The sequence below is a fragment of the Dendronephthya gigantea genome, unplaced genomic scaffold, assembly GCF_004324835.1.
Source record: "Dendronephthya gigantea isolate DGI-Jeju-01 unplaced genomic scaffold, DenGig_1.0 000003F, whole genome shotgun sequence".
NCBI lineage: Eukaryota > Metazoa > Cnidaria > Anthozoa > Malacalcyonacea > Nephtheidae > Dendronephthya > Dendronephthya gigantea.
The window spans coordinates 507,663-579,751 of record NW_021163013.1 but is presented as its reverse complement, the minus strand read 5'-3'; the positions used below and the strand labels follow the sequence as shown (position 1 = coordinate 579,751).

The 72,089-nt window shown below is 36.2% G+C and overlaps 4 protein-coding genes across 4 annotated transcripts in view; 2 read left to right on the top strand and 2 right to left on the bottom strand.

The window, feature by feature from the left end:
- Positions 1–20,177: 20,177 nt before the first annotated feature.
- On the bottom strand, positions 20,178–31,070 carry LOC114540535. Its single transcript, XM_028560657.1, has 7 exons — positions 30,879–31,070; positions 25,501–25,634; positions 24,330–24,565; positions 24,086–24,110; positions 23,099–23,221; positions 22,013–22,135; positions 20,178–20,762 (listed from the first exon to the last, which is right to left on the bottom strand). Exons 2-7 carry the CDS (start codon positions 25,598–25,600, stop codon positions 20,179–20,181), a joined length of 1,191 nt encoding a protein of 396 aa, XP_028416458.1. The 5' UTR covers positions 25,601–25,634; positions 30,879–31,070; the 3' UTR covers position 20,178.
- Positions 31,071–50,558: 19,488 nt separating this feature from the next.
- On the top strand, positions 50,559–51,623 carry LOC114539184. The gene is made up of 2 exons (XM_028559874.1): positions 50,559–50,827; positions 51,094–51,623. Exons 1-2 carry the CDS (start codon positions 50,635–50,637, stop codon positions 51,621–51,623), a joined length of 723 nt encoding a protein of 240 aa, XP_028415675.1. The 5' UTR covers positions 50,559–50,634.
- Positions 51,624–52,110: 487 nt separating this feature from the next.
- Positions 52,111–54,488, top strand: LOC114540556. The gene is made up of 4 exons (XM_028560679.1): positions 52,111–52,181; positions 52,716–52,779; positions 53,044–53,209; positions 53,323–54,488. Exons 1-4 carry the CDS (start codon positions 52,128–52,130, stop codon positions 53,453–53,455), a joined length of 417 nt encoding a protein of 138 aa, XP_028416480.1. The 5' UTR covers positions 52,111–52,127; the 3' UTR covers positions 53,456–54,488.
- A 14,634-nt stretch (positions 54,489–69,122) lies between these two features.
- The window catches only part of LOC114540546 (G patch domain-containing protein 4-like), a 5,233-nt gene continuing 2,266 nt past the window's right edge, over positions 69,123–72,089 (bottom strand). Inside the window, exons 2-8 of the mRNA XM_028560667.1 lie at positions 71,984–72,057; positions 71,615–71,707; positions 71,141–71,248; positions 70,694–70,755; positions 70,424–70,474; positions 70,170–70,235; positions 69,123–69,796 (exon numbers count right to left, since the gene is read on the bottom strand). Coding sequence (XP_028416468.1) covers positions 69,454–69,796; positions 70,170–70,235; positions 70,424–70,474; positions 70,694–70,755; positions 71,141–71,248; positions 71,615–71,707; positions 71,984–72,057 — 797 coding nt within the window. The 3' untranslated portion in view covers positions 69,123–69,453. The remainder of the gene's footprint in view (positions 69,797–70,169; positions 70,236–70,423; positions 70,475–70,693; positions 70,756–71,140; positions 71,249–71,614; positions 71,708–71,983; positions 72,058–72,089) is intronic.

The window sequence follows — 72,089 nt, the reverse complement described above, 5'->3', positions numbered from 1 at the left end:
TATTTGTTTACAAAGAATCGAAATTTCAGAAATTTTGATGAAAATTAAGTCAGCCGCGCAAATGCGTAAACGTGGGCTTTTTTCCGTTTAACTCGCAGCTTGAGTAACTTTTTTCATGCACGAATGATTTCATGCATGAGTGATTGCTCGGGTGATTAAACTAACAATGGTGTTGTGAAAAAAGTTACTCAAGCTGCGAGTTAATTTTTATCAAAATTTCTGAAATTTCGATTCTTTGTAAACAAATACCCAAGCGTTCAGCCCTTGAATTCAAATTGGATTTTAAACCTCTCATTCATTTTTGCACAAGCCATTCAAAATGATGCTTCCAGAAACCGCTCTTCCATTTTTCGAGGTTAATTTTTCTGTTTGTTTTTAGTGTTAGAATGACCTGAAGATGCCAAAGTACCCATACTAGCACAAATCTATGAGATATTTTGATAAATTTATAGTTTTCTAAACATTTCAAAATTATCTACTTTTTTTTATACACCCTGTAGAATAACCATGAACGTCAATCCGACGTTAATTGAGGAGGACGATATTCATATAGATCTGTTAGGCCAGGCTGATTTACTTCTAGCGAATGTGAAATTGTTTTCAAAAGAAACTAGCCAGGCATAGCAGACTATATGAACATGGTCCCCCTCTATTAACAATCCATTGACCACAATGATAATAACTCCCCATATCGTGATCATTGTGAGTACGATCAGTTTCGAAAGTAAAAGTAATTAGTTAGAGCAAAAATAGCTGCAAATTTTATCTATAACGCAAATTGTCGGATATTCATTGTTGCTGATGCGATGAGCAACATCTCACAAACGTGTTAAGTCTTCGCAACATTGATTAGGGGGCAAGGGGACAACTTTGGAGTTAAAGATTATTAAAGGTGATACAAACTTGAGATTGCCAAAGTTTAATCAAAGTAATTCCGAGCAACCAGCAATTTTTGGGCGATTATCCGGTGAATATCGCTGTCCAGTTTTCGTACAACCGGCGTCTTCTCTTTATCTCATATCGACTCATTTATCTGATATAGCACTGATGCATGCACAATTGTCAACCCGCTCATCACTGTGCTGGCGCGTGCAAAAAGGCCAGCAACTGCGCCAATGGACTAACTTCACTTGGAAATTTGTAATTGCACTCGGGTCTTGTGACAGAACATATCGAATGTATATAGTGGTATTCAAAATAGTCCAAATGCTATGTTATCTACGTTCAGGGATTGCGGATGATCCTTAAGGTGGCTCGATGCAGTTTTCAAGAATTCCACTGTTCATCACTTTGACACGTTAAAACAACGCATTTTTGTGATTTATTCCAGAGATATTTGGGTTTTTATATATTTTGATGTTTCTACTTTTGAATCGTATTAGTTTTAGTAACAGATCGTCCGTTGCTATGGCGACATACGTGTACAAAATTCACTCCAAAATGACCAATTGCCTCGGATAGTTGGAAAAAAAGCACGGTGACCCCCAACTTTTTTTCGTCCATTGTTTTACTTGGAAGAAAAACTAACAATTAGCAAAATGTAAAAAAATTCTATAATGGCAAAAGAAAAATTATCAAAAAAATGTCATTTTTACATTTTTCAAAAATTGCCATTATAGAATTTTTTCATATTTTGCTAATTGTTAGTTTTTCTTCAAAGTAAAATAATGCACGAAGAAAAATTGGGGGTCACCGTGCTTTTTTCCAAATTATCCGAGGCAATTGGCCATTTTGGAGTGAATTTTGTACACGCATGTCGCCATAGCAACGGACGATTTGTTACCAAAACTAATACGATTCAAAAGTTAGTTTGAGCGGGAATTCTGAACAGAACAGTCATGCATATTCATTGGTAAAATATAAGTTAAACGAACACAAAAATATAAAAAACGTGTAGACTAAGCATTTATTGAAAACGTTGAAAGCGAAGACAGCGAACACCCATGCAGGGCTTTGTTCTGCAGTTAGAAAAAAACAAAATATTTACGAAGGAAATAAGAACTTTATGCATGTAATGTTATTTTATAAATAGACTACTAAGGCAAGGTGTACCCCCAAGGGGATACGCCTTGCCGACGATAATTAAAAATCTTATATTATGGGCGGCTTTGCCTCCTATATAAAAGACCAACAGGTAATGGATGGCACGCAATATGGAAAAAGTGGTCAATGGCCAGCAGCAAATCGAAAACTAACAAAGACCGAATACCCAAACCACAAACGGTCAGTTTAAGCGTGACATCGAAAAGACAGAGCTCCTTTAAAGTTGAACCCACCTCCTCCCCAAAGCCTCCGCTAACAATTATGTACATTGGACGATTTACCGTAGCTGATATATATAGAGGGAGAAACGTTATATCTTAATTAGTGATGGTCGTAGGCCGTATATACAGGTGCTGGCGGTGATTTGCCTCCACCGTTTTCTGAGCGTAAATATTTGGAATTTTAATGCAAAGTATTAATAAATATCGTTTTGTTTAACAGAAATAAAGCGGCTAGGAGAACCATTACTCCTAGCCAAAATTATCCCAAAACGGCGTAAAATTTAATCTGTCTTTATTATGCTCAGAAAACTGAGCTGCGGAAAGGGTATGCAAAATTCATGGCTGGCAATATATCTATGCGTAAATAAATCGCATTACATGCATAAAGCAGCTTTTCAATGAATAATCATTCAACGTAATAACCAGCAGCAAACAATTGTAATATGACGATACCATAAGGACCTAGAATTGTAGTGGCTAATCAGCATTAGTGCAAGTAATTATATTGTTTTGGGATCGGTTTTTTAAGAAAAATCTTTTTTTGCCTTTTTATTGTTGAGATTTATACGAATTGCAATTCAATTGTGGTTTATTAAAATTGTTTGAATACTATAAGCTAAGGCTTGTGGAAAGGATTATATAATAAGCAAGTGAGTAACAAATACGGCATTACATGCAGCCGTAAGTGGTGTCTTTGAGTGAACAAAAGCCGAAATAATTATATGCGATGGCAAATTAAGACGTATTAAACTTATGGCCATGCAAGCAGGCCCGAGCTGTAGCTTTTATTGGTGCTAGAACTAAATATACACTGCTATTTACTATTAGCTCTGTGGCATGTATACGATTAGAAACTATTTTAAATTACCATTTTAAACTATTTTAAAATCCATTGAATAAAGTGATTTCCTTTGAGACAATCTGTAGACAACGTATCCGTCTACACTTTCATTGCGACTGGTGACATTTCCACTGCATTGTCTGTGTTTTATCATCGTGCAGAGGTCGTTTTTTTTAATAGTTGGATAAAACTTGAATATGTTAACTTCCCAAAAAATGTAAACAAAAGCAGCGTCCATGCAGAAGGATCTCTTTCTTGACTCACTCTTTAACATCAACTTATTAATCATATAGTCATTTTCAATCCCTCTGTTTTAGTTCGTGCAATGATGAAATGCGAACAGGGGTCGGTTGTATCAAGCCCGTTTAGCTTAAACGGTGGTTAAGTTCAAAATAGAAAGCAAGTCTATCGTTTCATTCAAGAAGCAAACAAAATGTTTTTAACCTTAATACAAAGATACTGTTTACAACTACATATTCAATGCATAATATTCAAGTTCACTCATTCAAGAGAGATGTCAGAGTGTTATTCAATTTTGACTTATCCACCGTTTAAGCTACACGGGCTTGATACAACCTGCCCCAGGCGTCTAAATTATAGTCTTTTAGAGTTTAACTTTATATCTTCTTTAAGCATCTATCTTTATCGTTATTTTGCCTGTCAAGGTTTGTTACGTAACTTACGTTCGCACTACTTTTCCAAGAGTTTTCAACAAGAATATAGCTGCGGTTTATTTTAAATATGATAACTACAACTCAATTAACTTAATACCTTAACCTCTGTTGGAATAAAATATAAAATGCTACCCGTGCACACCATTTCAATAGTGCCCGACCTTTGTTTTGATAGCCTGAACACTAGTAAAATTGAGCACGGGTACCCATTTTAGCCTTGCCGTGCCGTACCAATAAATTAAGTGTAGCGTAAATTAAACGAGGCTTAAAAGTACTATTTACTACAGTCCAACTACCTGCTGCATATCTACCAATTATAGACGTACTACTATTAAGAAGTTTATCAACTGTCAACGTTGGAGATTTCGAGTCGGATTTGTTATGAAGTATGTCACTTTTTTATTTATTATTATACTTTCATATACTATTGTGAAAATTCGTTGCTCATTTCAATTACTTTGATAAAACGCGAATAAAATATGTTTAGCCACTATAAAAGCAAAGCGCGTGCAATAATGGAAACGCAAGCAAGCAATCAAGGGGATCACCTGCAGACTCTTTAATCGTCACTCTTTGACGATGTATAATTGTAGTCATTGTCAATCTTCATGTTCATTTTCATGCAGTGTACGAACAGGCGCAAGAATATATGCGGTTCAGTTTAAATATAATACCTCCACTTTGGCCGGGGTAAATATAAGGCTCCCGGCCAGGAGCGATTGTGTTTTGCTATTTTGAAAGGAATATCCTGGCGGGAGCTCATAAATTGCACCAATATTGGCGTAGCACTGATAATTTCCGCCAAAGACACCGTAGGCAATTGCAAGATCAGGACCAGTGCCAAACACAACTGCAGAATTTTGATTTCGCTTTATTGCATCTTTGTGATTCGCATCATTCAAACGCGACTTAAATGGTGGGAGGTCATCGTTATTGCGAAATGAAAACAAAAATGAACCTGGAGAAGGAGAAGAATCCATTGTTTTTGCCCAACTAGATGTGGCATATCCACCAAATACAAGGGCCTTGCCATTTTTAACAACTTTTACAACCGTCAGCGTCGGAACTTTCCCGTCGCAACCGTCATGAAATTTTGCACATTCCTCTTGACTCATATTTTTCGCTCTCCAGCAAACACTCCAATTCCCGGTCTCTGGCAGCCATTTTCCCAATAGTTTTGTAAATTCTGGAGACTCACCTGACAATATTTCCGAATCGAATTCGTGAACTATAAAACGTGAAAATCACTTTTACAAAAATGAGTAAATTGAAAGAAAAAAACATGGCATGCAAATAAGGTGTTTTTATAATGTTTTATATACATGTAATAAAATTGTAAATCAATTCAGCTTCCCGTTTTTTTGCCAGTATATAAGAAAGTCGATTAAAACAATCTTGCTTGAACATGCGTTCCCATTTCCTGAAAAACTTTGCGACCATGGCATTCGTATGGGCCAATAGTGTTATTGCAGGTTTCGTTTGAGTGACATTTGTGAGTTCCAGGGAACACTCGTCAATATCTGGAATAAGCGATCTTGTTGAAAGCCTAGAAAACTTTTTATCTTTTTTTTTTCCTCGCACTTTTAAAAAATTTATTCCGTCAAAAAAATACTAGTATAACTTAGCATAAAATGTGGTAAAACAACTCCCTAAAATAGACAAAAACACTTCTCGACGTTACGACCCTCGTGAGGACCTTCGTCAGGACTAACTCTTCTGACAAACGCCCTCAGGTCGAAACGTCGAGAAGTGTTCTTTGTCTCTTTTAGGCAGTTGTTATTATACCACATTTGATGCAATGTTACTTGGAGACGCTGCCATATATTTTGATCAAACTAGGGTTTCGTTTCCATGTTCACAATATCCTCAATATCTATTTACACTGAAAGCGGCGCGTAGTCTGCATGGAGAGTCTTGTTCGAATCAGTATAGCGGTCTTTGACTGGTATCCGAAATATTTGCAATTATATCTGCTCGCCTTTTAGATGGGAGGAAGTTTAATCATCATGCATCCTACACCAATATCTATTTGCCCCCCCTCCGATATATTTTAGGACATTCCTCCCAGTCACCTCTAATGTGAAAGGCCGTCGCTAAAAGCTTAATTGGGGGGAGGGGGGAGTGCATATTCATATGTTCATTTTCGTACGACCGTAGAAACAATAGCAAACAAATGAAACCAGCCGGGCATAAGACGAATATCTAACAGTTATTCCATAGGAATTCCAATAAATAATATTTGAATAATAAAACTTAGTCCAGTTGCGTTGTAAGTGCGAGACTGACGTCACGGAACTTACTGCGCAACAGGACTAAGTTTTATTATTCAAATATTATTTATTGGAGTTATTGGGATTCCAATGGTCATTGGACCTACCGTTGAATACTTTTGTTTTAAAGTTTGTCGCCCTGTCGGTGCACTTTGTCTTTGGTGTATTTATCAAGGAAAACGTAAATTACATGGTCGCTTAACCCCCCCAAATCTTGCCACCATTTTGTTAACGTTTCTCTAATAGACAGATATGAGCTAATATCTGTTTAGTAGCTATCCAATCAGATTGCACATTAGCTCATATCCAGCACTTGTATTTATAATAATTAACATTTATTCTGCGAACTCGAGTCGTATATGGCCGATAGCCAACTTGGCACGTAGTTTTATTATATACACGTCAAACTTTGTCGCCCTTTCGGTGCATTTTGGTGTGCTATTATCAACTAAAGCTTGGATTTATATTTCACTCAACTCCCCAAATCTTTCCGCCATTTTGTTTACTTTCTCTACTAAACACATATGAGCTAATATCTGCATGTCTAGTAGCCAACCTATGAAATTACGGCATACCTCATATCTGGCGCTTGTGTATATAATAAATGAATAGCTATGTAACCCCCCCCCCCATTATTAGACTTCTAGCGACGGTCCTGCGGATGTGTTACACCTTCATTATCTGTTGATGTTCATTTTGTTTCCAGACCGAAACTCTATCAAAACCCTATTTATCCCTGGGATATATACAAATTAATGTTATATATATAATATATATATATATATATATATATATTATAATACATATACATATATATATATATATATATATATATATATATATATATATATATATATATATATAATGAAACTAGAGGGCGCTCGGAGACTGCATACCTCCGCCCGTGTTACTGAGCCATATAATACACGTCCTAATAATTATGCGCCTCATTACGCATTCAGTGAGTTTTCCTCAATTGACCGAGAAAAGCAAGACAAACTTTTGTTCATTTCTCGTTCAATTTTTAACTAAATTCAACCAAATTTTAATCATTTCTTCCTTTGCCGACGGGAAATGCATTCCTAAAATTTTGTACGAATATGTTCGGTAAAAAAAATATCATCAATTTTATAATCTCTCGCACGATTGGAATACATCTTAATGGTAATGGTACAACATTTATGTTTTAGGTTAATTCTTTCTCGGGCAGCTTCCGTTAAATTACGCACTATAGACTTCACCCTGCAATTTTGTTTAAGGATCATAACTTCAATTTACACAACAATCGTGGGCAAAAAGTAGGATTATTTTATAGAACTTTAGGAAAAAAATTATGATTATTACTCCTAAAATGAAAAATATTTTATGCTCAAAGAACGAAGTGGATTTTTAACATTGCGTTTTAATACTCTTACTTTTAAAAAAATGTCGAATAAAATAATCTTGCCTGAACATGTTGTCCCATTTCCGAAAAAACCTCTGCGACAGTGACATTCGTAGGAGCCAATAGTGTTATTGCAGGTTGCTTTCGAGTGACATTTGTGAGTTCCCATGGAACACTCGTCAACATCTGAAATGAATGATCTTGTTGAAAGCCTAGAACACTTTTTACCGTTTAACATCTTTTCAAGAAATTTCTGAGAAATTTCTTCTGTCAAAGGATTACTGGTATGTCGTGTCCCAAACAGATCCCTTACAGAAGTGCCGGGTCTACTTGTTGGGCGTCATGGTTCCTACCATATATTTATATATATATATATATATATATATATATATATATATATATATATATATATATATATATATATATATATATATATATATAATTAGGGGTGTATATGCAAGTATTTTTAAAAATGAAACTGAATTTCATGTGTTAAAAGAGGCTTCAGTAGAACCAGATTCTCTCAAAATTAAAATTTTTGTTTTGATATTTCCATATTTTGATTAAATTAAGAATGCTTTTCGAGGTTCACTTTTTTTCCTAATACTTTTGAAATCTGAAGGAAGTGCGTAATCGGCAATCGGATTCCTGTTCAAATTATGCAGGCTGCACGAGGGCTAGTTCAAATCAGTAGTGGTCTTTTTCTGGTATCTCAAATAATTGGAAATATTTCCATTCCCCTTTTGGATAGGAAGAAATATTCCCCTAGATCTATTTGGCACACCACCCGCCATATATATGTAACGTCCCCCCAGTCACTTGCTGATGTTTTGCACCTTCATGCTGTTTTGATGTATATATTTTGTTTCCAAACCCAACTCTGTCAAAACTCTATTTATTCCAAAAACAATTTCAACAAAAACTTCACATTATACTAATAAAATAAAAAATGTATCATCAATACAACAAGATATTTTCTTCCAACCTTGTACACAACTTTCATTGAAGGTCTACAAAGTAAAATATATTTATTGTAAGGCACATTATGGAAATAACTAAAATTTCAAATGTTACCCAAACTTATGCCCTTGAACTATGCGCAGAATACATAGTTCATCATTCTTAACATTCCATAGAAAAATTGTCAGTGGCACGAGCATCGCACCGGCATCGCGAAAGCGTATAGGTTGGATATATATACGCAGTGAATACAACAATATACCATACCTTTGCTGTATTAGCTAGATAAATATGATCGTAAGAGGCATTTTTCTCCAAAACTGCCTGAGATTCAGTTTCGTCGACCACGCTGTGCAACATTTCACAATTCGTTTCGTTGTCTTTTAGATGTTTTTTATAATTGATGGATCTGCAACATGGCTCAGTCGCACATTCCATGAGGCAATCTATCATCTCGCTCTGAACAAAACTTCGTTTAACAACTGAGCCTTTAAGCCTGTAGTCTAAAATATATAAATGTTCATTCATTCAGTCATTCAGTCATTCATTTGAAAAAATAGGCCATTCTATCTTTTGTAAAAATTAGTAAATTAGTACATTAGCTATAACAAACTTTCTATCCCTCAGAACATTACTGAATAGCAACGTTTCAAATTTTTTATTTTTTAAATATTTCAAAGCATGCAAAAACCCGGTATTAATTTAGAGTTTTCGTGACGTACTTGTGATGCCCATTGATGTATTAATACACTGAAACCACATGCATCTTTGTTGAAACAAGTTTTGTCAATTCACGATTTTTAATCTATTTCATTATTAGCTATACAGTGCAAACCCAAATTAGGGCATATACGATGAAACGTCATAAATGTTAAAACTACTTAAGTTATATATACTTCCAGGCATCGAGTGCTTCTCGGTAAGTCAAAGCAATTAAATTTCATACTATGAGACTTGCATATTGCTATATTTTTGTTTATCATGATGATTTTTTGAGCACACGTACCATAGTCCGGTTTCATCCTATGGGAATGCGCAATGCTTCATAATTATTCGCAATTGTGTGCACGTTGCTCGCGTCAGCTAAATTTACGTTTAGTCAAAAGGGAGAGAGTTTTTGTCAGCATAACCACGATATGATATTGTTATGTTTATCAGAAATAAATATAAACAAGATCAAATTTTTTGACACGCAATATATATTGCCATTATCTGAAGACTACCCAAGAGATGACTGGTGGGAGATAAAGGCACTTCGTGTATATTTACTCGCAGCATTTCACTTACAATTATTTGTAATTTTAGTATATACTATCCATAATATGCTTCAAACTATAAAAGCGTTTCAACATTTTACTTTATAGGGCTATAATCGAAAGATATATTCACCTTCCAGAGTTGAATTGTAACAAATGACACCCTCCCTCTCCGAATCTGTTCCTTTGAGAAGTATGCAGGAAATAAATATGAATAAGCAGAGATTCGCCATTGTTGCCTCTTATTATTGTGTTCAATTTATTCACCTATAAAAAATTCATCATAGCTGGTGAATACAGGCAGAGCTAACCCTTGGGTTATAATGCAAATTTTGTTGCGTTAGAATGCTTGGGCCGTACTGTACTGCAAAAAAATCTATAAAGTCAAAAAAAGGAAAAGAATATAAATGTTCGCTTGATGGATAAATGTAGCGGCATGAAAACGTTATACAACCTGCAATCTATAAACCTATATAATGATTTATCTATAAACTCACATAATCTATATAAAACCTTTTTTCTATAAACTTAGAATCAAATCATGAACCTATAATCTATAAATTTATAAATCTATAGTGTATAGTCTATAAACCTATTATCTATAAACCTATAATCCATAAAACCTATAATCTTTAAACTTAAAATCAAATCATGAATAAACGTATATAACCTGTAAATCAATAATCTATATAAATCTATATGTAATCTATAACGTATATAATCTGTAAATCTATAATCCATAAAACCTAGGTATAATCTATAAACTATATAATCAAGTCATGAACCTATAATCTATAAATTATCAAATCATAGGAGGTCCTTAACTGATAGCGACCCCCATTTTACATCCAGTGAATTAGGACGGTAATTTTCTTATCCCTATTCCTTTTTAAACTAATAAATTTATACAATTTTTGATCTAGGTTCTGCTCGACTTATATCTTTCATATACATTTTTCAATAAATTTATTCATTTTTTATGAACCTATCAGGGACCGCGACTATTTTTTAGTTCGCTTAAATTCACAAGCAATATTTTTAGCAATTTGTATTTTTTGCTTACAAGTATATGCAGTGCATCTTATCTTAAATACTATCGTAACTTTTACTGCTTCAACGTATATTTCAATAATATACGTTGTATATGTTTTCAAACAAATGAGTTTTCAAATTTTCAACGATATCTGTCATAATAAATCCTCCATGTTAACAAATAGATTGAAATTAGTTATGTTCAGTATGTATATGTTTGGCCAAAAAAAAACAAAGATACAAAAAAATATATCTACTATTTCCCAATAATTTTTAAATGGAAAGGCATTTTCGCCATTTCAGAGGCCTATAGTTCAAAATCTTCCTGGGGGGGGGGGACCAATTGCCAGAGCCCCATGCAGCAATACGAGAAACGCTCCGCGGCCCTGTCCTATATATTCTTCAAATCATGGGAGGTTTTAACTGCGCAATACCCCCCTTTTTACTTCCAGTGAATTGAGACGATATTTCCTTATCTCTATACGGTCCTTTTTGCTTTTTTTCCTCAACCACTTTTATCATTCTGAATACAGTATAGGCTAGCGTTATTTTCATCGTCGCTACGAGGCATTTGAGAGACTAAAATAATGTATATAGCTCTTATAGTATGCCCTGTATGGTATATGAAGCATGACGCGGTGCAAATAACACGTATAATTTATGTTGTTTAGTGTTCGTGGTTTTTAAACATACGCAAATAATATATTCGCATGTCGTAACTTTTGTTCAGTAATTTCTTTCAAGTTCAATCGACACTTTAAAACGCTATATACGAACAGAAGATATACTACCATAGGATGCTATAAAATAGCTATACGACTTTACTTCAGGAAAAATTCGTCTTACATTATTACCTCTTATTTAGCTTTTATTATTATTAAAACACACGTCGTATCCATACAAAATGAAAATGCCAGCTGCATGCATGCAAGATAAAACCTCCCGCTTTACTTCAATATCTTTTTAAAGAATTATATATAATAATTACTAAATATTCAAAGGGTCAATTTCGAGTAGAATTGTACACACATCAAATTCAAATCAGATGGGAAAATAATGGGAAAATGAGTCGTTCCTCCGGCAGGAATCGAACCTACGCTTTCGCTCTTGCCACTGAGCATTGCACCGGTATCGCAAAAGCGTGGGTTCGATTCCTGCCGAAGAACCGATAGTTCACTGATTTTTCCATCAACTGTTCCTGGCTTGAATTTGAAGTGTGTACAATTCACCTCGAAATTATGACCCTTTGAACCTTAAATAAGATTCTAAAATTTACCTGCATCGAGTGAAGTGCTAAAAATCACAACTGATTTATAATCATTACTGTTTCAACGCAGCAAATGTATTTTTCCCTTTTTGTTATATTTATACGGGTGCATATATAGACATAGACTGAAATTTGATCGCTGACTTTTCTCGAAATATCTATTGATTGTTGTGCTAAATATAATTCATGAGCAAAATACTAAATATGTGAAACGTCAAACTGCTAATATACTACCTGCACTATCTTAAAGTGTGCAGTAAATTCGCTAAATTACAAACGTTCTGCATAAAACTCTTGATGTTCAGCAGTAATGTAAGAAGGCTTGAGACTATTTTTGATGTATTTAGCAAGGCAGCAAATTTAGCTTTACCGTAGACTATGTGTTTCACGTTCGCTTAATAAAATTTTATGCTCATGCATGAACGGCTGTGGGTGTATGCAGTCGTTTTAACATGAAGTTTCACACGGCGAACGTGAAGCTAAATTTGCTGCTTTACTAAATACATCAGAAATGGCTCATTGCTTTCTTACATTACTGCTGAACGTCACGAGTTTTATGTAGAACTTTTGAACACTTTGAGATTAATGAAGTTATAATACAAAGTTTATTAGCCGTTTGGCGTATGCCGTAAATGTCATGCAAGCTAAAGCAGTAAAGGTCTCTATCACTTGCTGCACCTGCGTCAAATATTAAAAACTTTTTTAGGACAATTGCCAAGGCTCATAAGTAGAGTACAAGTGACTTTGTCTACCATAAATGCTACCGAAAATTTGAAATAAACTTAAAAAGACTGATTTTGTTTCAAACCATTATGATATCTTGTTAGAAAATTTTCTTTTGCCTGGTGATATAGTTAACAAACGCGAGCACACTGTGTTTGCGGTGAATGCTGTTTGCAAATTGCAATATCGTATCTTTTATTCATCCTTTAAAGGTTTTCGAAATTACTAAACGATGCAATTAAAATACACTTTATTAATTCTAGTAAACATTAATAATTTTTACCTTTCCTGAACAGTTTTAGGCACAATCCGTCCCGGAGAGTTGTGTTCAGGGTAACGCGTGTACTTTGTGCACTGCATATATATAAATTATATTGGTTATACTGCCTTTTGAGGCACTTAATAAAACAACATGCACTTAATTTAAACAACCGTGCGTATACATGCACGTATGCCGCCATATCGGCTACTTGAAAACGTCTTTCATGCATGTTTCGTTAATTTGAATGCTATTTATTTTTGTTTCTATCTACAAAATTAAAATATTTTATTGCTTTTCGCAATTGCTGTGGTGCACGCGCAAATGAGTGCTTTAGTTTACGTTGAGTAGGTTTTTAGCTTACTATATCTACTTATATTAGCCATGACTGAATATATATCATATAAATGCTCCGACAAAATAAAATTACTCGTAATTGCGTACGAGTTTTAAGTACTGTATGACGTCTTCTAGCAGGTGCTAATGGTGTATTTATACATAATTTTATATACATCGCATATTCTCTATATTTATATATGCATGCATGTGTAAATTAAACTAAAAAATATGCAAACATATATTATTGCGCAGTCTCTATTCACATGTTTGTAACCTAAAAATATATCAGTTGGAAAATTCTATGTCTCACAGCAGTGTGCACAAAACCGGCAAGACAAGTCTAGACTAACATGTACAAGAAGAAAAGGTATCATGTAACACAGGTGTATCAGACATGCAGCTGATACAATAACGTTCAGTAAACTGTAGGAAATTGGAATGAATAACACTTGACATCCCACGTAATGAAATGCAAATGAACGAGATGTAAAACAGGGTCACGAACTAAGGCCTACACAGACAAGGCGAGATTTTTCAAGCTTTTATTTTCCAAAAGCAAATAAATGCTGACCTATCATAGAATTGTTGCAGATTACATAACGATAATACATTATTTTGTTGACTGCTCCGGCGTCCATAGATTCCAATTTTGCTTCCGGAATTTAATTAATATATGCTTCTGAAACTTGAAATTTCGGTTTGTGCATGTGGGCCTTTAATTAAGATCTAGAAGCGGTTTTTGAAGAATACAAAACTACTGATAGGATATAATGTATTCATTACGACCCATCTGCCATGAAAGTTTTGGCGTACTAATTTACCCTTTGAATTTAGAGTGTGAAGGGACCTAAAGGAATGGGGGATGGGGGGATGTCATATATAACATATACATGCATGTATGTTGTTTCACACCAGCGTCCCATGCATGCTGTGATCCATGTTAGGCCGGACATTGTTCTTTTAGCCGTAATACTCCGCCAGAAGGAGCAAATAATTTTCTTATAATTGCGCATACATAAAACCATTCTATATAAAGCTGGATTTCAACTTAGAGGAATTTTTGGATGGAACGAAATTTTTCGCTCGATTTTCTTTTGTAATGTGAAGAGAAATCCGCAACGGTCGAATTCTCACAATTGAAAAGAAAATCGAGCGAAAAATTTCTTTTAAATTGTGAGAATTCGACCGTTGCGGATTCCCTTTACTGGTCACAATTGAAAAGAAAATCGAGCGAAAAATTTCGTACTCGTTCACTTGTTCTCGTCCACGTAAATCGCACGTGAAATAGATTCTACAGAATAATATAAGCATGGGCATAAACAGGTCATGAAGCATGCAGATGGCCGTTATTTGTTATTGCGCACGTACGGTAAATTAGTTAAACGCGCCTACGTTTTTACCTATACGTTCTTGCGACCTTGCGAGGCAGTTAGCTGACTTAGCTCTGCGCGACAACCATCCGCACACGTGAGAAACTTGCCTCTCGAGGCGAATTACTCACGAAAAATATCCCGCACATGAGAGTAACTTGCTGAGCTAACAGGCTTGCGAGGTCTTTAACTCAGCTAATAGCTCTCGAGTACGGCGGGATTAAAGCTCCTACTTTCATTGATTACTTTCAAAGCAGTCACTACTAGCTGTTGGACTAAAAACATTAGTAACTTGAACGAAGCTATAGTAATTAAAATAAAACGTTTATGAGAGACGATACCTTTTATCCAAGGAAGTATATAGTGAACTTATTTCAATACCTGACGATCACAGGCGAATATTGAATATTATTGAGTTAAGAAAAACCGAAATTTCCAAGTAACCACTTTTAATTTAGAAGTAAAGTAGTCGAAAATAGAAGGAGTTCGTTTAGTTTCGCCTGTCAAGCTTCATCTCACCAAGGAACCTCGCAACAAGCACGGTCATCACGACAATGAGGAAAGATTAGCAGAACGTTTTATTATTATTAACGTTGTTTCCGGTTGCTAGGAGAAAGCGGCGCTCGTTATTCAATTTACAAAATTACATTATTATCAATTAAGATATGTGCATGTATTCGGATAGTGGGAAAACAAATTGGATTTTGTAAAAACACACAATATATCCGACAGTTTTAATTGCTTTTTGTGTCTTTCCCCGATATATATATATATATATATACATATATATATAATTATATATATATGTATATATATATATATATATATATATATATATATATATATATATATACACATATATATATATATATATATATATATATATATATATATATATATATATATATATATATATATATATATTGAGTTTATTACTGATCAAATCTATATAATTATTATGCATGTGCAACTTTTGTATAACGTGAAAAGTTTAATTGCGCAGGTTTAAACACGCTGCAGTTGTTATCTTTTATCTGTCAGCTTTGAGATGGATATGCCCAGTGCCAAGGAAAGTGCATGCGCGTAGAATATTGTTAAGGATGAGGAAAAATCCCATAGAAATTTAGTACGAGCTAGGGCATGAAAGAAAAGCGAAGAGCAGCTGCTGTGGGGAAATGTGGCTGAGTGGGAGACTTTATATAAAGACACACGCCGCCAGTGACGTAGACAGCCTGACGATTTTGTCCCACTATGTAAATTTCGAGTTATTATAATTATTCATGTCTTTAGAAATTTATTGTTTTCACAGTCAATGAACACCAAAATATCATAGCATAGCGGGACAAATCGTCAGGCTGGCTACGCTACTTACGCCGCGGATCATTTTTTTTTGCTCATACATGTCTTGAAATATCGGCGTTACTTTAATCGCAAGAAGAAAAACTTTTTCTTCATTGTACCATGTTGAATATTCGGCTGTTGAATAGCCGGTTGTATCAAGCCCGTTTAGCTTAGACGGCGGAGAAGTCAAAATTAAATAACACTCTTACATCTCTCTTGAACGAGTCAACTTGAATATTATGCACTATGTAGTTGTAAACAGTATATTTGTAATAAGGTTAGAAACATTTTGTTTGCTTGTTGAATAAAACGAGAGACTTGATTTCTATTTTGAACTTATTCGCCGTTTAGGCTAAACGGGCTTGATACAACCGGCCCCAGATGATTAATAAACCACGTTTAGAAGAAAATATTAAAGCTATCCAGCTGATCTAAGGTAAAGAATTAGCCATATGCTTTGTAATATTCTTCTAAGTTTGCATGGTGACATCAATAAGTAAATTAGTTTGTAGGTACATGTGCGTGCTGTAGGCCATTCAAGTTCTTACGTCAGTCAATTGTGTTAAAAATGTTGCGCGGTCAAGCATGTAATAGATTACGTCATCAAACATTTAACATTTTTAATTTTAACAGTGAACATTTTTAAGTATCGATCGATTGAGCAGAAGACCAACTCGAGTAGTGCGACAACGTCTTAAACAAACAAGATATGAGACCTGGAACGAGTTTCTTAGACCAACCCACATTTCTAACTTACAACGCTGATTGGTTGGATAAGGATCAGCCCACTCTGGTTGATGATGTCTGCAAGTTTCCCTCAACCGTTACTATAAAAGGGTGTGCACAACACTTCAATCTTCAGTGGACTAGCGGAGTAATCGTACAACCGACGTGTTCTCTTTATCTCATATCGACTCTTATCTGATATAATATATAGCATGCTTGCACAGCTGTCAGCCCGCTCATCACTGTGCTGGCGCGTGCAAAAGCCCAGCAACTGCGTCAATGAACTAATTTCACTTGGAAATTTCCAATTTTACTGGGGTAAAATAATTATATTCGAGAATTATTATATTCGAGAACATACCGAATATAGTGGGATTCAAAGTGGCCCAAATGCTATGTTATTTACGTTCAGGGATTGCGGACCATCTTTAGGTGGAGGGAAGGTTAGTCCCCGAGCCGGCGCGAATCGCCGTGCGAGGGTACTAATCCCGCCCGGAGATTAGGAATTACACCCGGTACACCCGGGTATTCTGACAGAACATTGGCGAATCCAAAGTTGCCCAAATGTCATGGACGTTCAATGGTCATGGTAGTTGTGCGCATGCGCGAAATTTGAACGAAGAAAGAACGTCGTCTACAACTTGCTGATTGGCTAAGACAAAAAGAGAGCATGCATGAGAGCGTCAGCATTTTAACCGTCATTTTGCAAACTATTTTTTAAAAATATAAAATGAAATCATGGAGTCAAATATTAAAACAGTAATAAAAGATTTAAAGATCATCACAGCACAGAAACAGTTAGCGAAAGAAGAACGACTCGTAGTTTATAATGTTTGAAGTGGTAGGTGTCTATATTTTGCTTATTCAGTGTTTGCTGTAAGAATGCATTGTTATTTTGACAAGTACGAGCTTTGTATGTCGTTTTACAAGGAGCTAACCGACCGTTCAAGGCTTTACATCATCGCCTTAACTTTTAAAAGAGTTCTCAAAAGTGTACTTCAGAGTATTGATAAAACTTTGCAGCTTATATAGTCGCTAAAATCATTGAATAAAATAAATAATCACAGCATTCGACGTCTAGTGCTTGTATGGTTATAATAATTATTTGTGCTGTTTTGATGTTTTGAAAGTTTAGCTATATATATAGAAAAGTTTAACGCTCACTTAAACTGCAACGTAATGCAGCAGGCAAACAGGTGATTTCTGTTCATCTTTACGACTGTCTTTTTTTCCGAAAAATTTGCATGAGTTATTTCATAATATTAGCGTAGAAAGTTAGGTCTGGGTAGCGCACGAAATATTCTACTTCGTTTAAAATGGCGAGGGATTGCTGCATGCATGTATTTCTAGTATTCGTATGTTCGCGTTCTCTCTTATTCGCATCCCTTTAAATTGATTTCTTTCACAGTCTTTTAACACAAATATTTGAATAGGAGATCCTCACGTAAAAATCTTTCGCGGCCCTTGATGTTGGACGTTCAATGGTCATTGTACTTGTGCGCACGCGTGGAATTTAAAGTACCGAAGACTGGTAATTTAAACAAGTAAAAAAACAATTACCTGAAGACAAAAAGTAGTATTTCAATGAAAACTCCGCAATTTATCAATTTTTTTCCGTATGAATGCACTGTTGATGTTAATAGCGTTCATTCTTTTCATTCTGACTTAAGGTACTCGTGATGCTAGTCTTTAAAGGGCGGTCTGTTTTCCCAATAAAGACAATAGATTATTAATTGTACTTGCAAAGTAACCGGTAAAAAGGTCTGCGTGCGCGCCAAATTTGCATGTGAGTGTGAGCGGGAATTCTGAACAGATCAATCATGCATATTCATTGATAAAATATAAGTTAAACGAGCATAAAAATTTACAAAACGTGTAGACTAGGCATTTGTTGAAAGCGTTCACAGCAAAGTGCGAACACTCATGCAGGTTTTGCTCTGCATGCGGTGAGAAAAAAGCAGCTTTTCAATGAGAAATCATTCAACGTAATGACGAGCAGCAAACCATTGTAATATGACGATACCATAAGGACCTAGAATTGTAGTGGCTAATCAGTATTAGTGCAAGTAATTATATTGTTTTTAATGGCATTCGTTTTTAATGAAATTTGGGACCGGTTTTTGAAGAAAAAATCTTTTTGCCGTCTTATTATTGAGATTGAGATTGAGGTTTATTCGAATTGCAATTCAATTGAGGTTTATTATCCAAATTGTTTGAATACTATAAACGAAGACTTGTTGAAAAGATTATAATAAGCAAATGAATAAGAAATACGTCATTACATGCAGCCGTAAGTGGTGTTTTTGAGTGAACGCAAGCCGAAATAATTATGCGATGGCAAATTAAGACGTATTAAACTTCTGGCCAAGCAGGCCCAAGCCATGTAGCTTTTATTAATGCTAGAACTAAATACACTGCTATTTACTTTTAGCTCTGTGGCATGTATACGATTAGAAACTATTTTAAATTACAATTTTAAACTATTTTGAAATCCAATGAATAAAGTGATTTCCTTTTAGACACTCATATGTACACAACATATCCGTCGACACTTTCAAAGCGGCTGGTGACATTACCGCTGCATTGTCTGTGTTTTATTATCGTGCAAAAGTCGTTATTTATTTATAATAGTTGGATAAAACTTGAATATGTTAACTTCCCAAAAAATGTAAACAAAAGCAGCGTCTAGAAGGATCTCTTTCTTGACTCACTCTTTAACATCAACTATATTAATTATAGTCATTTCCAATCCCTCTGTTTTAGTTCGTGCAATAATGAAATGTGAACAGGCGTCCAAATTATAGCCTTTTGGAGTTTAACTTTATATCTTCGTTATAGGCCTTCTACCTTTATCGTAATTTTGCGTGTCAACGTTTGTTACGTAACTTACGTTCGCACTACTTTTCAAAGGGTTTTCAACAAGAATAGATGCGGTTTATTTTAAATATAATACTCAACTACAACTCAACTTAATATCTCAACTCATTTGAAGCGGGTACATTCAAAGGCCCGTTTACACTACATTCAATTTATTGGCACGGCACGGCTAAAATGGGTACCCGTGCTTATAGTGCTTGACCTTTGTTTTGGTAGCCTGAACACTAATAAAATTCAGCACGGGTACCCTTATAGCCGTGCCGTGCCAATAAATTGAGTGTGCAGTAAAAGCAAAGCACATGCACTAATGGAAACGCAAGCAATCAAGGGGATCACCTGCAAACTCAGTCACTCTTTGACGATCTTATTGTAGTCATTATCAATCTTCATGTTCATTTTCGTGCAGTGTACGAACAAGTGCCATAATTATGGTTCTTCTCAAATATACGTCTTCACTTGTGTGTGTGTGTGTGTGTGTGTGTGTGTGTGTGTGTGTGTGTGTGTGTGTGTGTGTGGGTGTGTGTGTGTGTGTGTGTGTGTGTGTGTGTGTGTGCTTGCTGATGTTTTGAACTAGAATATGTGCGGATCATGCGGATCAGTTTAAATATAATACCTCAACTTTGGCCGGGGTAAATACAAGGCTCCCTGCAAGGAGCGATTGTGTTTTGCTTTCTCCAAAGAAATATCCTGAAGGGGGCTGATAGGTAAAACCAAGATTAGCGTAGCACTCATAAGTTTTCTGGGAGTTTGTTTCGTCCGCAATTGAAAAATCAGGACCAGTGCCAAACTTAACGGCAGATTTTTTGTTTCGCTGTATTGCATTTTTGTCACTCGAATTTTTCAAAGGCGACTTAAATGGTGCGAGGTCATCGTTATTGCGAAATGAAAACAAAAATGAACCTGGAGCAGGCCCAGAACGGCCTTTCGCTACTGTCCACTCAGAATTGGCAAATCCACCAAATACGAGAGGCTTTTCATTTTTATCAACTTTTACAACCGTCAGCGTCGGAACTTTCGGGTCGCAACGGTTATGAAATTCTACCACATTATAGCTTTTCATATCGTCTGATGTCGCTCTCCAGCAAACACTCCAATTCCCGGTCTGTGGCAACCAATCTCCCAATAGTTTTGTAAATTCTGGAGCCTCACCTGACAATATGTCCGAATCGAATTCGTGAACTATAAAAGGTAAAAATAGTTTGACTTCAAATAGCTTGGAAACAATGTCACGTGCGTATCCTTTACAGTATGAAAATTATCTCAAAAGTTCTTGATTAAACTAAGGGTACGTTTCTATGTTCGCAATTTCCTCAATAACTACTTACATCTCAAAGCGGCGCGTAGTCTGCAATATTTGCAATTATATCCGCTCGCCTTTTAGATGGAAAGAAGCTTAATCATCCTCCTACACCAATATCTATTTGCCACCCCCCGATATCTTTAGAGATATTCCTCTCAGGCATTTTTGATATGCAAGGCCGTTGCTAAAAGCGGCGGGGGGGGGGTGCATATTCATATCTTCATGTTCGTACGACCGTAGAAACAATAGCAAACAAATTAAACCATCCGGGCTTAAGACGAATATTTTTAACAGTTATTCCATAGCTATAGGAATTCCAATGAATGATATTTGAGTAATAAAACTTAGTCCAGTTGCGTTGTGAGTTGTGAGACTGACGTTAAGGGAGTTATTGGGATTTCTATGCATGGCCATAGTTATTTCACGTACCGTTAAATACTTTTTTTTCAAAGTTTGTCGCCCTTTCGGTGGGCTTTGTCTTTGGTGTACTTTTATCAAGGAAAACGTGAATATCATGGTCGCTCAACTCCCTAAATCTTGCCGTAATTTTCTTTACGTTTCTCTGCTAGACAGATAGCAGCTAATATCTGTCTAGTAAATATCCAATCAGATTGCACATTAGCTCATATCCTGCGCTTGTGTATATAATAAATCAATATGCACCCCCACCATTTTTAGGCTGCTAGCGACGGTCCTGCTGATGTTTTTTTTACACCTTCGGCATCTGTTGATGTGCATTTAGTTTCCAGACCGAAACTCTATCAAAACCTTATTCATCCCGGGGATCCGAATTAATGCATGCTAATGAAATAAAAAATTGGAACGCACGATTGGAATACATCTCAATATAAATGGTAAAAAAATTATGTTTTAAGGTAATTCTTTTTCAGGCAACTTCGGTCAAATTACGCACTAAACTTCACCCTAAAATTTTTTTTAAGGATCATAACTTCAATTTACGCAACAATCGTGGGCAAAAAGTATGATTATTTTATAGAATTTTAGGCAAAAAATTATGATTATTACTCCTGAAATTAAAAATATTTTGTGCTCAAAGAACAAAGTGGATTTTTGACGTTGCGTTTTAATACCCCGACTTTTATAAAAATGTTGAATAAAATAATCTTGCCTGAACATGTTGTCCCATTTCCTGCAAATCCTCTGCGACAGTGACATTCGTAGGAGCCAATAGTGTTATTGCAGGTTGCGTTTGAGTGACATTCGTAAGTTCCAAGGGAACACTCGTCAATATCTGGAATGAACGATAAAGAGAAACAAGTTAATGAACTTTAATTATAACATAAAAGAAATTCTTGCATCATTTGTAATGACAGTGACATTCGTAGGAGCCAATAGTTTTATCGCAGGTTGCTTTCGAGTGACATTTGTGAGTTCCGAGGGAACATTCGTCAACATTGGAAAATAACGATCTTGTTGAGAGCCTAGAACACTTTTATCTTTTTCTTTGCAAAATTTCTTCCGTCAAACAAATACTGGTATAACTTAACATCAAATGTGGTGTAACAACTGTCTAAAATAGACAAAACACTTTTCGACGTTTCCACCTGAGGAATGAGGACCTTCGTCAGGACTAACTCTCGCTACTAACTCTCCTGACGAACGCCCTCAGGTCGAAACGCCGAGAAGTGTTTTTTGTCTATTGTACTAGGCAGTTGTTATTATACCACATTTGATGCAATGTTACTTGGAGACGCTGCCATGCTGCTCCCCAGTTATATAGGAACATAAATCCTTGTATAGTTTGACTTCACATAGCTTGGAAACAATGTCGCATGCGTATCAGATCCTTTACAGTATGGAAAATCTCTCAAAAGTTTTATGTTTTGATCAAATTAGGGGTGCGTTTCCATGTTCGCAATTTCCTCAATAACTATTTACATCTGAAAGCGGCACGTAGTCTGCATGGAGAGTCCTGTTCGAATCAGTAGCGGTCTTTGACTAGTATCCGAAATATTTGCAATTATATCTTCTTTCCTTTTACATGGAAAGAAGTTTAATTATCATCATACACCAATATCTATTTGACACCCCCGATATCTTTTAAAATCTTCCTCCCAGTCACTTCTAATGTGCAAGGTCATAGCTAAAAGCTTAATTGGGGGGGTAGTGCATATTCATATGTTCATGTTCGTTCATGTGTCGACTTGGTTCACACCCCTTAGCTATATAACAAAGTCGATTAAAATAATCTTGCCTGAACATGTTGTCCCATTTCCTGTAAATCCGCTGCGACAGTGACATTCGTAGGAGCCATTAGTGTTAATGCAGGTTGCGTTTGAGTGACATTTGGGCTTTTCCAGGGCACACTCGTCAGTATCTGAAATGAACGATCATGTTGAGAGTCTAGAACACTTTTTACCGTTTAACCTCTTTTAAAGGCATTTCTGAGAAATTTCTTCCGTCAAAGGATTACTGGTATGTCGTGTGCCAACCAGATCCCTTACAGAAGTGCCGGGTCTACTTGTTGGGCGTCATGGTTCCTACCATATGTATTATTAGGGGTGTATATGACACTGAGTATTTTTTTGACAATGAAACTGAATTGCTTATATAAAAAGAGGCTTCAGTAGATCCAGATTCTCTGAAAGTTAAAATTTTAGTTTTCATATTTTCATATTTTGATTATTTTAGGGATGCGTTTCTGTTGGAGACAGGCCCGTTCATAATCAATAATCAATCATAGTTAATTTAGTTAATATGACGCATGTCAAAAGACAGAGAGTTATTAGAGAGAGAGTGAGACTGTGAGCATTTGTAATTTGAGTTGGAAACATTAAAATAAACTTTCATTGTGATCTTTGGTGGATTATCTAACGGAGGCTGAACATTCACCAAATTTCGAGGTTAACTTTTTAAAATTGTCCTAATAATTTTTGAAATCTGAAGGCGGTGCGTAATCGGCAATGATCATGAGATTCCTGCTCAAATTATACAAGCTGCACGCGGACTAATTCAAATCAGTAGCGGTCTTTTGCTGGTATCCAAAATAATTGGAAATATTTCCATTCGCCTTTTGGATAGGAAGAAATTTTCTCTTCATGCTGTTTTGATGTGCATTTTGTTTCCAAACCCAACTCTGTCAAAACTCTATTTATTCAAAACACAATTTCATCAAAAATTTCACACTATACTAATAAAATAAAAAATTTATCAACAATACAACAAGATATTTTCCTCCAACCTTGTAAACAACTTTTATTGTTTATCTAAAAAGTAAGATATATTTATTGTAAGGCACATTATGGAAATAATTAAAATTTCAAATGTTACTCAAACTTATGCCCTTGAACTATGCGCAGAACGCATATAGTTCATCATTTTTAACATTGCCTAGAAAAATTGTCAGTGGGACGAGCATCGCACGGGCATCGCAAAAGCGTATAGGTTGGATATATTTCCGCAATGAATACAAAAATATTTCATACCGTTGTTGTATTAATTAGATAAATATGATCGTAAGAAGCATTTTTCTCCAACACTTCCTGTGATGTAATTTCGTCGACCACGCTGTGCAACATTTCACAATTCGTTTCGTTGTCTTTCGAATGTTTTTTATAGTTGATTGATCTGCAACATGGCTCAGTCACACATTTCACCAGGCAATCGATCATCTTGCCCAGAACAAACATACGTTTAACAACCGAGCCTTTAAGCCAGGAGTCTAGAATATGTAAATGTTCATTCATTCAGTCATTCATTCGAAAAAATAGGCCATTCTATCTTTTGTAAAAATGAGTAAATTAATGCATTTAGTTATAACAAACTTTCCATACTCCGCAAATCAAATTTGACAAGAATAAAATGCTTGTGTTAATCTAAGTCAAACAGTATTTTTACCTCAGAACATTTACTGTATGATTGCTAGGTCTCGAAATTTTATTTTTTGTGACTATTTCAAAGCAAGAACCCCGTATAAATTTAGAGTTTTCGGGATGTACTTGTGATCGCCATGGATCTATTAATAGACTGGAACCGCACTTTAGTTGAAACAAGTTTTGTCAATTCACGATTTTTAATCTATTTCATATTAGCTATACAGTGCAAACCCATATTAGGGCATATACGATGAAATGTCATAAACGATAAAACTACTTAAAATATGTATACTTTCAGGCATCGAGTGCTTCTCGGTAAGTCAAAGCAGTTAAATTTCATACTATGAGACTTGCATATTGCTATATTCTTGTTTATCATGATGATTTTTTGAGCACACGTACCATAGTGCTGCGGTTTCATCCAATGCGAATGCGCAATGGTTCATATTTGCAATTGTGTGGACGTTGCTCGCGTCAGCTAAATGCATACGTTTAGTCAAAAGGGAGAGAATTTTTGTCAGCATAACCACGATATAATATTATTATGTTTATCAGAAATAAATATAGCTAAACAAGATCAAGTTTTTTGACACGCAATATTGCCATTATCTGAAGACTACCCAAGAGGTGACTGGTGGGAGATAAAGGCACTTCGTGTATTTACTCGCAGCATTTCACTTACAATTATTTGTAATTCTAGTATACTATTCATAATATGCTTCAAACGATAAAAGCGTTTCAACATTTTACTTTATAGGCCTATATCGAAAGATATAGTCACCTTCCAGAGTTGAGTTGTAACAAATGACAACTTCCCTCTCCGAATCTGTTCCTTTCAGAAGTATGCAGGAAATGAATATGAATAACCAGAGATTCGCCATTGTTTCCTCTTATTATTGTGTTCAATTTATTCACCTATAAAAAATTTGTCATAGCGGTGAATACAGGCAGAGCTAACCCTTGGGTTACAATGCAAATTTTATTGCGTTAGAATGTTTGGGCCGTACTGTACTGCAAAAATGTATAAAGTCAAAAAAGGAATAAAAAATATATAATTGTTCGCTTGATGGATAAATGTAGCACTGAATATGTAGCTACATGAAAAGGTTATACAACTAATTTAACCTTTAAACCTATATAATTATTAATCTATAAACCCACATAATCTATATAAAACCTTTTTTCTATAAACTTAGAATCAAATCATTAATCATGGACCTATAATCTATAAATCTATAAATCTATAGTCTATAAACCTATATATTATCTATAAACCTACTGGGTGTCCCAAAAAAAAGTACCTATTTTTAATTCAACATAACTTATAAACGAACAAAAGAATTACAATCAAATAATCCATGTGTAGTTGAGTAATGTCTAACTTAAAGTTTGATATATTGCATATGAAGTTTGAGCGTGTAGTTTCTGAGATATTCGCGTTTAAAATCGCAGCAAAGTTTTGAAATGTGTCAAAAATCAGCAAAAAATGGCTTGTCAAACGCAACAATCCGGTATCTACAGGGGCAATTTCCTGGTCGACTCATGAGTAAACGCGGCGATTGGCCACGGCCTCCACGCTCCCCTGACCTGACCTGACGGTGTGTGATTTCTTCCTCTGGGGCTATTTAAAGCAGCAGATTTGGGAAGTTCCTCATGACCAACAACCTCAAAACTTGGGAGAACTTCGCCAGGCGATTGTTAGGTCATGTCGCAATTTGGACGCCCACATGATTCAAAGGTCTTTTGATGGCATGCTGACACGGGAAGAAAGTGCGTTGCTGCTGGTGGACATGAATTTGCAGATGAATAAGAACAAGTAAAAAACAATTTAAAAAAAAACAACTAAAAAATAAGTTACAAGACACCATGTTACGAACCGGTATTGTTGAAACAAGTTTAATAGGCCATTTTTTCCTGATTTTTGACAAGTTTCAAAACGTTGCTGCGACTTTAAACGCAAATATCTCAGACACTACTCGTCCAAACTTCATATGTAATATATCAAACTTTAAGTTAGACATTACTCCACTTAATATGGATTATTTGTTTGGCATTCTTCAGTTCGCTTACAAGTTATGTTGAATTAAAAATAGGTACTTTTTTTGGGACATCCGGTATAATTCATAAAACCTATATAATCTTTAAACTTAAAATCAAATCATGCATGAATGTATATAAATCTATATATTATAATCTATAAACGTATATAATCTGTAAACCTATAACCCATAAAACCTAGCTATAATCTATAAACTATATAATGAAATCATGAGCATATAATCTATAAATTAATCTATAATCTATAAACGTATGACCTATAAAGCTATTATCAAATCATGGGAGGTTTTTAACTGATAGCTACCTCCATTAGGACGGTAATTTTCTTATCTCTCTGACAACATTTTTCCTTTTTAAACAAATAAATTTATACAATTTGTGATCTAGGTTCTGCTCGACTTACATCTTTCTTACACATTTTTCAATAAATTTATTCATTTTCTATATATGAACCTATCAGGGACCGCGAATATTTTTTACTTCGCTCAAATTTACAAGCAATATTTTTAGCAATTTGTATTTTTTGCTTACAAGTATATGCAGTGCATCTTATCTTAAATACTATCGTAACTTTTACTGCTTCAACGTATATTTCAATAAAACACACAAATGAGTTTTCTATTTTCCAACGATATCTGTCGTAATAAATCCTCCATGTTAAAAAATGGATTAAAATTAGTTATGTTCAGTACATATGTTTGGCCGAAAAAAATACAAAGAGACAAAAAAGTATATCTACTATTTCCCAATAATTCTTAAATGGAGAGGCATTTGCGCTATTTCAGAGGCCTATAATTCAAAATTGTCCGGGGGGGGACCAATTGCCAGAGCCCCATGCAGCAATACGAAAAACGCTCAGCGGTCCCTGTCCTATATATTATTTAAATCATGGGAGGTTTTAACTGCACAATACCCCATTTTTACTTCCAGTGAATTGAAACAATATTTCCTTCTTGCTTTTTTTCCTTAACCACTTTTATCATTCTGAAAGTAAGCTAGGGTTATTCTTATCGTCAGTACAAGGCATTTGAGAGACTAACATAATGTATAGCTCCTATAGTATGCCCTCGTATGAAGCATGACGCTTTGCATATAACACGTATAATTCATATTGTTTACTGCTCGTGGTTTTTAAACATACGAAAAATATTAATGATATATTCGCAAGTCGTAACTTTTGTGCAGTAAATTCTTCCAGTACAATCGACACTTTAAAACGCTATATACGAATAGAAGATTACGACTTTACTTTCAGGGAAAATTCGTCTCACATTATTTCCTCTTAGCTTTCAATATTATTAAAACACATGCACGTCGTATCTACACAAAATGAAAATGCCAGCTGCATGCATGCAAGATAAAACCTCCCGCTTTACTTATCTCTTTAAAGAATTATATATAATAATTACTAAAGATTCAAAGGGTCAATTTCGAGTAGAATTGTACACACTTCAAATTCAAGTCAGATGGAAAACTAATGGGAAAATGAGTCGTTCCTCCGGCAGGAATCGAACCTACGCTTTCGCTCTTGCCACTGAGCATTGCATCGGCATCGCAAAAGCGTAGGTTTGACTCCTGCTAGTTGACTCATTTTTTCATCAACTGTTCCTGGCTTGAATTTGAAGTGTGTATAATTCCACATGAAATTATTCTAAAATTTACCTCCATTGAGTGAAGTGCCAAAATCATAACCGATTTATAATCATAACTGTCTCAACGCAGCAAATGTATTTTTCCCTTTTTGTTATACACATGCACATGCATAGACTTAAATTTGATCGCCGACTTTTCTCGAAGTATCTATTGATTGTTGTGCTAAATATAGTTCATGAGCAAAATACTAAATATGGCAAACGTCAAACTGCTAATATACTATACCTGCACTATCTTAAAGTGTGCAGTAAATTCGCTAAATTACAAACGTTCTGCATAAAACTCTTGATGTTCAGCAGTAATGTAAGAAGGCAATATAGACTTTTTCTGATGTATTTAGTAAAGCAGCAAATTCAGCTTTACCGTAGACTATGTGTTTCACGTTCGCCTCATAAAATTTTATGCTCGTGAACGGCTGTGGGTGTATGCAGTCGTTCTAACATGAAGTTTCACACGGCGAACGTGAAGCTAAATTTGCTGCTATTTATTTCTATATACAAAATTACAATATTTTATTGCTTTTCGCACTTGCTGTGGTGCACGCGCAAAATGAGTCGTTTAGTTTACTTTGAGTAGATTTTTAGCTTACTATATGTACTCATATTAGCCATGACTGAATATATATCATAAATGCTCCGATAAAATAAAATTACTTGACGTATTTGCGTACGAGTTTTAAGTACTGTATGACGTCTAGCTTCTAGCAGGTGCTAAAGGTGTATTTATACATATAAACATCGTATTTTCTATATTTATATATGCATGTTCAAATTAAACTAAGAAATATGCAAACATATATTTTTGCGCAGTCTCTATTCACATGTTTGTAACCTAAAAATATATCAGTTGGAAAATTCTATGTCTCACAGCAGCGTGCATAAAACAAAACAAGTCTAGACTAACATGTACAAGAAGAAAAGGTATCATGTAAAACAGGTGTATCAGACATGCATGCAGGTGATACAATAACGTTCAGTAAACCGTAGGAAATTGGAATGAATAACACTTGACATCCCACGTAATGAAATGCAAATGAACGAGATGTAGAACAGGGTCACGAACTAAGGCCTACACAGACAGGGCGCGATTTTTCAAGCTTTTATTTTCCAAAAGCAAATAAATATTATCCTATCATAATATGGTTGCAAATTACATAACGATAATACATTATTTTGTTCACTGCTCCGGCGTCCATAGATTCCAATTTTGCTTCCGGAATTTAATTGATATATGCTTCTGAAACTTGAAATTTTGGTTTGTGCATGTGGGCCTTTAATGAAGATTTAGAAGCGGTTTTTGAAGCATACAAAACTACTGATAGGATATAATGTATTCATTACGACCCATCTGGCATGAACGTTTTGGCGTACTAATTTATCCTCGAATTTAGAGTGTGAAGGAACCTTATATAAGGAATGGGGGATGTCATATATAACATACACATGCATGTATGTATGCATGTTGTCTCACACCAGTGTTCCATGCATGCTGTGATCCATGTTAGGCCGGACATTGTTCTTTTAGCCGTAACACTCCGCCGGAAGAAGCAAATAATTTTCTTATAATTGCACAAACATAAATCCATTCTTTATAAAGCCGGTTTTCAACTGGGAGGACTTTTTGGATCGAACGAAATTTTTCGCTCGATTTTCTTTTCCAATGTGAGGAGAAATCCGCTACGATCGAATTCTCACAATTAAAAAGAAAATCGAGCAAAAAATTTATTTTCAATTGTGAGAATTCGACCGTTGCGGATTCCCTTCACCTGTCACAATTGAAAAGAATATCAAGCGAAAAATTTCGTTCGATCGTAAAATTTCGCTTGGTGGAAAAGGATTAATTCACTTGTTTTCGTCCACGTAAATCGCACGTGAAATAGCATCTACAGAATTTATGCATGGGAATAAACAGGTCATGAAGCATGCAGATGGCCGTTACTTGTTATCGCGCACGTACGGTAAATTAGTTAAACGCGCCTACGTTTTTACCTATATGTTCAAAATCCCGTTCATCAAAGCATGCCAAATGCACAGAATATTATTTCCTTTCATTTTATCACACAGACAACAAAAAATATGTCAAGCGTGTAGAAAAATGAGAAAAACATACTAACTAAAGCCCATCCCGCACACGAGAGCTATCAGCTGAGCTAACGACCTCGCGAGGCAGTTAGCTGACTTAGCTCAGCGCGACAACCATCCGCACAGGTGAGAAACTTGCCTCTCGAGGCGAATTACTCACGAAAAATATCCCGCACACGAGAGTAACTTGGTGAGCTAACAGGCTCGCGAGGTCTTTAACTCAGCTAATAGCTCTCGTGTACGGCGGGATTAAAGCTCCTACTTTCATTGATTATACTTTCAAAGTGATCATTACTGTTGGACTAAAACGTACATTAGCAACTTGAACGAAACTATAGTAATTAAAAGCGTTTATGAGAAACGATACCTTTAATCCAAGGAAGTATAAAGTGAACTTATTTCAATACCTGACGATCACAGACGAATGTTGAATATTGAGTTAAGAAAAGCCGAAATTTCCAAGTAACAACTTTTAATTCAGAAGTAAAGTAGTCGAAAATAGACGGAGTTCTTTTAGTTTCACCTGTCAAGCTTCGTCTTACCAAGGAACCTTGCGACAAGCACGGTCATCACGACAATGAGGAAAGATTAGCAGAACGTTTTATTATTATTAACGTTCTTTCCGGTTGCTAGGAGAAAGCGGCGCTCGTTATTCAATTTACAAAATTACATTATTATCAATTAAGATATGTGTATTCGGATAGTGGGAAAACAAATTGGATTTTGTAAAAACACACAATATATCCGACAGTTTTAATTGCTTTTTGTGCCTTTTCCCGATACTCTTAAATATATATATATATATTGAGTTTATAACTGATCGAATCTATATATTATGCATGTGCAACTTTTGTATAACGTGAAACGTTTAATTGCGTAGGTTTAAACACGTTGCAGTAGTTCTCTTTTATCTGTCGGCTTTGAGATGGATATACCCCAGTGTAAAGGAAAGTGCATGCACGTAGAATATTGTTAAGGATGAGGAAAAATCCCATCGAAATTTAGTACGAGCTAGGGCATGAAAGAAAAGCGAAGAGCAGCTGCTGTGGGGAAATGTGACTGAATGGGAGGGTTTATATTAAGACACACGCCGCAGGTGACGTAGCCAGCCTGACGATTTTGTCCCACTACGTAAATTTCGAGTTATTATAATTATTCATGTCTTTAGAAATTTATAGCTTTCACAGTCAATGAACACCAAAATATTTTATTTATATAGCATAGCGGGACAAATCGTCAGGCTGGCTACGCTACTTACGCCGCGGATCATTTTTTTTGCTCATGCATGCAGTGTCTTGAAATATCAGCGTTACTTTAATCGCAAGAAGAAAGTCTTTTTCTTCATTGTAGCATGTTGAATATTCCGATCTGGGGCCGGTTGTATCAAGCCCGTTTAGCTTAAACGGTGGATAAGTCAAAATTACATAACACTCTTATATCTCTCTTGAATGAGTCAACTTGAATATTATGCACTGAATATATAGTTGTAAACAGTATCTTTGTATTATGCATGGTTAAAACCATTTAGTTTGCTTGTTGAATAAAACGATATCATAGATTTGCTTTCTATATTGAGCTTATCCACCGTTTAAGCTAAACAGGCTTGATACAACCGGCCCCATACGATTAATAAACCACCTTTAGAAGAAAATATTAAAGCTATCCAGCTGATCTAAGATTAAGAATTAGCCATATGTCGGAACCTCAATAATTATTTCCTATTAACGTCTGAACTTGATGTTTTGTAATATTCTTGCAAGTTTGCATGGTGACATCAATAAGTAAATTAGTTTGTAGGTACACCACGTAAGTATTTAATACTGCAAAGCTTTCGGTCCGTTAATCCTGGCCTTCAATGATCCTTTATTTATTTATCCGTTATTTACTGATCCTTTATTGCACTGATAAAGGCCCAGGTTAACGGACCGAAAGCTTTGAAGTATTAAATACTCACGTGGTGTATACCTACAAGCTAATTTACCTTTTGATGCTTAGCATTCTAACTCATTCTTTTTCCACAGAAAGGTTTTTAGTCTATATTTTACACAGAGTTGCTTCCCTCGCACTATCCCTTTCCGTAAAGTAGAGCAGCTGCATGCACGGAGACGTATTTATACCCACGGTTACTGATAGCATATTTTAAGGCCAAAAGTTTCTTTCCCGCACAAATTACAAAAATAGTGTGTTAACTTTGCATGCATAAATATATTTTCCAAGTCAACAACGTTTCGATGCGAAACATCTTATTTTTATTAATAAGTATGAGATGTTTCTAACTGTTATGATGAATAATTATATTCTCTCCCAACCCTTATGTTACAAAGAAACTCTCTCTCTGGCTTTTAATGATTCAGTTGTCAGGATGTATATGATACTTTTTACTCGTAATATGAAAACGAAATGCAGCTTCGTCGCTTTTAAGAAACAACTATAATTTGTTATCGCAAATTCAACGATGTTAGGGATTATTTCAGGATATTTAGGATTACCTTGGATTATTTCGATCAAACAAATTTTTCTCTTAATCTTTTTGGATTGTGAGAATTATTCGACATGCAGTAGAATATATACCGTAGTTCAGTCAAACTTGTAGAAGAATCAGCCGAAACGTTTCGCGTGGGCAGTGGGCTGTATCCACGGGGACAAAGTCATTAATGGATGAAATGGAAATTTGTGTTCAATTAGTATATGATTAGGCAATATTGTTTATTTAAGTAATTATTCAGCCAAGCAAGTGAGCTAAGAATGCACCTGTTTTAAGGCATCGCGTTTAAATATTAACAAGTTTCGCATGTCTGTAACCCCACGCGTGCAAAATACTTTAAAGCTTATATTTTTTAAATATTTTCTCAACCCTTTTTCTTCAGCTGTGCCCGTTTTCTTTTTAGTTAAAGTAGACAAACCAGTTCTGCACATCAGTTTTGCTCATAACAATTAATGTGAGGTCCTCCAAATTTTGAATGTTTTCGAATTTTTCTCATCAAAAACGCTACAAGTTCATATTCATCAGATGGCATAGCAAACCTAAATATTTTTAGATATTCAGAAAGCACAACGTATTTCGAAAACTATGGAACTATAACAGAGGTTCAAAATGTAAATAAACCGTTTGTTTACATACGGACTTGACTTGACTTCCATTTTAAAGTCTCGCAGTTGCCTCGTTATCAGTATACGAATAATTATTTGCAATATACAAAAAGTTTGCGAAATGTCCCCGACGTTCGTTGCTGACGTTCTCAAACTCCTAAGAAGAGTATTTTTTTTCGACAAAAAGTTCCGTTTAGTGACTAAAATTTTTTAACTTTATACAGGGTGTATCAAAAAAAAGGTAATCCAACTTCAACAAGCTATTGTACATGAACTACTCAGTGTATGAGCGAATTGTTTTCACATTCGGAAAGATCAGGCTTTTAACTATCGGATGACATGTTTTTAATACCAAATGGTGAAAAAATGAGCAAATACGAGGCTGATAAAAAATGTTAGTCGCAATCGCATATTTTCACCTTTGAGCCTAATTAAAGCAGTGCATAACAAAAGAAAAAAACAATTAATCACGAACATGTCACAGCTTGCACTGGTTTTACGCCGCATTGCTTGGAATGTTTTCCTTATTCCTACTTAATATGCATATGCGGGTAGCTTATTCAAAAGCAAAATTCTTCAATTAAGTCCCAAAGAGAGTTAATTTTCAATGGTTTTAGTCCCAACTCTCAGAGGTGAAAATATGCGATTTCGACTAACACTTTTTATCAGCCTCCTATTTGCTCATTTTTTCACCATTTGGTATCAAAAACATGTCATTCGATAGTTAAAAGCATAACCTTTCGGAATGTGGAAAAAATTCGTTAATAGAATGAGTAGTTCACGTACAATAGCGCACCAAAGTTGGATTACCTTTTTTTTGATACACCCTGTATAAGTTTGGTTTTCATATGTCGTAATTCATCGACGATGTTCTAGGAGCTATTGTCACTGACCAATGGAGTGAATAATTTTTACGATAGACAAAGCATTTTATGCTTTAATAACCTATATTGACGAAATACATCGCGGATGAATAACGATATTTATTTCATTTAAAGTCTCACGGTTGCCTTGTTATCATGCGGTATGAATAGTTATTTGCAAAAATCAAAAAGTTTGCGAAATGTCACTGACGTTCGTTACTGACGTTCTCAAGCATTTGTTTTGGCTCGTCTGGAAGTTGCTAATAACCATGGACGTGACTATATTTCGGCATATTTGACCTTTACTATTCATTCTTTTTATCACCAAGGTTGGGTATACCATATAACATAATCCCGTATGTTCGACCTTTCCTTTTTTATTACTAAGGTCGATACAATTACTTAATGGTTTTTCTTAACTCGAGATTGTTTGCTCCCCCACTTCTTCATCGTGACTTAACTTAACCCGCAGTTGTTTTATGAAATAACAACGACAAGGCCTGAATTTAAATATAAATTATTTAAAACATTAAATTTCCGTGTTTGGGTGGCCTGATCCAAACACGGGCTTCGACCAATCAGAACATGCGTTATGTACATGTTATTCTATAAACCATATTACCTTATATTCGACCATCAATAATATTTTTACTAAAGTGGAGTATACCATAATAATGACCATATATTTATCTCCAAGGTCGAATATACTATGTAAGGCCCTGTAAATATTAAGTTATTATAGTTCTTATACATGAAAACATGCAGTAAACGGCAGATGAATCAAAAACTAAAAATATTTTTCGCAAAATAAAAATTTAATCATAGTTTTACAATGCAGTTCGTATTACTTACAAATATCAGTAATAAAATAAATTGATAACCATATACTTCAGGTTAAATTGGACATAATTCGGGGCTATTCGGCCTCGGCACAAAAAATCATTCGGACAGAAACTGTATAAATATGTATCATCTTTGATACATCGCTATAGTTAGGCCAGAGACACCACGGCATATTATGCACATACCTCTCAAAAAAATAAGGTACCTGACATTAATCTACTTAACATTTTCATCTCTAATTATCTTTCATTTATCTATCGAAACCTTGCAATATGGGAGTGTCACAATCGTGGTACGTTGGCCATGCAGTTGTGCCGAAGGCTGGATAGCGCCTATCCTGCGGTTTGTATTTTTTTGCTGTATACACTCCATTTCATCCTTGCCCGGCCTTTGTATTAGTAGCCTGAACACTAATAATTTTGGGCACAGGTACCAGGCAAGTTTAGCCTTGCCGTGCTAATAAATTGAATGTAGTGTAAACGAGGCTTTTTAACGTTGTAAACGCTGGAAAAGCAGTAAAATTACAACTTTTGAGGCAAAAAGGATTATGGATACATGAGCATTAAAGTTTAATGAAAGTTATACCGAACTACGGGTAATTTTGAAGCGACTGAAAAAACACTGTTAGACGGATAGTGCATGCTATCAAGCTTTCGTGCAACTGTATGGCCGCATTTAGTGCACCTATATAATGGCTATATTTTAAATTTCCAGCTCTAAAATGAAAGAAAGATACAAATACAAACAATGACGTCACCGGCAAGAGCTGAATACTGAATAACATGAAAATATATTATACTTTAACTAATATAAATATCACATTTCAATTTTCTAAAATAAATATTTTGAGCACTATTGAGCTTTAGGACATAGCGCGGCAATTCAAATACTTTTTAAGGCATTATTCATTATTACATACTCCTATAAGAAGATTAATTTTTTTCCGACAAAAAGTTCCGTTTAGTGACGAAAAGTTCTTCATGTAAGTTTGGTTTTCATATGTCGTAATTCATCGACGATGTTCTAGGAGCCATTGTCACTGACCAATGAAGTTAATATTTTTTTCGATAGACAAAGCAATTTATGCTTTAATAACCTATATCGACAAAATACATCGCCGATGCATTACCAGAAATTTGGGACAAGATGGCGTCTTGCATTCGGATAAAAACAAACATGGCGGCCAAATTTCATGCGAAACAATATGGCTTAATCACAAAACTTTAAATTACGCTTCCTATGTCTGTTTTTTTCTTAGTTCGGAGTTCGAATTCTGTAAATCGCTCAGAAAGGAAGAGTTATAACAAAAAATATTCACTCACTAGCAAATCCTCTAGGTTCCTGAGTGCGATTTATATACAAGTCCAATTTGAATGATTCGGCTATATAAACCATAGTAATATCGGTAAACGTGCTCTACAATCTGGTCAAATACACCACTTTCCTTTTGGACGATGCAAAGTTCGGAGTTGGAAATGTCTTTGGTTGTGATATAGCTACCGATACAACTCATAAATATCTTCGTATTTTTTACCGCCACGGTTCCCACAGCGTTTGAAATTTCATGATTCTTCAGTGTGTTAAGCATCCGGCCATATACATTTGAAGCATAATTATAATTGGATAATTATACCATCGAGCCATTTTATGAAATTTTCACCAATTCCTTGGTTCAAGAGGCGGACGCTGCCCACGAACGCGGACGCAAAATGTCCCAAATTTCTGGTAATGGAATAAGCGATATTAGAGAACCAGGCCTTATGGGATTTTGGAACAATACATGTCCGAGAGGGTATTTTCACCTACTAGCAGAATTTTTTAGCCTACCAATACGAATATACATTCCCAGTCCCAGGTGTGATATGCCTATAGTGGTTTCGTAAAATACACATGTTAAACATTATTTTGGCAACATTTACATTCAATTTCCTTCAGGTGAAGAGAAAATCAACTTTTTTGTATCCTTGACCAGACGGGTCTGTAAGCGAATTGGAGTTTCATCTACCTCATTACACGAAAAAAGCATATTCTTACATCAAAAATACACACGGGTTCACCGTAGCAGTTTATAGCGGACTTCACTCTTCAGTGGCAAAATCATAATTTCGAACATTGACACAAATCTTTCACGAAACGTAAGGTTGAGAAAATAGTTTTCATATTTAAGGTGGTGAAGTGTTACACCAAACATCTTATCTCGCACTAAAATTTTACTCCCATGATTAAGTGACGATTATTTGAGAGCTCATCGTAATGAGTTGCAGGAAGGTGCATACAAGTTTTACGAATTTCATTCACGCGGTATCCGGAAGAAATTGCATATTCACTTATTTTACGAAACTTATCCTTCAATAATTTGTATACAATAGTAGTGCGTGCATTGTCCACGAATTGTCGAAATGCTTGGTGGAAATGTATATATTATTCGTTTATGAGATCATCTGTTGAATACGCCGCACCCGCTTGGTCGGATATTCCGGTTAACTTGTCCGATCTCATTTAAAACACTCAGAAACGTGCACTAAGGATGTTTTACGATCATGCATTATAACATTCGAACTTGGAGTCTGTTGCACGTCGAAGAACCAATCTCTGTCAGTCCTTTATTGCGAAGCTTAAGTCAATTCGAAGTACACATCTCTCATCATGATCAAGGTGAAAATATTTATCAACCTCTCAGAACTAATACCTGGATAGACACTTGTAAGTCGTCACTTATCTTAATTGTCGCATTTTTTAAAAAAGTGCGTCCTTGTAGGCAATGCAAGCTCTTATGTCAATGAATTGTGTTAAAAATGTTGCGCGGTCAAGCATGTAATAGATTACGTGAACGAAAGTTCAATTCGGTAAAATAAGAGTGAAAAATAGTTTAAGTTGAAAGATATTGTTCACAGAAGTGATTGTTTGTAAATTTTACTAGTTGTTGACGATAAATATTGTAAGCTGTGTTAAGTTAACTTACTACGAGCAAGTGATGAAACATTACGAGTCATTAAAAAAGATCATGAAATGAGATTGACGTTTTGGATGCAGTTAAAAACAGCCCCGCTATTGTGAATCAGAATACCGCTGGCTGGGTACGAACAGATTCAGAAGACGAACTGCTACCAGTGTTAAACTGGTCGTAGGTTGGCATATTGATTATTTATCGATCAATTTATATGTTCTATATAACATTATCCTATACCTAGTTTATGTATGTTTAAGAACGTTTATTAATATGTTTTACGTAAAATCGAGCACCAATTCCAACCCCTTTCCGAACCTTAGTCTTAACCACCCTCAAACCCCCACCAATTCCAACCCCTTTCCAAACCTCTTAGTTCCAACCAGCCTTAAAACCCTAAGAACTCCAACCACTTTTCCAGCACCAATTCCAACCCCTTTCCGAACCTTAGTCTCAACCACCCTCAAACCCCCACCAATTCCAACCCCTTTCCAAACCTTAGTTCCAACCACCCTCAAAACCCCAAGAACTTTCCCAACCACTTTTCCAGCACCAACTCCGGCCCCCTTCCGAACCTTAGTCTTAACCACCCTCAAACCCCCACCGATTCCAACCCCTTTCCAAACCTCTTAGTTCCAACCAGCCTCAAAACCCTAAGAACTCCAACCACTTTTCCAGCACCAATTCCAAGCCCTTTCCGAGCCTTAGTCTCAACCACCCTCAAAACCCCCACGTTGCCCTACATGCGATGTCTATGCGCAAACTGAGAATCATCAATGTTATATGCAACCCGTAAGAGACAAAAACAGCAGCGACATTAACGAAGAAGCGAACCTCCTCCGAATACAGAGACGAACGATGAAGAAAACTCGACTCAAAGCGGGTACAATCAACTCTTATTCTTTGACTTTGAGTGTCACCAAGAAAACGGAAATAACGAACCCAACTTATGCATAGTACAAGACGAGGCAGGCGACGAGTGCATATTAGGAAGCTCCGCGTTTTCTATCAGTACGTCTCAGTGAGACACGCTGCATGAGATATATTCTAATATCACATTTTTGAGCAGATGACCAACTCGACTAGTGCGTCAGCGCCTTACACAAACAAGTTATGAGAGCTGAAACGAAATTCTAACGCCAACCCAAATTTCTAACTTACAACGCTGATTGGTTGGATAAGGATCAGCCCACTCTGGTTGATGACGTGTGCGAGTGTCCCTCAACCTTTACTATAAAAGGGCGTGCACAACACCCGAACCTACAGTGGACTAGCGGAGTAAAAATCATGTGAAACGTTAGAGAAGCTCAACATACACAACCAACGATAAAGACAAGAACACAAAACGACGAAGATCAAAAAGAAAGAAGGGAACATTAAAAAAAAAGGCAAACATTGTAAAGATCTCCTACCTCGCGTACATAGAAAATAAAAGTCATTTAAAAATTTGGTGGAGGAACGGCCTTATGAACAACCCGAAGGAACGGTACGTCCAGTATATTCCTGTAGTGTTCGTACCAACGTCTACTGAAACGACGCCAGTAACAACGACCCAAACGCCTACAACGACAACGAAGGACGCGGCAACCCAAACCGAGAGCTCGATAGCTTTGGAATTCGACCAATACGTGCAAAAATTGCGACTCGCAGCCGCCAAGACCCGCTACTGTGAGCCAAAATACCGTTGTATTCCAGCTGGCTACGAAGAAAAATCTGACGATGAATTCTTGGCCGTGCTAAACTGGTCGTAAGTTGGCATATTGACTAAATCGATGTGTGCAAGTTTCCCTCAACCTTTACTATAAAAGGGCGTGCACAACACCCGAACCTTCAGTGGACTAGCGGAATAAAAATCTTGTGAAACGTTAGAGAAGCTCAACATACACAACCAACGATAAAGACAAGAACACAAAACGACGAAGATCAAAAAGAAAGAAGAGAACATTAAAAACATTAGTCAAACATTGTAAAGATCTCCTACCTCGCGTACATAGAAAAAAATATTATAGTGTTAAATACTGTAGTGTTCGTACCAACGTCTACTGAAACGACGCCAGTAACAACCACTCAAACGCCAGCAACGACAACGAAAGACGCGGCGACCCAAACCGAGAGCTCGAGGATTTTCTTGAGCGTTTTGATTGTATCATAGATTTTAAATCTGGTAATCTCAAAATTGATCGTGATAATCTGGTTATGCTTAATACACCTAGTACGCGTCAAACTGAGACTAGCGACCATGAGCCTACAATCGAAACTGAAGAAATAGCAGAAGATCCATTACCGTTCGCAGATATAGAACCTGAAATTCATGATAACCCAGAATATACCATTTATGCAGCTGACACTCACGTCATACCTCCAAATTCCGAATGTATTATTCTGTTACGCAAAGCTTTATTGTGTTTAGAGATATGCATATAAAAATAGCAGCAAAAATAGGAATATCAAGAGCATGACAGGGATTAGTGAATGATTTTTGCCACAAGACGCCTGAGTAAGTATATTTTTCGGCCATTAGCAAACATTAATCGCCTTTCCCTTTCATGTATGACATATCGTGGGATTAAATAAGTAATAAGGTGAAAATATTTATAATCCTCTCAGAACTAATACTTGGATAAACATGCAGTCTTAAGTCTTCACTTATCTTAATGGTCGCATTCTTTAAAAAAGTGTGCGTGCTGTAGGCCATTCAAGTTCTTATGTCAATCAATTGTGTTAAAAATGTTGCTCGGTCAAGCATGTAATAGATTACGTCATCAAAAGTTCAATTCGATAAAATAAGAGTGAAAATAGTTTAAGTCGAAAGATATTGTTCACAGATATATTGTTTGTAAATTTTACTAGTTGTTGATGATAAACATTTTAAGTTGTGAACATTTTTAAGTATTGATCGATTGAGCAGAAGACCAACTCGACTAGTGCGACAACGCCTTAAACAAACAAGATATGAGAGCTGGAACGAGCTTCTAAGACCAACCCACATCTCTAACTTACAACGCTGATTGGTTGGATAAGGATCAGCCCACTCTGGTTGATGACGTCTGCAAGTTTCCCTCAACCGTTACTATAAAAGGGCGTGCACAACACCCCAACCTTCAGTGGACTAGCGGAGTAAAAAGCATGTGAAACGTTAGGAAGCTCAACCTTACAGGACAGACAACCCAGACAAGAACTCAAAAACGACGAAGAGCAGAAGATCAAGTGAAGAGTAGAGAATCCAGTTAAGAAACTGAACATTATTGAACTTCAGTAAAACCATTGTAAAGATCTCCTACCTCGCGTAAATAGAAAATAAAAGCTACTTAACACTTGGTGGAGGAACGGCCTTATGAACACCCCGGAGGAACCGTACGTTCGATATATTCCTGTAGTGTTCGTACCAACGCCTGCTGAAACGCCGCCAGTAACAACCACAGCCACCCAAACGCCAGTAACAACAACCAAGGACGCGGCAACCCAAACGGAGAGCCATGCAGATAGCAGTAGAATTAGACGAGTTTATGCAGAAATTGCGACTCGAAGCCCCCAAATCCCGCTATTGTGAGCCAAAATACCGCTGTGTTCCAGCGGGCTACGAAGAAGAATCCAATGATGAGTTGTTACCTGTGCTAAACTGGTCGTAAGTTGGCATATAAACTTTAATCGATCAATTTACATACTTTATATTATTCCTTACATATTAACATTATTCTATATCTATATATCTAGTTATCTATCGTTAAGAACGTTTATATATTAATATGTTTTGAGCTTAATAGAGAGTTGCATAGTTTAATGAGCGTAGCAGAGTCTAGTTCTGAAAACAACGAACCAATCGCTAGGCGAACGCGCTCTCATAACACAGGTTCTTTAGGGTTGGCCCCTGCGCGTTGGTGTACACGAAATTGTACAAATCGGGGAGGGAACGAGCCTACACGGAAACATAATTTCCTGCTTTCCCCAGGGACCCAATAATGGAAGAGGAAGCCCAAGCCCTACCACAGGGTCTTCTTGACTTACTACAACAAATGACCGACAGACTACATGAACAACAAAATCAAATTGTAGGGGCGCCTCCCAGAGCTAGTGGCCTTCCACCCCCAGTTTTTCGCGGCTCCCCGACTGAAGATTACGATGAATGGCTACACAAATTTCAGCGATATGCCACGTTTAATGCATGGACCCCTGAACAACAGTTAAATGGGTTTATGATGTTTCTTGGTGGTAGCGCTCTACGCGTTTGTCAGCGCCAAACTGATGAAGTTCGCGCGGATTTACAAGCGTTACAAGATGCTTTAAGACAAGTATTTGTATCACCACATCAACAGTTCCTCCGGCGCCAAGAATTGAATAACCGCACGCAAGGATCAGTAGAGCCGCTCGAAAGCTATCTTGACGATATTGACGCTAGAGCAGCGCGCTTACAGCTCACAGATGCAGAAACTATGCAATGCTTTGTTCAAGGACTACGTCAAGATCTAAAAGAGCATGTTATTTTGCAGTTACCAGATACATATGCCGCCGCTGTTGATGCCGCGCGTTTGAAAAATTCGCTTTCGCGCCCAGTAACCTCAGCTCTAACAAGTCCAAATTCGCGCGCCTTAACACCTATAGATTTTGTTTCGTCGCACTCGACAGCACACGTCCAAGCAGCACGTAATACTCATAGCAATTCTGACCAGTTTCCGAATTACGTCACTCGTGAAGAGTTTATCAGGTTGCAAAATCAAGTTCAGTCAACGCCAGCCAACATTAGACCGAGAGTAGGACCGACACAAATGGTTCCAAATGCTTACAATGCTCCTCGTAATCGGCGCACCACTGATGGTCGACCAATTTGTAATCGTTGTAATAGAGTTGGGCACATTGCAAATCGTTGTTTTGTAAACCTGGGTCGTTCAAATTTCTCACAAAGCCGAACAAATTTTAATATGCCTAGAAGCTCATTACCTCAGCTGCAACACTACACACCAGGGCAAACTACAAGAAATAATTTTAATCAAAATAACCCTAGATCAACCCTTTATTCAGGCAGGTCTACACGTTTTCCAGCATTGCCACCGCCTCCTCCCCCACCACCACCTTTGAACGCTATACAGCAAGGAAGCGCACGTACATCTAGTCAATATCACGATAAACCTTGTTTTCTCTTTGCACGAAAACGTTCTGTTCCAAACAATACATTTGCTCACCCAGATCTTCGAAAAACGCATTACCTCACTGTAACTGGGAAAATCGAAGGCATTGATGCAAATATTCTCATTGATACGGGTTCCGCTATTACTGTAATTAACCAAGCTTTCTGGGAGAAAATTCGACAAAATTCGAAATTGGCTTTAGGAACATCAGGACAATGTAAAACAGCGCAAACCGCAAGTGGCGAAATAGTTCAAGTTTTAGGAGATGTCAATTTGGAATTCCATTTGGGCAACGCTAGTTATATGGTAAAAACATGTGTTTTACCAAAGCTTCATTATATGGCTATTTTAGGAAAGGATTTTCTTGAGCGCTTTGATTGTATCATAGATTTTAAATCTGGTTGTCTCAAAATCGATCGTGATAATCTGGTTATGCTTAATACATCTAGTACGCGTCAAACTGAAACTAGCGACCATGAGCCTACAATCGAAACTGAAGAAATAGCAGAAGATCCATTACCGTTTGCAGATACAGAACCTGAAATTCGTGATAACTCAGAATATACCATTTATGCGGCTGACACTCACGTTATTCCTCCAAATTCCGAATGTATTATTCCAGCGACATTTAAGGACAATAATATTACTGAAACAATAGGTTTGATAGAGGCCAATGCAAATTTACCGCAGCGATTTAATATTTGTGGCGCCGCAGCGCTTGTGTATGTATCTCCAGCAGGTCTGGTCCCCTTTCGGTTGGTAAACCCTACTGAAAAACCGGTTAAAATTTATAGGTATACTACACTGGGAACGTTTTTCAAACAAAGCGAGATTAACAATATTATGTCCTTATCAGCGGAACAAACATGTAATCCTTTATCCACTAAACAGAATACTAATCTTCCGACGGAACAAACAGGTCAATTTGAATTCGATATTTCACCAGATTTAACAACTGATCAACTGAATAAACTACATGGTTTTTTATCGGATAATGCGGATATCTTTTCACAAAGTACACATGATTTAGGTCGAACATCCATCGTTAAACACCAAATTTTTACGGATGGTTCTCCACCTATACGACAGAGACCATATCGTACTGCACCAACACAACGTGAAACGATAACAGAACACATCCAGACAATGCTTGAGGCCAACATTATTGAACCTTCAGTTAGCCCATGGGCGAGTCCAGTAGTGCTCGTAAAGAAAAAAGACGGTTCAACTCGTTTTTGTGTTGATTACAGGAAACTGAATGCTGTAACAAAAAAGGATTCCTACCCTTTACCGCATATTCAAGAGTCTTTGGACTTATTAGGCCAAACACAATTCTTTACAACCTTAGATTTGTTTTCTGGATATTGGCAGGTAGAAATGGACGAATCGTCAAAAGAATTAACAGCATTTACCACTTATGACGGCCTATACCAATTCAATGTACTCCCTTTCGGACTATGTAACGCACCATATACCTTTCAGCGATTGATGGAAAATGTCTTACGCGGATTAAATTGGAAAATATGTCTAATATACATCGACGACATAATTTCATGCTCCCATTCCTTTCAGGAACATCTATACAACATTCAAATTTGGTATTTCTGCGCCTTAGACAAGCAAATATTAAACTTAAGTCCAGTAAAAGCCATTTTGCATTTCCTAAAGTCAAATATTTGGGCCACATAGTTTCGCGAGAAGGAATTCAACCAGATCCGGATAAGATTAGTGCAGTAAAAGACTTTCCTGTGCCAAAAAAGGTTAAGGATGTGCGTAGTTTTCTCGGCCTAGCTAACTATTATCGACGTTTTGTGAAAGATTTCTCGAAAATTGCTAAACTACTTACGCAATTACTCCATAAGAATGTAAAATTTCAATGGACCGATGCTTGTCAAATAGCCTTCGATATCTTAAAAACGGCGTTAATATCAGTTCTATAAACCGATGGAAATATGTCGACGATACCATCCTTTCAGAAACAATTAAGAAAGGTAAAGAAAGCCATCTACAAATGGTCATTCATGATATAGAGAAATGGTGTATTGAGAACGACATGGTACTTAATCATAACAAATGTAAAGAGTTGATAATCTCGTTTGCTAAAGAGACCCCGGATCTCCAGCCACTGTTGATTGGAGATCATTGTATATCTGTCATCAGATCTTCATTGGAATTTACATATTGAATATGTCGTGGCCAAGGCATCAAAGAGACTTTACTTTCTCCGGGTACTTAAACGAAGCGGAGTAAGCGAATCCTCCTTAATTCAAGTGTTTTTTACATGCATAAGACCCGTTCTTGAATACTCGTGTCAGGTGTGGAACTTTGGGGCACCAGATTACTTAAAAGAGGAGATAGAAAGAATCCAAAAACGTGCCTTGAGACTAATATTTCCAGATCTGTCATACCGCGAAGTTTTAGAGTACAAAGGAATTCAATGACTTAGCCAAAGAAGAAATGATATATGTATGTCATATTTCAAAAAAACTTCTTCATCCTGAACATAAGTTGCACGATCTCGTTCCGGATAGACGCATGAACTCAGTTAAATATTCTATTCGTAATGAACACCATGTCAACCTAATTGATTGTAAAACAAGTCGTTTTAGAAACTCGTTTTTACCTTCTAGTATCGTAGTTTATAATGACTCATTAAAGTAGTTTTCAGAATTTTATAAATTAGCTATGGATTGTCTGTTTTGTAGCTACTTTTCTAAATAATTTCCCTAGTATACACTGTTAAAAATAAATGTATTTTTACAGAAAAAGTTCTGTAATTTTTTACAGTAATTGATTTGTAATTCTCAAAATACAGTATTAATTGCTGTAATAAAAAAAGAATCTGTATTTTAACAGATAATTTATTGTAACATTTTTCCGTGATTTTACTGGGACAGTAAATTAACAGTAAAATGTTGTAAAAAAGCAGAAGTCTTATATTTAACAGACAAGCTGTAGTCTTATATGTAGTGATTTTACTGTAAAGATAAATTACAGTAAAATGTTGTTAAAGTACATACTCTGTATCTTAGGCTTAGGGATAATTTTCTGCTATAATTCCTATGGCTATAGTATAGAGTATAGATAATGTGTTGTAAAAATCGAGAAATTTTTACTTGCACATGAATCATGACTCATGCATGAGCCAGACGAGGTGCCTGATTCAAACAAAAGCTGGTCATGTTAGCTTTTTAACCAAAAACTGTTCGTGTGTACGCCCGACCAGAAATTTTTGTTTGCTGTATCGGACGTATGCACACACGAAAAGAAATGCCAAGCCAAACTGACTTGTTTACAGGAAAAAAATGTTCGTCTCTTGCGGGCTTCAATTTGTCAATGATGGCAAATAGGCTGAAATAGCTTTTAATTAGTATTTGCACATGATATAAACCGGAAAAATCGTAGTTCCTGTTGAAAAACAAGCTTATTTCGTTTGTTTTTTATTGAAGCTTGTTTAATAGTCAGTAGCGTGCATGTGAACTCCATGCACTGCGAATAGACATAAAGTCATAATATACTCTTAATAATCATTTAATTTGTTTTGTTTTAACTCTTTCGAATCAAAATATGTAATATTTTCCCTAATAAATAAATACTAGCCACGTTTCGAGTATCATTATAAAATTCTCAGTGCTAATGGCTGTTCAAACCGTGTCCGTGAGTAACACGTGATACAGAAATGTGATTGTGGTTTTTGTTGACCTTTGATCTTTACTGTGAAGTTTTGTCTTCACTGGCAAAAAGTTGCAAAGCCGGAAGAAAGGTTGAAAAGCCGGAGAAGTGCGAAAGAACTGCATTTACGTGCCTAAAAAGGCTAAAATATTTGTTTTAAAAGTTTTACACCGTTGGGTACTTATCAGAGAATCTTCTATACTAATTCCTGCCGAGAGCTGAGGCTTTTACGTTCCTACCGTTGGATAATCAGCGTGATAAGTCGCGTCTCAACATCGGACAGTCGAGTGTCGTTTTGAAGTGACCACTTTCCTCGAGGCTGTGTGTCCTAGTTTGTGTTTATGTGAATTAGTAAGTACTACTTATGTCTTTCCGCTTCAATGCTCGTTGTGTTATATATTTCCGTATTGTTAATTAGTATGTACGTTGCAAGGCGCCTACGTGTTTTCATCGAAGTCGTTCGCTGGGAGCTTATGCCAACCATTACAGGCTTCATTCCAACGAGGCCAATGTAACGTTCCCTTGCGCTGTTAAAAATTGTGCTCGAAGGTTTCGAACATATAGTGCATTCAAATCGCATGTTACAAGAGATCATGAAAATGCAAGGCGAGAGGGATCTAATACTGTTAGCTCTGCGCCGATACAATGCCAATGTAGTTTTTGCTCCAAGTTTCTACAAAGCATAAAAGATTTAATTGCTCATCAAAAAGATCACATTACCCAAGGTGTCGAGGTAACTTGCCCTTTTAACGGCTGTAACTCAAAATTCAAAATAAAATCATCATTTACTTCTCATCTAAGTAGGCGTCATAAAAATCCTGCCAACAGAGAGGTGTCTTCTGAGTTACTTGTACATGTAAATAGCCAAGCAACTAATAACACTTCAAATTTAAGCCAGTTTGATGGTTTTTGATTCAGAGAGACATCCAACAATGACAATCTTGAAAATGATGATACCCAAGAGGATATTAGTGAGTTATTTGTTAAAAATTTGGCATTGTTTTACCTGAAACTAAATGCCAAATATCATGTGCCTGCTAGCACTATCCAAAAGATCATCCAGGAAATGCAGGCAATGCATAACATGTCTCAAACTCACTTAAAACATCATATAAAAACTAAATTGGGAGAAATGTCTGTTGGAAGTGCAGTAATTGACCAAATTGTAAATGAATTTTTGCCAAATGATATATTCAATCTGGCCCATGGGAATAAAGGAGCACTAAGCACTGAGTATAGGAGAAAACAGTTTTTTAGGAGTAAATTCAGATATGTTGCCCCTGTTACAATATACTTAGGTTTTGATAAAAATCATGTGAAAAGATATTTTGAGTATGTACCAATAATTGAAACGATACAGGAACTTCTAAAAGATGCAGGTGTAAAGAAGCAATTTGCAAATCCTATTTTAAATTCAGATGATATATTAAGAGATTTCATGGATGGTAGTGTGGCCAAAAGTAATGTTCTTTTTGTTGAGCTAGGAAATGCAATAAAGCTCATTCTCTACCAGGATGCATTTGAAGTTGTCAATCCTCTGGGATCAGCGAAAAAAAAGCATAAAGTTTTAGCTGTTTATGTAACATTAGGAAACATTTACCCTCAAAATAGATCACAAATTGATCAAATGCAGCTTGTTCTCCTTGTAAGAGAAAGCGATTTTAAGTTTTTTGGACAAGATGCCGTGTTTCGCATCCTGGTAAATGATCTGAAAAAAATTGAAGAACATGGTGTTCTTGTTGAGAAAGAATACATACGAGGAACTGTTACTATGATTCTTGGCGATAATTTAGGTAGTCATTCTATCGGGGGATTTGTAGAAAACTTTAGCAGCTCTCCATATGTGTGCAGATTTTGTCTTATGGAAACTAAAAACATTCAGCTTGGTGATATTTTTGACACTTTTTCTCAAAGGTCCCCTGATAATTACAATGCCAACTTGCAAAATGTAGAAAGTAATCCAGACTTAGGTAACTATAAGGGTATCAAGTTTAATTCAATTTTCAATGAATTAAAATATTATCACGTTTGTAATCCAGGTTTACCACCTTGTTTAGGCCATGATCTGTTTGAAGGTGTTGTTAATTATGATTTGGCCTTGTATATACACCATTTTGTGAAAGTTAACAAGTGGTTTACATATGCCCAATTCAATCATATAGTGGCAAAGTTTAAGTATAGTGGAAGTGATGCCAATAATAAACCAAGTATAATTTCTGAACAAGGTAGTAAATTAGGTGGTCATGCTGTTCAGAACTGGTGTTTGCTAAAACTTTTACCACTTTATATTGGTCCAAGAGTTGCCAACACCTGTGATCCTGTCTGGCAGTTAACTCTACTTCTAAGGGAAGTTGTTGAGCTTATATGTGCACCAGAAATTAGTTTGGCACAAGTTGCACATTTAAGAGTAAAAATTGAAGATTATTTAGAGCAAAGAGTTTCACTCTTTCCTGACAAGCCAGTGAGACCAAAGCACCACTATATGGCACACTACCCAAGACTTATTTTACAATTTGGTCCATTGATAAGAGTTTGGACTCTTCGTTTTGAGAGTAAGCATTCATACTTTAAGAGGTGTGCTCGCTACAGCCAGAATTTTATCAATATATGTCACACATTTGCTGAGCGGCATCAACTTTTACAGGCTTACCTTAACAATGGTTCACTTTTTGGTGCAAGCACAAATTTTGAAAGTGCTATCCCATTTAATGTAGATCTGTATAATGATAGCATCAAAAATGCCTTTTGCAACCATAACTCAATAAATGAAGAAGTTGTCACCTCTTCTGTGGCAGTTATTGATGGTATTCAATACCAAAAAGATTTTTATATTGTCCTAGATTGCCAACAGAGTAATTTAGCATTGGGTCAAATAATAATGATTTTTCAACATAAAGATGATACAGTGTGCCTTCTGGTTAAAAAAGTTCCAGCACAATATCACTTTGAAATGGGATATTATAAAATTGGTGTTAGTAGAGAGTCAGGATTCAGTTGTGTTAAGTTGTCTGATCTCAAATCACACTGCTGTTTGCCAGCATACACGATGGAGAAAGGGCAAGTCATTGTTTTAAAACATGCAGTTTTAGCTTAAATTTTTGAAAAGCTACCTTGGTTGCATGGGTTATATTTATATAGACTAGTTTGCTGGGTTATAGCCGTAACTTTACCTAACTTTGCGAAAGTATATAAACAGGGTATATAAAAAACTGTAAATTCCATAATTTGGATGCACAAAATCACACCTTAGAATTTCCATATGGCTGTGCAAATAATTACACTTCTTGGATTTGCAAATACGTTCTGTGTACATTACTAAAAAATAAACACACAATGTGAAAAAATGCCGGAACATAATTAGTTCAACAGGCAATGAAATTCTAATGTATGATCTCGTGCATACAAATTATGGCATTTGCAGTTTTTTTATGTACACCCTTTACATATATATATATATATATATATATATATATATATATATATATATATATTAATATATATATATATATATATATATACAATTCTGCCAGCCTAATTTTTGATCTTGCCATAGATCTACAGTAGCTGTAACAAGATATTGTAGACATGGATGAGATTGTACAACTACTTCAGAAGTTACTTCCCCAGTTGTCAGTAGATTTGATTGAGGTAACAAAAGATAAATTGATTGGGATGGGAGTTGATAGTGTTGAAGATCTACAACTTCTTCAAGAGCAAGATTTGACTGATGTGCTTAAACCGATACAAATAAGAAAATTATTGCGGCATTGTGGGGCAGGTGTGTATGCATGGTGATAAGGCTTTACAATTAACAACCAAATTAAAACATAAATTTTATGCACAGCATGTACGTGTACTCATTCTATTAAGAATGAATACATTTTATTCAACAATGAATACTTTTTAAGTTCCTTTAATTTGTGGATTCCTGTGCTTAGGTTTGTGTTTATGTTGCATATGCTTCTTTGCATTGTATTGTTTTATCTTTGCTTGTGCTTTTCCTTATATTTGCATGCAACATATGTATGCTTCACATTTCTGTAGCAAAAGCCTCTGTTGCACAAATAACTATGCCTGCATTGCCCTCCTGGAAGGACACTTCAAACACGACACCAGTGAATAGTAACACCAGTTCACTTAATTCACCATGTTCCGGACGAAATACTCCAATTCAGTTTGATGATATTGATATCCAATCAGATAATGATAGTGCATCTGGAGGGAAGACAAGTAACTACTGGATCAATAATTTCCAAATACCCTGGAATAAATTTCCTAAATCTTTGCTCGATGCCTGTACCAGTAAGGTACGACCAACACCGCGTGATAGACGTGAGATGGTACGAATAATATGTGATGATATTAAAATGCACACCTCACTTCCTGGAAGAAGAAACCTGGCCCGTATTGCCGAAATGATGGTATCCAAGTACAAGGATTCATTCTGTGACACTATTGGTGATACTGTTATTGGTTCGGGTTACGAATCGCTGCGAAAACAACTTGAAGAAAAGATGGCAAACCTAAATAGAAAAGCTGGCAAAGCTATTGTAAAGTTGAGTGTTCCAGGATGATGATAATGATTCTGAAACCAAAATCAAAGGGAAAAAAAGACCTGGGCTGATTCATAACGGATGTATAAACTGGCAACCCGATGCGCTTCCTACAAACGAGACACCTAGCAGTCAAAAATCGAAACAAGATTGGCTTGTTTCAGAGTTTCCTAAGAAAAACCAGGACAAAAACAAAGTTTTGCAATTTATGGAAAATACGTACACATCTCAGCGTCTTTTAATCAACCAAACTGATCCAAACCCTGTGCCAGTACAAGAAGTTCAAATCCAGTGGCCTTTCTTATTTGAGAAAGATTGCATGTTCCAGCATTTTGAACTTCTTATGGGATTTAAGATCCAGAAAGTCATGATAGAAAGTATTGGAGACAAAGCGGATACCATATTCAAGTTCATGAAAGAGTGTGTTGTTCCTTCAAAGAAAAACCTGAAGCAATTGCTTATTCGTATAGAAGCTGCTATGTCTGCAGAGAAAATGCAAGTACCCAGATTGATGGTGTATTTCTAATGCTTTTGGCGTACTTTGAAGAACCTCAAGAGCTTATGATTAAGTCATTTGATGTAAGTACTGCAGTAAACTGACCATTTCAAAAATTATTGATCTTTTGAAATATCTGATATTGGGATATCTGATAGTGATGGTTTAGTGGTTATTAGATAAGAACAATACACTATCATTTGAGTAACAATTATCCCAAAATATCAGATACTCCAATAGATACATAAATTTTGAAAAGGGCAATTTGGAAGGGGGAATTGTCAATTGTGCAGTAGCTTGTTGTATCAAGCCCATTCATTTACCTCAACTGTGGATAAGCCGAGTTTAAATATTTATAATTTACAGTTTAGCTTAAACAGATTGTTAAACTCAGACAATAAGGCAAGTCTATAGATTTATTTAATACTTAATTGACTAATGTATACATTTGTTAGTATTATATTATAAATATAACTCATTCATGACAGGTTTAAAAGTTATTTAAACTCGGCTTATATCCACATGCAGTTGAGGTGAATGAATGGGCTTGATTCAACTGGATTTTGGTGAATATGTCAGAAATTTCAGTTATTAAGTTCTAGCTTCGTATATTTTAGGTAACTGCCACTGTTACAGAAGTTGTGAAAAACTGTCCTACAACACCATACATATCTGTATTTGGTAAGTGTTTGTTTTATGGTTATATTATATATTATCTATATATCCATCCGGCTATAGCCACCCAGGAAGTTTATTTTATTCAGGCTAGGAGAAAAATTAATCCAGGTAGTAATTAATTAATCCATTAATTCAACTACATGAAAAACAATTGACTATATTTTTGACAAAATAATACACAATTATAGCTTATTTGCCTGTCCCCAGTGGAATGCACTTGACTGCGAATAACACTAAATTATGCCTTATTAATTGGATCATAAATAGGCGATGAGTTGCTGGGGGAAAGGTGCTGTTTGGTGGTGGATGGTATTGTGGTAAACGACTCTCTCACAAGCATAGCTGAAGGAATGATGATGTTGTTTGCCTCATACTATGTGTTAAATATAGCATATCCCGACGAGTTAGCAGCTACTTTGGAATTCATTCAAAGGTTAGCATTGGATATACATGCATATCTTTTAAAACCCATGAAATAAGAATGCAGATATTTTAACTTTATAATTAGAATTTTTAAATATCGTATTTTTCTTTCTTAAAATATAGATGTTTTCTCAATTTAAACCCAGAAAAAGGGAACAAAAGATCCAAAAAGAAAGGGAAACAACATTCCATTAACCCTAAGGTTTTAACCTTAGCAAACACATTAAAAGACTATCAAAGCAAATGGACTTTATAAGGAGCTTACTGATAGTTCATATAGATGTTAAAAACCGTATAATTTGACGATTTTGTCATATGTTACTTTGTTATTGTTATAAAAAAATGCTGTTTAAGGAGACATTTATCATCAAATATTGCGTTTCATGCACCTAAGGTTTATTTGTAAATTATGTTGCATGGTATTAAATGCCATATTTATTTTATCCTGACATTCGATGTTCAGTTTTATGTTTAACTGTAATTCCCTATAACAGTTGTATGATTTTATATTTTTTAATATAATATGTTAAAAACTATTGCTCTATACTTTGATCTTTATACAATAACGTGATGATATTCCCGTAAAATTACAGATTTCCGTTAAAATATAGTCTCTGTAATTTTACAGTACTTTTACTGTAAAATTAACTTGTAATTTACAGTAGTTCTAGTGTCCAAGCTGCCGTACTTTTTATCGTAAAATAACTAAGATTTTTTGTATATTAACAGTATATTGCACTGTATATTAAAGCTATTTTTCTGGTTTATATATTAACATAAAGTTTCTGTAAAATAACAGATTTCTGTTAAAATACAGTTTCTGTAATTTTACAGTAATTGCTCTGGCGTCCAAGCTGCCAGTACTTTTTACTGTAAAATAACAGAGATATTTTTAACAGTGTAGTTGTAAATTTAATATCTTTACTGTGTATTTGTATATTGGGTATTCTTACTGTAAATAATTTTGTATACTTCAGCTCTTGTAAGCTGCTATCCAGATTATTAATAAATTCAATTCAATTTAAATTCTGTGTTACCCTGACTTCACAAAACAATTTGATTTATACGTAGACGCAAGTTTGGATGGATTAGGAATGACCCTTGGTCAAATTCAGAATAACCGGGAAGTTGTCATCGCATATGCTGGTCGTAGCTTAAATTCGGCCGAGCTCTCATATTCTGCTACAGCAAAAGAAGCTTTGGCAGTAATTGATCATATTGTTACGCAAGGCTTCATAGTGATTGAGATACGCATATAAAAATAGCCATAAAAATAGAAGTAGCAAGAGCATGACAGGGATTAGTGATTAATTTTTGCCACAAGACGCCTGAGTAAATATAATTTCGGCCCATTCGCAACCATTAATCACATTTCCTTTCATGCATGACATTTCGTGGGATTGAATTAAGTAGTAAGGTGAAAATATCAATCATCCTGTCAGAACGTGTGCATCTGGATCAACAATCGTATGTCGTTGCCAAGTTTAACTGTCATAATTGAAAATATGCATGCTCGAGGCAGCTGCGAAGCTCTTATGTCAATCAAATGTGTTTTTTATAATGCGCGGTCGAGCATTTTATGGGTTACGTCAGAGGAAGTTTAAATCGATTAAAGTAGTAGTATAAATAGTTAAGTTATAAAATAAGGTTCACAGAAACAATGTTTGATAGTTTTAATGCATGTTGATGATAAATATTTTAAGTTGTGAACATTTTTAAGTATCGATCGATTGAGCAGAAGACCAACTCGACTAGTGCGACAACGCCTTAAACAAACAAGATATGAGAGCTGGAACGAGCTTCTAAGACCAACCCACATCTCTAACTTACAACGCTGATTGGTTGGATAAGGATCAGCCCACTCTGGTTGATGACGTCTGCAAGTTTCCCTCAACCGTTACTATAAAAGGGCGTGCACAACACCCCAACCTTCAGTGGACTAGCGGAGTAAAGATTAAGTTATGAAACGCTAGAAAACTCAACGACAGAACCAATGAAGAAGACAAGAACAATTTAAACGACGATCAAGATCAAAATTTGAAGAAGAGAACATTAGCGAACTTTAGTTAAAACCATTGTAAAGATCTCCTACCTCGCGTAAATAGAAAATAAAAGCTATTTAACATTTGGTGCAGGATCGGCCTTTCAGAAACTCAATCAGTCCAATATATACTCAGAAGAAGTCAGAACAATCAACATTACAAACATTGCTTAGAAACGGGTGCTGAAGCGACCTGATGACTAGTTCGAAGGAAACGCCCGCTCTGTATTCATCAATACTTCTACTTATGGCAATGCTAGACTCTTTTTCATTTTTTGGTTGTCTCTTCAAGACAACTGTCCACAACCTCTACACTTCCCATGAACTAGAATTGAAACTACAGTCGTTTTGCCCTCAGTCTGCAGTCCAAGACGAGTTTGACGACATGTACTCCCTCTATCCTAATGTGATGGCTACGTCAAATGTCCAGCCAAAGAGGTACCAGTGGAAGCCTCCGTGGTCTTTGAAATACGATTATTGAGACGTACGAAAGTCTCAGAGTTTTCCGGATCCTTCCTGATGGTCAGAACGCTTGTATTATGGACATGAAACTGGACGCATTTTAAGATTTGTATAATATAAGTTTTTGTCATTCTCATGTTACACGTATATGTTTATCATTTGTTTGTTTATGTTTGATAATATTAAACACGGGAGTATAGCTGTTCAACTAAAATTCCTTAGGTACACTCAGCATGCTCATTAAACATGTTGCCGTAGGATAGCGCATGCATGTTTTTATTTGGGTCAGTACATACATTTAATTCTGATGCTTTTAGTTTTGCGTCATTCGTTGATAATATGTTTTTTCTCTTTCCCCGGGGCAGTCAAGGGTCTCCCAAACTTGTTGTAATGGATTATAATTCTTTTTTAAGCCAAAAGCTTAAATATTAGACACATTCTTGTTTTCTCTATGTAGACTCGGTATTTATATTGTCGATGAAAACCTACATTTTGGAGTTTGGTTTGCTGTGCATGACGATTAAAAAATAAATGAAATGAGTTCAGTAATATTAAGAATTATACGTATAAAATTTGTTTGCATGAGTTGAAATATTTTGGAGAATTATTAAGAAGACGTATAAATAGGTTTAGGTTATTATTACAGAGAGATGTTTTGTCGGAAGAGCTTTATAATAATTTCCTGTTATGTGAGTTGATCAACCAAGAATCTGAATACAATTTTCGCTGTTGCAATGATAAGATATTTTATGAAATTTGAATAATTTTGGGTACACTTTCTGATTGCATCTACAAAATGTATAATTTCGTTTAAGTCCCTGGTACATACACTCAGGAAAACAAGAATTTTTTACGCCTTGTTTTCACATTAATTTTGGTTTAAATCGCTATATTCTGACGTGTTGGATATATATAACATTATTATAGCTAGATTACCCCTGAGGTACATATAGGCATAAGTAAATCATATTCAGATCAGTTGTATCTCGTATAATCGATTATGTAGTGTTGTCATAGATTAAAACAACACGTGCTATGCGTATAGTCTCAGTTATTAGGTATTTGGTAATATGCCCGTGATAGCCACGCCGAGCTCAAAAGAAAATTAAAATAGTTGGGAAATTGTAGACACATATATGTATGGTATATAGTTAACTTAAGTTCGTTATAGCTCACACGAAGCTGGGGACAGCTTATTCTAGGTGAGGAGGATTGTTACGCAAGGCTTCATAGTGATTGAGATACGCATATAAAAATAGCCATAAAAATAGAAGTAGCAAGAGCATGACAGGGATTAGTGATTAATTTTTGCCACAAGACGCCTGAGTAAATATAATTTCGGCCCATTCGCAACCATTAATCACATTTCCTTTCATGCATGACATTTCGTGGGATTGAATTAAGTAGTAAGGTGAAAATATCAATCATCCTGTCAAAACGTGCGCATCTGGATCAACAATCGTATGTCGTTGCCAAGTTTAACTGTCATAATTGAAAATATGCATGCTCGAGGCAGCTGCGAAGCTCTTATGTCAATCAAATGTGTTTTTTATAATGCGGGGTCGAGCATTTTATGGGTTACGTCAGAGGAAGTTTAAATCGATTAAAGTAGTAGTATAAATAGTTAAGTTATAAAATAAGGTTCACAGAAACAATGTTTGATAGTTTTAATGCATGTTGATGATAAATATTTTAAGTTGTGAACATTTTTAAGTATCGATCGATTGAGCAGAAGACCAACTCGACTAGTGCGACAACGCCTTAAACAAGCAAGATATGAGAGCTGGAACGAGCTTCTAAGACCAACCCACATCTCTAACTTACAACGCTGATTGGTTGGATAAGGATCAGCCCACTCTGGTTGATGACGTCTGCAAGTTTCCCTCAACCGTTACTATAAAAGGGCGTGCACAACACCCCAACCTTCAGTGGACTAGCGGAGTAAAGATTAAGTTATGAAACGCTAGAAAACTCAACGACAGAACCAATGAAGAAGACAAGAACAATTTAAACGACGATCAAGATCAAAATTTGAAGAAGAGAACATTAGCGAACTTTAGTTAAAACCATTGTAAAGATCTCCTACCTCGCGTAAATAGAAAATAAAAGCTATATAACAATATGACATAATTTAGCCATCCCCGCGCGTATAAAAAAGGGTTTGTGAAATTAATCAAATTCAAAGAAAAATGGATCGGAAACAACAATAAATCGAGGAAAAATTACTACAAACAAACAAAAAGAAAAGTTAAAGAAGTATAAAGAGTTTTGTATCTTTATCATGAAAAAAAACATAGACATGATAGTAAAATTCGAGGGGATCTTCGAGGGTACCCCTGATCAGAGGATTTGGGACGCTATAGAAAACTTCGACTTATCACTTTTTGACGAGTAATATAAGTAATGAAATAGTGATGAAAATAATCATAATGACTCGATATTACAAGTAACAATATAAACAGGTATCACCGTATCATTAAAGTCGGAGATACCTACGGGCAATCCTTCATTTTTGATATTGGGCTTCGTTGGTCGGATTTAGGTGAAAAAGATCAGAAGGCGTGCAAATTCGTACGGACGAAAATCCACAAACTATCGTTTGGGGTGCCGCGGGGCGTCAAGGCATTTCATATCTCCCAGTTAGAAGCAATCACGGAGAATTTCTACAGGAGAATAAAAAAGAACCCAAACTCTACGATTTCTTACAAAGGCGGGATAAATGATAAGGATTTTTTAAGAAAACTAAGATTCCCCTCAATTCATTTGGAATGCTTTGGTTGTCCCAAAGCAGATAAATTATTTGATCAGCTGGGCCGGTTGGAGACCTGCGGGAACCATTTGGATGTCTGGGCGTATCAACACTGCGCAAAAGTTGAGGTTGAGGCCTTCGCGATGTGGCTGGAGAAGATGTAATGAAAAAGACGCAATGACACAAACTGAGAGTCATCCGGTCTCACCTTACATTTCGCCCGACGCTTTGGCCTTCGACTTCAGCAAATTACGATCTGGCCCGCCAAAGCCCCGCTATTGTGAATCAGAATACCGCTGTATTCCGGCTGGGTACGAAACAGAATTTGGTGAAATCAACCAAAGTCAAAGCAAAATGAACCGCAAACAAAAAGAGGCCGAAAGATCAAGAAAAAATTATCACAAAAAGAAAGAAAAACTACAGAAATATATAGACTTCTGCCTATACATGATGAGGGAGAACATCGATTTCGTGCTTAAATTCGAGGAAATCCACGTGGGTACTCCTGAACAGAGGTTTTGGGACGCCATCGAGAACTTCGATACATCATTCTTGGACGAACAGTAACAAAATAATATAGACGGATCATAACATATAATAGCGTAGTAATACAAGTATAATAAGCAAATAATACGCAAAAGTTGAGGTTGAGGCCTTCGCGATGTGGCTGGAGAAGATGTAATGAAAAAGACGCAATGACACAAACTGAGAGTCATCCGGTCACCTTACATTTCGCCCGACGCTTTGGCCTTCGACTTCAGCAAATTACGATCTGGCCCGCCAAGCCCGCTATTGTGAATCAAAATACCGCTGTATTCCGGCTGGGTACGAAACAGAATTTGGTGAAATCAACCAAAGTCAAAGCAAAATGAACCGCAAACAAAAAGAGGCCAAAAGATCAAGAAAAAATTATCACAAAAAGAAAGAAAAACTACAGAAATACATAGACTTCTGCCTATACATGATGAGGGAGAACATCGATTTCGTGCTTAAATTTGAGGAAATCCACGTGGGTACTCCTGAACAGAGGTTTTGGGACGCCATCGAGAACTTCGATACATCATTCTTGGACGAACAGTAACAAAATAATATAGACGGATCATAACATATAATAGCGTAATAATACAAGTATAATAAGCAAATAATACGCAAAAGTTGAGGTTAAGGTCTTCGCGATGTGGCTGGAGAAGATGTAATGAAAAAGACGCAATGACACAAACTGAGAGTAATCCGGTCTCACCTTACATTTCGCCCGACGCTTTGGCCTTCGACTTCAGCAAATTACGATCTGGCCCGCCAAAGCCCCGCTATTGTGAATAAAAATACCGCTGTATTCCGGCTGGGTACGAAACAGAATTTGGTGAAATCAACCAAAGTCAAAGCAAAATGAACCGCAAACAAAAAGAGGCCGAAAGATCAAGAAAAAATTATCACAAAAAGAAAGAAAAACTACAGAAATACATAGACTTCTGCCTATACATGATGAGGGAGAACATCGATTTCGTACTTAAATTTGAGGAAATCCACGTGGGTACTCCTGAACAGAAGTTTTGGGACGCCATCGAGAACTTCGATACATCATTCTTGGACGAACAGTAGAAAAAAAATATAGACGGATCATAACATATAATAGCGTAGTAATACAAGTATAATAAGCAAATAATACGCAAAAGTTGAGGTTGAGGCCTTCGCGATGTGGCTGGAGAAGATGTTATGAAAAAGACGCAATGACACAAACTGAGTGTCATCCGGTCTCACCTTACATTTCGCCCGACGCTTTGGCCTTCGACTTCAGCAAATTACGATCTGGCCCGCCCAAGCCCCGCTATTGTGAATCAGAATACCGCTGTATTCCGGCTGGGTACGAAACAGAATTTGGTGAAATCAACCAAAGTCAAAGCAAAAATGAACCGAAAACAAAAAGAGACCGAAAGATCAAAGAAAAATTACTATAAACAGAAGGAAGATCTGAAGAAATACAAAGACTTCTACCTATACATGATGAAGGAAAACATTGATTTGGTGGTTGAATTTGAGGGAATCCACATGGGTACTCCAGAACAGAGGATTTGGGACGCGATTGAAAACTTTTACCTAACACTTTTGGACGAAAAGTAAAATAAAATATACTCTTCGCAAATTCTTACTGTGTCATAAGTAAACCGGCATTTGTGTAATTTTAGTAAATTGCTGTCAAACTGTTACGCAAGGCTTTATTGAGTTCAGAGATATGCATATAAAATTAGCTGTAAAAATAGGAATATCAATAGCATGACAGGGATTAGTGAATGATTTTTGTCACAAGATGCCTGAGTAAATATAATTTCGGCCCATTCGCAATCATTAATCACATTTCCTTTTCATGCATGACATTTCGTGGGATTGAATAAAATAGTAAGGTGAAAATATCAATCATCCTGTCAGAACGTGCGCATCTGGATCAACAGTCGTATGTCGTTGCCAACTTTAACTGTCAATTTGAAAATATGCATGCTTGAGGCAGCTGCGAAGCTCTTATGTCAATCAACTGTGTTTTTTATAATGCGCGGTCAAGCATTTTAAGGATTACGTCAGAGAAAGTTTAAATCGATTAAAATAGTAGAATAAATAGTTAAGTTATAAAATAAGGTTCACAGAAACAATGTTTGATAATTTTAATGCTTGTTGACGATAAATATTTTAAGTTGCGAACATTAGAAAGTATTGATCGATAGAGCTAAAGACCAACTCGACTAGTGCGACAAAGCCTTATACAAACAAGATATGAGAGCTGGAACGAGCTTCTAACGCCAACCCACATTTCTAACTAACAACGCTGATTGGTTGGATAAGGATCAGCCCACTCTGGTTGATGACGTTTACAGTTGTCCCTCAACCGTGACTATAAAAGGGCGTGCACAACACCCCAACCTTCAGTGGACTAGCTTAGCAAAAAGCATATGAAACGTTAGGAAGCTCAACCTTACAGGACAGACAACCAAGACAAGAACTCAAAAACGACGAAGATCAGAAGATCAAGTGAAGAGTAGAGAATCCAGAAAAGAAACTGAACATTATTGAACTTTAGTAAAACCATTGTAAAGATCTCCTACCTCGTGCATAGAAGAATTAAAAACTATATAACAATTTCACCAGACCTGACGCCGGACTGATCAAATGAATGAATTACATGGCTTTTTATCAGATAATGCCGATATTTTTTCGCAAGGCACAAATGATTTAGGCAGAACTTCAATTGTTAAACATCAAATTTTCACTGATGGTTCTCCACCTATAAGACAGAGACCATATCGTACTGCACCAACACAACGTGAAACTATAACGGAACATATCCAAGCAATGCTTGAGGCTGACATTATTGAGCATTCAGTTAGCCCGTGGGCAAGTCCAGTAGTGCTCGTAAAGGAAAAAGACGGTTCAACTCGCTTTTGTGTCGATTACAGAAAATTTAATGCGGTAGCAAAAAAGGACTCTTACCCTTTACCAAATTTTCAAGAATCTTTGGACTTATTAGGCCAAACACAATTCTTTACCACCTTAGATTTGTTTTCTGGATATTGGCAGGTAGAAATGGACGAATCGTCCAAAGAACTAACAGCATTCACCACTTATGACGGCCTATATCAATTCAATGTGCTTCCTTCGGATTATGTAACGTACCATCTACGTTTCAGCGATTGATGGAAAATGTTTTACGCGGATTGAATTGGAAAATATGTGTAATATACATCGATGACATAATTATATTCTCCCATTCCTTTCAGGAACATTTACATCTTTTGAATTTGGTATTTTCGCGCCTTATACAAGCAAATATTAAACTTAAGTCTGCTAAATGCCATTTTGCATTTCTCAAAGTAAAATACTTGGGCCACATAGTTTCGCGAGAAGGAATTCAGCCAGATCCGGATAAGATTTAGTGCAGTAAAAGACTTTCCTGTTCCAAAAAAGGTTAAGGATGTTCGTAGTTTTCTTGGCCTAGCTAACCGGCTATTATCGTCGTTTTGTGAAAGATTTTTCGAAAATTGCCAAAGCGCTTACACGCAACTACTTCATATAAATGTAAAATTCCAGTGGACGGATGCGTGTCAAACAGCTTTCGATATTTTATAGACGGCATTAATATTAGCTCCAATTCTATGTTACCCTGATTTCACAAAACGGTTCATTAACGTTAGAGCTCCGCTGCAAGGAGCTCGGTATGATCAAAGTGAGAGATATCTACGGGCAATCCTTCTTCTTCGATATTGGGCTTCGTTAGTCGGACTTAACCGAAAAAGACCAGAAGGCGTGCAAGTTCGTGCAAAAGAAAATCCACAAACTGCCGTTTGGGGTGCCGCGGGGTGTCAAGACATTCGATATCTCGCAGTTAGAAGCAATCGTGGAGAATTTCTACAGGAGAATAAAAAAAGAACCCAAACTCTACGATTGCCTACATAGGCGGAATAATTGAAAGGGATTTTTTAAGAAAACTAAGATTCCCCTCAATTAATTTGGAATGCTTTGGTAGTCCCAAAGCAGATAAATTATTTGATCAGCTGGGCTGGTTGGAGACCTGCGGGAACCATTTGGATGTCTGGGCGTATCAACACTGCGCAAAAGTTGAGGTTGAGGCCTTCGCGATGTGGCTGGAGAAGATGTAATGAAAAAGACGCAATGACACAAACTGAGAGTCATCCGGTCTCTCCTTACATTTCGCCCGACGCTTTGGCCTTCGACTTCAGCAAATTACGATCTGGCCCACCCAAGCCCCGCTATTGTGAATCAAAATACTGCTGTATTCCGGCTGGGTACGAAACAGAATTTGGTGAAATCAACCAAAGTCAAAGCAAAATGAACCGCAAACAAAAAGAGGCCGAAAGATCAAGAAAAAGATATCACAAAAAAAAAGAAAAACTACAGAAATACATAGACTTCTGCCTAAACATGATGAGGGAGAACATCGATTTCGTACTTAAATTCGAGGAAATCCACGTGGGTACTCCTGAACAGAGGTTTTGGGACGCCATCGAGAACTTCGATACATCATTCTTGGACGAACAGTAACAAAATAATATAGACGGATCATAACATATAATAGCGTAGTAATACAAGTATAATAAGCAAATAATACGCAAAAGTTGAGGTTGAGGCCTTCGCGATGTGGCTGGAAAAGATGTAATGAAAAAGACGCAATGACACAAACTGAGAGTCATCCGGTCTCACCTTACATTTCGCCCGACGCTTTGGCCTTCGACTTCAGCAAATTACGATCTGGCCCGCCCAAGCCCCGCTATTGTAAATCAGAATACCGCTGTATTCCGGCTGGGTACGAAACAGAATTTGGTGAAATCAACCAAAGTCAAAGCAAAATGAACCGCAAACAAAAACAGGCCGAAAGATCAAGAAAAAATTATCACAAAAAGAAAGAAAAACTACAGAAATACATAGACTTCTACCTATACATGATGAGGGAGAACATCGATTTCGTGCTTAAATTCGAGGAAATCCACGTGGGTACTCCTGAACAGAGGTTTTGGGACGCCATCGAGAACTTCGATACATCATTCTTGGACGAACAGTAACAAAATAATATAGACGGATCATAACATATAATAGCGTAGTAATACAAGTATAATAAGAAAATAATACGCAAAAGTTGAGGTTGAGGCCTTCGCGATGTGGCTGGAGAAGATGTAATAAAAAAGACGCAATGACAAACTGAGAGTCATCCGGTCTCACCTTACATTTCGCCCGACGCTTTGGCCTTCGACTTCAGCAAATTACGATCTGGCCCGCCCAAGCCCCGCTATTGTGAATAAGAATACCGCTGTATTCCGGCTGGGTACGAAACAAAATTTGGTGAAATCAACCAAAGTCAAAGCAAAAATGAACCGAAAACAAAAAGAGACCGAAAGATCAAAGAAAAATTACTATAAACAGAAGGAAGATCTGAAGAGATACAAAGACTTCTACCTATACATGATGAAGGAAAACATTGATTTGGTGGTTAAATTTCAGGGAATCCACATGGGTACTCCAGAACAGAGTACTTGGAACGCGATTGAGAACTGACACATCACTCTTGGACGAACAGTAAAATAAAATATACTCTTCGCATTTTCTTACTGCGTGATAAGTAAACCAGCATTTGTGTAATTCAAGTAAATTGCTGTCAAACAAACATATTGTGCGTATTTACGCTTCATTATTATGCATTGTTTACTCCATTCCTTAAACGCCCTCGCATTATTCTGTTACGCGAGGCTTTATTATGTTTAGTTATATGCATATTAAAATAATATAAAAATAAAAAATATCACCTGACACGCATGGATGAGTAATTGATTATTGCCACAAAATGGATGGGTAAATATAATTTTGGCCTTTCGCAAATATCAATTATTTTTCCTTCTGCAAGCTTGACAGTTTGGGTGAATAATTAATGGAGTATTAGTTTTAGTGTCGATCAGTTTGACCAATCTGTTGTTATTAGGTAAACAGTGGGTTTGGGTAAACATGTAAAGTTTACATACCTTAAAAACCCAAGCGAAGCGAAATTTTATCTTAAAAACAGGATGCCTTAGGCAGCTGCAAAGTTCTCATGTCAATCAAATGTGTTTTTTATAATGCGCGGTCGAGCATTTTAAGGATTACGTCAGAGAAAGTTTTATTCGATTAAAATAGTAAAATAAATAGTTAAGTTATAAAATAAGGTTCACAGAAACAATGTTTGATAATTTTAATGCTTGTTGATGATAAATATTTTAAGTTGTGAATATTTGAAAGTATTGATCGATAGAGCTAAAGACCAACTCGATTAGTTCGTCAACGCCTTATACAAACAAGATATGAGAGCTGGAACGAGCTTCGAACGCCAACCCCCATTTCTAACTAACAACGCTGATTGGTTGGATAAGGATCAGCCCACTCTGGTTGATGACGTTTACAGATGTCCCTCAACCGTTACTATAAAAGGGCGTGCACAACACCCCAACCTTCAGTGGACTAGCGGAGTAAAAAGCATATGAAACGTTAGGAAGCTCAACCTGACAGAACAGACAGCCAAGACAAGAACAGAAAACGACGAAGTTCCGAAAGGACGAATATTTGAAGAGAAGAGAGGAAAGGACGAAGCCAGAAACTAACATTAATGAACATTATAGTTAATCCATTGTAAAGATCTCCTACCTTGCGTAAATAGAAGAAATAAAAACTACATAACAATTCTATTCGCGCGGGGAGTTCACGCATAGCTTCGGGAAAATTCAACAGCTTCCGATGTCCCGCATGGGATCCACGCGGATCATCACTGCCAGCATTCTGAGGGTAAATGGAAAAGAATATAGCGGATGCATTGCAACGTCGTGTTGTACAGCACTGCAATGCAATGCGCGTGGCACTAAGCTGTGCAATACCGAGATAATTCCTCTGGATGTTTCTCCCAATATACCACCAATTCACATCCTTTGGTGAACACTAGGTGGAGATGGCATAAGAAATCATATTATCCCAATACGAAAATGCCGGGATGAAAGTGGTTATAATCATTTATACCTGTTTAACTATTTTATATATTTCTATTCAATAAGCTATATGCATTTTATAATAATATTGCATATAACAGAAAAACTGTCGATTAGATTTGCCACCTTTCATGGGTGACAATGATTTTGTGCTTTGTTTTTTAGCTTACAATACTTTCTCTAAGTCATTCACTAGTTTTTGTGGAGATGGAGACTTATGTCAGTACCAGTTTGATCTACAGGGTGGAAAGAAAGCAAAATGGGGTGCAGTGTGATCGTTGTTTGCCAAGATTTCACTTACACTGTGGTGTTTATCTTTTCCGACGAAGAAACGCAAGAAATATATGGAAAAACGCAGGATCCGCATACCTCAAACGTGCCCACTCAGCCATTTAAAAATTTCGTGCAGGAACGGCCTTATCAACGCTATATGATGAGATAATAAGAGAGCAGGAAACCCTAGGTATAATAGAGAGGGTGGGGGAACTGGAGACAAAGGAAAAGGTACATTATTGACCCCATCAAGCAGTGACTGTCTTAATGACTGTCTGCATGCTTGTGGGCTCTTCACTGAAGCCGTTGTTGTTTGATATATTGTTAAGGTTTAGAGAGAACCCAGTAGTGTTGATGAACAGTAGTTCAACATTGTAAAGATCCAACGACCTCACGTAGAAATAAAAGCCAATTAACAATTTGGAGAACGGAACGGCCTTATGAACGCTACAGTGGAACCATACGTCCGGTATATTCCAGTAGTGTTCGTACCAACGAGTCAAACAACCCCGACAGCATTGATATGTAGCAACTCAAACTACGACAGCGCTAAAGACAAAAGTTGCAATGACACAAACTGAGAGTCATCCGGTCTCACCTTACATTTCGCCCGAGGCTTTGGCCTTCGACTTCTGCAAATTACGATCTGTCCGCCCAAGCCCTGCTATTGTGAATCAGAATACCGCTGTATTCCGGCTGGGTACGAAACAGAAGTTGGTGAAATCAACCAAAGTCAAAGAAAAAATGAACCGAAAACAAAAAGAGACCGAAAGATCAAAGAAAAATTACTATAAACAGAAGGAAGAACTGAAGAAATACAAAGACTTCTACCTATACATGATGAAGGAAAACATTGATTTGGTGGTTAAATTTGAGGGAATCCACATGGGTACTCCAGAACAAAGGATTTGGGACGCGATTGAAAACTTTGACCTAACACTTTTGGACGAACAGTAAAATAAAATATACTTTTTAATAAACAAAATATGAGAGCTGAAACGAGCTCTAACGCCAACCCACATTTCTAACTTACAACGCTGATTGGTTGAATAAGGATCAGCCCACTCTGGTTGATGACGTGTGCAAGTTTCCCTCTACCGTTACTACAAAAGGGCGTGCACAACACCCGAACCTTCAGTGGACTAGCGGAGTAAAAAAGCGTGTGAAACGTCAGAGAAGCTCGACATTACTGAACCAACGACAAAAGACAGGACAGAAAACAAGGAGAATCCGAAAGGACAAAGAATCCGAAGAGAAAAAGAAGACCAAGAAGAGAACATTAGTAAACATTAGTTAACCTATTGTAAAGATCTCCTACCTCGCGTAGAAGATAAAAACACCTTTTTAACACTTAGATTAACCTTGGACCTCTTAATGACTGTTCACGCGTATATCATACTGCATTATATAAGTTTACTGACTATTCAAATTGCGAACACGACATGCACCTAAGTCATTCCAAAGTTAAATGTCTCGAAAAGTAAAGTAAATTACTTGCGCACGAGTTAAAATATTTTGAAGAATAATTATGACGTATAGCGGTATACATAAAAATTGCCGTTGAAAAAAATTCAAGTTGAAAAATATTATCAAGGATAGTCATGAAGAAAAGTTTAATGATCCCAGAGTTGTTAACCAAAGCCAGCGCGATCAAGATAGGTCGTATACGCAAGAAATAGGCCGCCAGGTGAAGAAAGAAAGCTTGAAGGAAATACACCGTATTTTACATTTATATAATTGTTACGAGACGCTTAGAAAATGTTTAAATAGTATTGCAAAAAAATAAAAGGTCAATATCGATCAGGAAATTACATGGGGAACACTTCACCGAGCATGACATGAAAGTAAATATTATAGTGGCCCTTCGCAATCACACAAAATTGCTTTTCCTGTCGTGTAATGACAGTCCATGGGATTTTCAGCGAAACAATTGTATGCCGTGCAAAGTTCAAGTATCACGATTCGAGGACATAAGTTCTAGGCGGATACTAGCTTGGTTCAAACATTTCTTTGTTATATTTTGCGCGGTTAAGCACTTAAGGATAACGTGACGAAAAGCTTAATTCGATAAAATTATTAGTGAACATATATAGCTTCAGTTGTACGATTTGGTTCACAGGGTTATTGATTGATGTAATTTTACTAGAAGTTGATGATAAATATTTTAAATTGTGAACAAGTTTTAACATTGATCAATTAAACAAGACCAACACGCACCAGCGCCCTGAAGTAAACAAAACATGCGAGCTACTGTAGACCGAGCTTTTAAACGCCAACCTACATTTCTAACGTACAACGCTCGTTGCTTATTTATGGATCACCTCACTTTGCAGATAGCGCGTATACAGATCTTTTGAAAGTGAACTCAGCATCGACTATTGTTGTACACAATACTAGGTTTTACGTGCAGTATTGATCATAATTCCGTGGCAAGAAATTTTGATGCACCTTCTTGCAACCATTTCAAAATCAACCGAGTGGTTCACTGTAACCTATCTTTGCTTTAACGCTCTCAAATTTCACACCAGCAAGACACGAACTAGGCATGCATTGTTGTACCAAAAGGAAGGCACTTGCCTTTCAACGCGAGTTTGAATGCTCAGTGTAAACACTTTCACATGTGCTAAATCAATTCTTTTTACCAAGAAATACTAACAACGGCAAATTTCACAGTAGCAAGACACGAACTAAGCATGCATTGTTGTAGCAAAACGTAGGCACTTGCGTTTCAATGCGAATTTGAATGCTCGGTGTAACACTTTCACATGTGCTAAATCAATCATTTTTACGAAGAAACACTCACCACGGCATAACTCAACCTCGTTGCGGATGTCGGTAAAGAAATAAAGCATTTCGACATATTTTAGTTGCTTTTTTTTAAGAATCGGTAAATGTTTCAGCCAGATTTTTTAGAAGTCACGACGAGGAAACTGTTCAAGAACTTTAAATATATACGCGGAAATTGCCAAGTTTAACATGTGCATTAAAACAAAACTAGAATGAATATAGGCATATCACTTACCGCGACTTGAACTGTAGCCCAGGATTATTTCAATATAACGTTTTTGGATAAGAATCGTTCCAAATAATTCACGGTCTTGGCATCAACAGTTTTGATCCGTTTCTCTTCTCCTCAGTTTCTCGTTTTTTGCTTCAAATCACCATTGCATACTGTATTTGTCCATCAATGTCATTCCTTATGATGAAGTTTTCAATATCGTCTGTCATTTTGCTTTTTTTGACAGTTTCTTTGATTTCTTTTTCACTTTTTTCTTAACTTTCTTGGTGGTCACCGACATACCCAAATTCTGATCACATTCACTATGTATCTCTTCAAATCGTGGTTGTAAAGATTTACTTTGCTCATCGCCTGAATCGTATTTTCGCTTTCTGGTGGAACATTTTAATGAAACAATCTCACTTTGTAAAGTTAATTTTTCTTTGATCACTTCATCACAACCATTGTGGTTAAGTACATCAATGTCCGTCTTATCTTGAATAGGCAATGATGACAACGACTTTCTTGAACGTTTCTTTCTCTTCATCTTTATTTTTTCACAGGGATTGCTGCAGATGATAAAAGATAAAAGGTAAGATATATTAACTAGTAAAATGAAAGTGTTTACAAAGAGCAAACACAAATTATCGTATTTACTCATAGAATAATAGTCACAACTGTTATTGCTTGTCTTTTACCAAATGTACACTTCCCCTATTCGTTTAGCTTAGTACAAAAACCTGTAGTAAGGATTTATTTTTTATGCGAAAATTTTTCTTCAGGGGACAGTCACAATTAACATTTTCAACTTTCAAGCAAACTATAGTTGTGGGAGTTGAACAAACATTCTGCACTACATGGGGTTATAAGTATTTTGAAGTTCCATTCTGTGTTTCATTGGCAACATTCTTGTTTGTAAAGAAAAAAAAATAGGAAACTTACTCTTCGCCTTCTTGATCAGCAACCCTTTTTAACTTCCCACTCAATTTATGACCATGTCGGGCAGACCTTAAAATAAAATACAATTTACACCATTAGTGGGGCTATAAGTACAGACCTAAATTTCAATGCTAGCCAGTTAGGTAAATTCAAGTACCATTCCCAAACCTTAGTTGAAATCCCAACAAATTTAGTTGAAGACATTTTTTGCATAAAAAATGGCCATAGGATTTTCAACTTATGAAAAGCAGACTTACTTATGAGCTGTTCTCCCACCACAAGCTTTGAATATTTCCTCATCTGTAAAACTGGAAAAAATAGAGGAAACTTCATGTAAGGAATGAATGGTGTGTAATGTGTAACCTGCACAAACCCCTGAACATGGAGTATCATCTATCACAACTATTTTGAAACAGACCCATTGACATGTGTGTCAGACTTTTATGCAATGTAAAATTCTCCAATCTGCAAACTGCTTGGGTAATAAGGATCATAGCATGCAAAGTTAACTAATACTTTCCACATACTTGGTTGTTACTTCAGGAGTTTCCAGTGTGGATGGAGGAAATGCATCACCATCATTTGTGGCCTTGATTCAAAATTTTAAATAAATGGGATTTAGTAATTTTACCAAATTTGCTAAAGCAAAGCTCAGAATCGTGACGGTTTGTCAATCAAGGAGAAGTCTTTATGTTGAAAAACAACAGATCATATGACCAAGAACATGAGATGGATGTTTCACTAATGCACAGTCCTATATTACAGGGGTGGATTCAGCACTAGTGCACAAATTTGCATCACAAAACAAAGTGGTTATTTTTTGCAGTTTTCTTGTGTCATGCAAATTAGTGCACTAGTGCTGGATCCACCCCTGCTATATTATCTGTGAATGTTCATATAATATCACAGAATTTTTTTCTTCATGATGCAGGGTAAAAATTTAAAGCATACAGTTAGTACATGCAATATTGCACCTTAACAAATCTTCCATAATACAATTCTTTTCTTTTAACTCTCCATAACTTCTTTGGTCTCACAATATCATTTGAACCATCGTCCTTCTTGGAAACTTGTACCCCTTTCTACAAAAGTATAAAAAACACTTCAGTTCTGCTACTGAAATGTTGTTGATAATACATAAAAGAAGGTTCAACCATTGGTATGACTGCATCATTAAAATGCCACCTGGGTTTTCCAGGCACACTGGTTTCTCCTCTTGCTAAAAGTACCACTATTCCATAACTACTAATTATTTGGTCAGCAGTACACATAACTTGTCAAATGACCTTGCCTGAAATTATGGCAAGCCTTACAATAATAATGTAAAAAAACACGAAATGAATGTTAATGCATTTCTCTGTGTGTGTATTTCTACCATTAAGAGCAGTGCAAATATCAATTCAATCATGTACCATAATATATTGTTGGTCTAATATTCAATGTAGTACCTCAGATTGCTCAACCACAATATTACTGGCAGCTTTGTTAAATAATTGGTCCCACCAGTTGTTTGTAAACTCTTTTCCAACATCAAAACCCACCTAAAAAGGATGGTGTAAAAATACACTTCATGTTACTATTTTACAGTAGGTATAATTCAACAACACTTGCATCAGTTGCATGTTTTTTATTAAACATTTTAGGAACTACAACTCAGCTGATTTAGCTGCAATAATGCACATAGCAATCAATTTACACTAGTTGTTACCCTGCTGTTACAGACAGCTTCAGAAAATCAATAACTACTGTATACTCTCCATAATAAAAAATATAATTCTTATTGTATTATTAAGAAAACATCTACAATATGTACACACCCCCAATTTGTTATTTTTCACACCAACTTTGATTGCATTAGCTCTACCACTCTCATCTTTACCAAGTCCTTTGCCTAAAACATCGAAAATGATATATGTAACTGTT

What these genes read in the sequence shown, in the direction of transcription:
- LOC114540535 (XM_028560657.1), bottom strand. Translation starts at nt 25,600, where the DNA reads ATGGCGAATCTCTGGTTATTCATATTCATTTCCTGCATACTTCTGAAA. An exon ending in ATCTAATTAATACAACAACG is followed by an intron (nt 24,111 to 24,329) that starts GTATGAAATATT and finishes CTTACTTTTTAG; the next exon opens with ATAAACAATAAAAGTTGTTT. An exon ending in AAATGGGACAACATGTTCAG is followed by an intron (nt 20,763 to 22,012) that starts GCAAGATTATTT and finishes TACCTTTTATAG; the next exon opens with TTCACGAATTCGATTCGGAC.
- LOC114539184 (XM_028559874.1), top strand. Translation starts at nt 50,635, where the DNA reads ATGGATGAGATTGTACAACTACTTCAGAAGTTACTTCCCCAGTTGTCA. An exon ending in ATTGCGGCATTGTGGGGCAG is followed by an intron (nt 50,828 to 51,093) that starts GTGTGTATGCAT and finishes ACATTTCTGTAG; the next exon opens with CAAAAGCCTCTGTTGCACAA.
- LOC114540556 (XM_028560679.1), top strand. Translation starts at nt 52,128, where the DNA reads ATGCTTTTGGCGTACTTTGAAGAACCTCAAGAGCTTATGATTAAGTCA. An exon ending in TTATGATTAAGTCATTTGAT is followed by an intron (nt 52,182 to 52,715) that starts GTAAGTACTGCA and finishes CGTATATTTTAG; the next exon opens with GTAACTGCCACTGTTACAGA. An exon ending in ACTTTGGAATTCATTCAAAG is followed by an intron (nt 53,210 to 53,322) that starts GTTAGCATTGGA and finishes CTTAAAATATAG; the next exon opens with ATGTTTTCTCAATTTAAACC.